The 72,089-nt window shown below is 38.8% G+C and overlaps 2 protein-coding genes across 2 annotated transcripts; both read left to right on the top strand.

Annotated features, from left to right (window-relative positions):
* Positions 1-55,044: 55,044 nt before the first annotated feature.
* LOC128194412 (uncharacterized) lies at positions 55,045-56,739 on the top strand. The gene has a single exon (XM_052870002.1). It carries the CDS (start codon positions 55,045-55,047, stop codon positions 56,737-56,739), a length of 1,695 nt encoding a protein of 564 aa, XP_052725962.1.
* A 458-nt stretch (positions 56,740-57,197) lies between these two features.
* Positions 57,198-58,685, top strand: LOC128194411 (uncharacterized). The gene has a single exon (XM_052870001.1). It carries the CDS (start codon positions 57,198-57,200, stop codon positions 58,683-58,685), a length of 1,488 nt encoding a protein of 495 aa, XP_052725961.1.
* The last annotated feature ends 13,404 nt before the right edge of the window (positions 58,686-72,089 follow it).

Below are 72,089 nucleotides of genomic sequence, written 5' to 3'. Positions count from 1 at the left end.
TCACGTGCTTAGCTCAATGCTTTTTATACTCCCTTTTTAAACTTCCCAACAACCACAAACTTGAACCTTTATTAATACCACAAGATATTCTCAACTCAACTCAAGGTAAAGATTTTCAAAAGGGTTTTTGATGGGGAAGTGCATGCCTAGAGAGAAGTATACTAATGACATTTAAAAGAATGAATGGAAAATAAAAGCGAAAAAGAGAAAGGAGGAGGAAACTTATGACTCGTAGACACGACACTTGAGAAAGGACTCCAAGATAAGTGTCGAGGAAGGACCGCCACTTGATTTGCTCAAGATAAGGTCTGCCAAAATGGACTAAGAGATAGAAAACTATCTCTAAGAGGAATGCAAGGTTGCAATTCAACTCACAATTTCATTGATTTCAAAGGTGTGTACAAGGAGAACCCCTAGGTTTACTTATATAGCTTTTGGAAGGAGTTTGGTGAAGAGTTTCAAGCAATGTGGGACTTGGAAAGCTCCAAGAGCTGGCCAGCAGCTACAGCAACGCCCCTAGGTGCTTGGAGTCCCACATTGCCTAATTCTCTCATTCCAAAATGGTTTATCAGCCACCTAGCTCTCCTAAAGTTCAAAAAATTAAAGCTAGCTATGCTTCCTTGCGCTACAAGCTAAGATGCCTACTTACTCTTCTTTTCTTTTAAGACTAAGCCATGGGAAGTCCCACATTGCTTGTGCTAAAAGGAAAAGAAGGGTTTATAAGCGTTTATTCAACTAGAACTAACGAAAAGAAAAAAAAGAGGCAAATACAAGCCTATGAAACCTATTCTACTCTTTTTGTGCTTTTGTCACTTTGAAACTCTTCATTGTTGCCTCATTTATGATCATGACTAATAAAGGGTTACCAACAAATGGCCTTGATCATATGACACATACAAGCAAGTGATTCAATCATAGAAACATGGGCAAAGTCATTCATGCTTTCAATGTAATAGCATTCAATCATAAAAACTCTAGAGTTCAAAACCTCACATATAGGCTCATTCAACATTCCACATACACATCCTACTTAGCATCATAATCACAATGACAACATCATTCTTCTGTTCACATAGCTTGTGAACAACCACTTGTATATCAGCATATAGTGCACAATCTCAACATTAAACAATATCCAAGCATCATCAAGCAATACTCATCATGCATAAATCACAAGCAAACCATCTTAGCAGAAAAAGTTTCACACTGAGTACATCACAACCTATTCTAAGAACAGAAGCAAATAAGTTCAACAGTACAAAACAAAAGATAGAAAAAATCCTGCTCTAGAGATGATAACATCCATCAGTAGATGATATCTCAGCTCCTCATCAACCTATGCTATGATCTGAATCTTCCTCCTCTCCTTCTTCTTCAGCACCTTTAAAGTCATCCTCATCATCATCCATAGTTGGAGCTTCAACTGCTCCAGCTTTACTGTCCTGTGCTTGATCCTCTAGCCATGCCACCACATTGTTGAATTCGTCCATGGTCCACCGATGTCCTAGGGGTGTATCATACATCCGAATGATGATTTCTACTGTGGCCACCTGCCCTATGTGGATAGATTGCAACTTGTCCTCCATTAGAGACATATAAATGTCTCTCATTTGAAAAGGCTCTACATCATGAGGCAGTGCAGGTGCCTATGGTGGTCCTCTCCCTCTACGAGGATGACATGGTGGTACTGGCTGAGTTGCCTCATCTCTGCCACAATACTGTCTGTAGTAGGCCTCATCAATCGCCTTCCTAGGCCTCTCAAACGGCAGTGTAGAAATATTCACTCCAGCTAGCTCACAAAGGTGCGTGATCAAAGAAGGATGCCCCAAAGGTGCCCTGTTGTTCATAGTATTGGCACATAACTGTATCTCATTGGCTATGACCTAGCCAATGTTAATGCTTATCCCTCTCAGCACACAGTACAGAAGTAGAGCCCTACTGACAGTAATATCAAAGACATGCGAACAAGGCTGGATGTTGGCATGAGGGAATGTCATCCGGTACTTTGCTAAAGGAGTCAGATCAACTCTCCTGATATTCACAACAACACCTGATGAGTGCATATTTATGCCCACATTTATGCTTTTAAATTCAAATTTTTGATGACATAACTGTGCTTAAATGGTTGATTTTTAATGAATTTGTGATGATTGAAATTGTTGGGTTTGGGAATTAAAGAGACGTAAAAAGTGAGTTTTAGCGCATAAATTATTCTTGGATGTTCTAATGTTTATTTATGCAGCTAAGATTATAAATTCTATTGGTACAATTGGCAATTCAAGGCCCAAAATCAGATTTTATTTGGAAAATAATATACAGATGGGCCAAACAGGCAGACTTTACCCTTGCACCCCCTAAAATCCCTAAATACACTCCTATTTCTGAAACAGGCCAAAGACCAAGCCCAAACACTAAGCCATTTCTACTACACCTCCCTAAGTTTCCTATACACACCCCTCCTAAGCTAGACTCCACCAGATCATGCCACATGTCCAAAATCCTCCCCACACAGATCTAGCCAACCAGAACATGCCGCCACCTCATGCCTCTTGCCACGTCAGCCCTATCTTCTCCAAAGAGAAACCCTAATCCAAACCCTAACCGCCACTGCCGTTCCGCCGTCAACGTCCGCCGCTGCCGCAACCTCCACGACCACCGTCAACGTCCGCCGCGCCGCTTGATGGACAAATTTATGAGCACCAAAATATGATGTCACAAACTTGTTTTTCAATCGGCAAGTATGACCGAATCGTTCAAGTAATAAACTTGGTAAGACCAAGTATCGTTCTTCCCAAAGGACTCACGGCCTAGTTTAGTTATGTGATTTCTTGATTAGCTAAGACTTAAAGACGAAATATTTGGAGTTTAATATGCAAGACAAAAAATAAACATGTATGCATGAAGTTTTGATCAATGGCTAAACAAAAGACACACACTTTCAATGGAATATATTAATGAATATGTTGTTGGGGGTCAATTTCATCTTATCCACTCTCATATATTTTAGGAATTCAACATTCAAATCATCATTGTTAATGCCACTCTCTAAAGTACCTTTCTAGAAGGCTTCTCCCTAATCACGAGTTCATACAATTCCTAGCATTCCTAATGATCAGTTCATAAGTGCAGAAGCTTAACGACAACCAATATCATATTGGGAGAAATTCCCCGGATCTAGACTTCCCCGTACGTTCCCGTATCGACAAAACCAATAATCATGCATCGAATGAGTTAAACAATACAAGCATTAAGCAAAGAGGAAAAACCCTAACTAATGATGAAAGAAAGCATAAATCTTAGATTAAGATGCAAGCATAAATTCCATATATGAGAGCTTCAAGAGATTACATTGATTCCCCAACAAACATACAAGGTTTAGTTCACCATATTCATGGTGAACCTAGATGAATTACAATGAAAGTATGAAAGAATAAACACAATAAAGGTGAAGAGGTAGCCTGAGCATCCAAGATCCTCCTTCAAAGGGGTGGAAGAGAAAGTGTTTGCCTCGTTTCTGCCAAAGATACAAACCCTAGGACGTCCTAAAGCTTATATACTATTCTAAAATTACAAAAAATCTAAGCCCAAGCCCATAAGTGTGCCGCTCAGCGGTAAAGTACCGCTCAGCGGTGAGTGCGCGTCTCTTTTCTTCCCCTCAGCGGCCATTTTGCCCCTCAGCGGACCTCCCGTGACCTTCTGAGTGCCGCTCAGCGGTAAAGTGCCCCTCAGCGGTGCCTTCGGCTTCTCCTTTTGCACTCTTTGATTCCTTTTCTGATTCCATCTCTCTCATTCTTCACTTCTTTCACTCAATTCACCTTAAAACCTGCACAAAAACACTGAAATCAAGCATAAACCTGTCCAGCTCTCTTATTTCTGAAAATATGGATAAAAGTATGATTTCAAGCTAGTTTCTAAGTCTAAAGGTTGCTTTTAGTATCAATTTTAAGGATGAAAATAACAGTTTTTCAACTGTTATCACAACCCCAAACTTAGAACTTTGCTTGTCCTCAAGCAAACAATATGTAACTCAATCTCCAACCAATTCATATGATGGTTCACTCATTCAAAAATCCTCTTTTTCAAGATAAATAACAACTTCACTCAAACTTATGACCAAGAGTTCATTCAAGATGTGCACATGCTTTAGTGTTCACAAAGTCATTTAAATTCCAACAAATGCTATTTTTCATGAATGATCAATCAATTAAACATGGATGTTCATGTGCTTATGGATTATTTCCTCACTAGGTAAAGTGTTTCACTCAACACACAAGTGTATAAGAGGTAAAGTGTTTCACTCCTTCACTCTACTATCACAATGTCACATGAATCAACTTTACCTTTCATTTTACCACAATAAAAAACATTCACAAGCATGCATCATCACAAGGACTTTTCAATGGCTTATAATGTGGCTGGGCTAACAAGAAAATTGGTTTTTCTGGATCACAAAATCCTTGAGTTAAGAGAATCATAACAACACAATCATCTTATTCATTCCCAACTTTCTTTTACCTTTGCATTTGCATTGAGCTTTACTTCTTTTTCTTTTCTCTTTGCATATTCTAACTTTTTAGCTCTTAGCTCAATGCTTTTCTTTTCATGTTTTCCCAACAACCCCAAACTTGAACATTTAACAATACCATACAAGATCTTCTACTTAACTCAAGGTAAAGATTTTCAATCAAAGGTTTTCAGTGTATGTTCAAGGCTAAGGGTTCAAAGGATAGAACACAACGTGTTCTCTTTTAGTAGGCTAACTTTATGAATTTGGCCAATAAAAAGGGTTCCAACAAATGGCCTTGATCACATGATGCAAAACAAGCAATTGATTCAATCATAGAAAACCTGGGCAAAATCATTCATGCTTTCAAAGTAATAGCATTCAATCATACCAAAAACTCTGGAGCTCAAAACCTCACATATAAGCTCATTCACATTTGACATACACATCCTGCTTAATCTCACAATCACAATCATAATATCATGTATTTGTTCACAAAGCTTGTGAATCACCTGTATAAGCATTTTAATGTGCACATCTATCTCAACATCAATCAATCAATAAGCATCATCAAGCAGTACTTATCACACAATCACAGTTAATAGCAAACCATCATAACAAAGCAGGTGTTCAATAGAGTACATCAAACCTAATCTAAAAACAAAAATAAATAAGTTCAGAAAACTTAAACCACAAAAGCATAATCATATGATAGCATTCATCAGTAAATGCTATCTCAGCTCCTCATCAGTCTGAGCTGTCCTCTGTATCTTCCTCTTCATCCTCATCTTCATCATCATCAAATGCATCCTCCTCCTCAGCTTCATCTTCTTCCATATCTCTAGCTGAAGCTTCAGCTGCTCCAGCTCCTCCTCCATGTACTGGTTCTTCTGGCCAAGCTACTACATTGTGGAATTCATCCATAGTCCACCTGTGGGCTGGAGGTGTATCATACATCCCCACTATCATCTCAGCAGTGGCCACCTGCCCTCTGTGAATGGACTGTAACTGAGCACCTATAAGAGACATATACATGTCCCTCATCTGGAATGGTTCTGCTTCATGTGTATCAGCAGATGTCTGGCTCTATGCTGGCCCTCTCTCTCTACGAGCCCGGCGTGGTGGAACTGGCTGAGCTACATCCTCACCTCCACAGTACTGTCTATAATAAGCCTCATCAATAGCTTTTCTTGGCCTCTCAAATGGTGGAACAGAAGTGTCCACCCCAGCTAGCTTGCAAAGGTGAGTGATCAAAGAAGGATGTCCTAGCGGTGCTTTGTTGTTTGAGGTGTTAGCACATACACTAATTTCATCAGCTATCACCTGCCCAATATTAACATTCAAATTTCTGATAGCACAGTAGATGAATAGTGCCCTGCTGAGAGTAATATATGACACATGTGAACATGGCTGAATGTTGGCATGAGAAAATGCCATCCAATATTTTGCAAGAGGAGTCAAATCTGTCCTCCTAATGTTAACCACTGAGCCAGATCTATTCCTTTGGAAGTGTCCTCCAGGTATACACAACACTCTCTCCACATCCTCAAAATCAGCACCTTCCTCCATGCAAAGAGCAAACTAACATTGCTCACCAGCCCACACAGTATCCAGGAAGTTGTTGATAGAATCAGGATCATACCTGATAGCATGGCCTCTGACATAGCCCAAATAATTCTCAGCTGGATAATCACCAATCTTCTTTGCATTGGTGTAAAATTCCTTCACCACAGCTATGTTGGCAGGTGCAGGATAAGTGGCTAGCTTTCCCCAATCATTCCCTAACACTTGCTCTCCAAATTGAGGAGCAAAGTTAGGTATCATTCCAACCTTTCTCTCCATCAGAAGTCTCCTGTCCTGAACCACCCTAAAGTGCTTCTCATGTTTCCTAGAGAGGAACCTGCCAGAATGGGTTTGCTCTGGTTCCTTTTCCTTTCTCTTGGGTTGCCATGGTTTTCAATCTTTTTCCTGATGAAGATGCCATTCCTACATTCAAAACACAAACAAAACCACAGAACATGATGTTAATCATTAGTAAAACACAGAACACAACTCCTTTCGAAGCTAAACCACCGCTGAGGGCCAGAATTTCCCCTCAGCGCCACCAGTGCCACAGTCCAACACACAAAAACTCAGAAAAACCAAATCTGGCAGAGTGCCGCTCAGCGGCAGATTACCCCTCAGCGGTAACTCTGCAGATTTTTTGAAAAACCTATTTTAAAGCTGTCCTAACTCCACCCAAATGCAATTTTCAGTTTTCCAGTTCATGATCATGCAGTTTAATCGGTTCAAACATCAAATATATCATCAAATCATGCATAGAAATCAAAACCCCTAAATAATCATGCTTTGACAATCACATTCAAAATCAAGAACCCTAGAATGAACAAAATGCATTTTACTTACTTAGGTGGAGATACTAGATGCAATGAGAATGCTTCCAAGCTAAAATGCTCTCTTCCAACCCCAAACTTTGATGGCACACTAGTGAAAAAGTGAGTGGAAGAGATTTTTTTCTTAAGAGGTAAGAGTGAAAAGATGTGGAAAACCTAGGAGAAGATGTGTGGAAGTGTTTGTGCAGAGAAAAGCCAGAAAGTATAAGACTTTGCGCAGCTTAGGGTTTAAAAATACCCTAATGGGCTCGGGTCCCGCTAAGGGGAACTAAAGCCCAATCTGCGAGAGTACCGCTCAGCGGTAAAATACCGCTCAGCGGCCCTTTCGTGATGTGCTCCTCTCCTTCTTTTCTTAACCTACGTGTCTTCCCTACATGCCCCTCATGGGTTCCCTGCAATTCAATGTTAAAAATGCTTATCCAAATCCTAACTAAAATAAACAAACAGAAACAATCAATCAACTGGGTTGCCTCCCAGGTAGCGCTTGTTTAACGTCACGAGCCTAACCCAAAATCCACCAACACCCATCAGTAGGTGTTACAATACTCACCAACACCCATCAGTAGGTGCAAAATTTTCCCACCACCACTCATCAGTAGGTGTTACACACTTAGAATCCTTCAGTGGATGCTATATCCAACTAGCATCCTTCAGTAAATGCTATGTCCAACAAAATATTTACAAAATAATGTCCACAAATTAAAAGTTACAAAACCAAAATAAAATCAAAAGTTTTTAAATCACTGGGTTGCCTCCCAGCAAGCGCTCTTTTAATGTCATTAGCTTGACCCAGTAAAGTTCAAGTTCCTTCTTCTTTTTCTTCTTCCTACTGAACTTCTTCAGAAATTTGATCAAACCAGGAACCTGTTGCAGTGTCTCAATCATAGGAACTTTAATCTCCAATTTCTTGAAGATTTCCATAAAGCACTTAAATTTCTTTTCCTTCCTATGATTCTTCTTTAGATGAGGATGGGATTTTTCATATGATTCCTTCTTCTTTCCTCTCATCTTCTTTTTCTTACGCTTCCTCTCCCCAAATTTTCTCTTTTTCTTTTCTCTTATTTTTTTCTTCCCTTTTCTTTTTCTTTTCAACTTCTTTATTTTCACACAAATCTTCTTTCTCTCTTCTCTCTCAACCACTTCTTTCTCTTTTTCTTCATTTTTATTTTTCTCACTCAACTCTTCTTTCTCTTTCTCTCTATCTTTTCCTCATCTCCCTCTATTTTTTTCTCATCAAGAATCTTGTCACTTTCAGTGACATTGGTTTGTCCTTCCTTCTTAAGGTTAACTTCAGTATTAACCTCATCATTCAATCTCTGACTAATGTAACGAAGGTGCATCTCCATCCTTTTACATGATTCTTCAATGCTTTTCTGAGTAGAGTCGGAATTTTTCAAAAATCGTTGAAGGGTGTCATCCAAATTTACTGATAAAGAGGGTTGTTGCTGCCATTGTTGTGGTGGCGGCCTATCAAATTCTTCGGCAGCTTGAGTGGTTTTGTGATGACAATCAGGTATCTGTATGTACTGTTGAACTGCCTCCTCCAACGTTATCCTTTTTCCCGATAGAGAGGGTTTTTGCTGCCATTGTTGTGGTGGTCGATTCTTAAATTGTTTGACAGCTTGCCAAAATTGATCATTATCCATGCTTGAGTGAGATCCCACCAGTAGTTGAAATTACCTTAGTAGAATTGAGTGCCCATATAGTTAAATTCTTGACCAAATTGCATCCTGCAAACATTAGGCACAAAACTCTAGGAAATATTTGTTAGCACAAAAAGATAGAGAAAAAATCAAAGGATATAATTGAAAAGATAAGAAGATAGGAAACAGAAAATAAAATAAAATAAAATAAAAACAGAAAAAATAAAAACAGAAATTCAAATTTAAAGTCAAAGATAATCAATAATCACACAAATTAACCAGTTAAACCACGAGTCCCCGGCAACGGCGCCAAAAACTTGATGGACAAATTTATGAGCACCAAAATATGATGTCACAAACTTGTTTTTCAATCGGCAAGTATGACCGAATCGTTCAAGTAATAAACTTGGTAAGACCAAGTATCGTTCTTCCCAAAGGACTCACGGCCTAGTTTAGTTATGTGATTTCTTGATTAGCTAAGACTTAAAGACGAAATATTTGGAGTTTAATATGCAAGACAGAAAATAAACATGTATGCATGAAGTTTTGATCAATGGCTAAACAAAAGACACACACTTTCAATGGAATATATTAATGAATATGTTGTTCGGGGTCAATTTCATCTTATCCACTCTCATATATTTTAGGAATTCAACATTCAAATCATCATTGTTAATGCCACTCTCTAAAGTACCTTTCTAGAAGGCTTCTCCCTAATCACGAGTTCATACAATTCCTAGCATTCCTAATGATCAGTTCATAAGTGCAGAAGCTTAACGACAACCAATATCATATTGGGAGAAATTCCCCGGATCTAGACTTCCCCGTACGTTCCCGTATCTACAAAACCAATAATCATGCATCGAATGAGTTAAACAATACAAGCATTAAGCAAAGAGGAAAAACCCTAACTAATTATGAAAGAAAGCATAAATCTTAGATGAAGATGCAAGCATAAATTCCATATATGAGAGCTTCAAGAGATTACATTGATTCCCCAACAAACATACAAGGTTTAGTTCACCATATTCATGGTGAACCTAGATGAATTACAATGAAAGTATGAAAGAATAAACCCAATAAAGGTGAAGAGGTAGCCTGAGCATCCAAGATCCTCCTTCAAAGGGGTGGAAGAGAAAGTGTTTGCCTCGTTTCTGCCAAAGATACAAACCCTAGGACGTCCTAAAGCTTATATACTATTCTAAAATTACAAAAAATCTAAGCCCAAGCCCATAAGTGTGCCGCTCAGCGGTAAAGTACCGCTCAGCGGTGAGTGCGCGTCTCTTTTCTTCCCCTCAGCGGCCATTTTGCCCCTCAGCGGACCTCCCGTGACCTTCTGAGTGCCGCTCAGCGGCACTTTACCGCCGCTGAGCGGTGCCTTCGGCTTCTCCTTTTGCACTCTTTGATTCCTTTTCTGATTCCATCTCTCTCATTCTTCACTTCTTTCACTCAATTCACCTTAAAACCTGCACAAAAACACTGAAATCAAGCATAAACCTGTCCAGCTCTCTTATTTCTGAAAATATGGATAAAAGTATGATTTCAAGCTAGTTTCTAAGTCTAAAGGTTGCTTTTAGTATCAATTTTAAGCATGAAAATAACAGTTTTTCAACTGTTATCACCGCTCCGTCACCGGACAGACACTGCCGTGCCGCCGTCGCCACCACGCCGCGACCTCCGTTCATCTTCTCCCTTCTCGAAATCAACCGCGCCGCCACCATCTCCAACCTTGCCGTCAACCTTCAAGCCACCGCAACCACCTTCACCGACGAGTGCCGCAACCGCAAGATCGTCCGCGAGCACCTCCTCTCCATGGCCGCCGCGACACCGCGCCGTTCTCGTGACCTTCTTCCACAGCCACCATCATCCTCTTCGCATCAATTCCGCATCGCGATTCCGCCATGGACGCCATCAACGAGCATCACAGCCGCTCTCCTCCATTCGTGCCAACACCTCGTCGCTCTGCAATCGCGCCACCGTCTCCACCATCAACACTCAGACGCGAGTTCTTCCCGCTGCCACACCACAAGGCCGCCACAATCTTCATCTTCACCACCATGAACTTCTTCTCCATTGATCACGACGCATCGCCTGCAAGAAGAAACCAGATTTAACAACCACACAGAAATCCAATTCAGAAGCCGTGAGCCATCTCCATTCAAAAATCCTAGTGCGAGAAGCAAAGAAGCGTTTTCCTCACGGCGGCGCAAGCAGAGGCGGAGGGGGAAGCCCTTTCCCCAATTCTGAACCCTAATTTTGGGAAGGAAGGAGCCTGACACGTGTCGAGCTCCCATTGGGCGCGTCCTCCTCTGGTCAAAGTTGGTCAATAAGTCTTCTCTGGTCAAAGTCTGGTCAACTGAGGAGCTTTCTTGCAATTTCAGAAATTCAGAAGGGACTAAAGTGCCGATAGAGGAAATTTCAGGGTATTTATGCAATTTTGGAAAGTAAGAAAAGATAAAAAATAATATTCAGTTGTTGAATTAATTTAATTTGGGAATATCAACAGAAAATATCTTCCAAATAATGTTATAATTATTCAAATCTTTTAGTTATTTGGAAGATATAATATATCAACAGAAAATATCTTATCAACAAACTATTCAAAGTCCAAGCCCAATCAAGCCTATATAAAGAGACCCAGGGACTTCACTTAAGGAATTCATTCTCTCATACTCCTCTCACTTTTCTTTCATCTTGTATTCAACTCCATTCATGGAGAGCTAAGCATCTAGGGCTATTTTGCTGTAATTCCATTATGGATTCTGAGGTTAGAGTGATTTAATGCAATTGTTTACTTTGGTTATTAATTTAAGTGTTCTCTCTCTATGTATTTCATCTCTCTATCTTGTTAAAAGCAAAGATTTTTGCATCATAATGTGTTTGAATCTACATGCATATTGATTTTATGAGTTCTAGGGTTTCTAGGTTTAATTGAGAATCTACTTTGATTTAATTTAGGAACTTTCATATGATTAAATGGTTTTTACTATCAATTGAGAATGTACTTTGGTTGGTAGTAATAATTTCAACTATAATTAATTGAGAATTTACTTTGATTGATTAACTTTTAACTTGGTTAGGAGATTTAAGAATAGATATGATTAAACACAATAGAATTTGATTGAGAATGTACTTTGGTTGAATTTATTGTGAATAATCTAGAAAGGTTTTGCATTTGATTGAGAATTTACTTTGATTAAATGCATGATCGCCCTCAAATTAATTAAGAATGTACTTTAATTAATTTGAAACTTAAACAATAATCAATTGAACAATTATCTGTGAATAACCGATGATGAATCTATCTTGGAAAAGCAGTGGAATTAGCCTATTTCATCATAACTGTTTTTAAGTTTCTTATTTATTCTTTAAACACTCTTCAACCATTACTTTTATTCATAAGCATTGCATAACATTCATAAGAGTCAGATATTCGAAAGAAATTCCGTGTTCGTTGGGAGACGACTCAGGGTTACTTCAACCCTGTCTACTTTCTTGAATACTACTTGGCAATACTGAAGTTGCCTTGAAAAGTAGTATTAATTTGATAGCTTCAACGACAGCTTATCAAATTTGGCGCCGCTGCCGGGGAATACGGTTAGTATTTTAAATATTTTGATTCTTATTTTATTTTATTTTATTTATTTTTAGTTTTTTTTTATTTGTTTTATTTAACGCACATACATTTAATATAATTTGAGTTATTTTATAGTCTTTAGTCATTATTGGTTTAGCAAAAAAAAAAAAATCTTTGTTCTTGTTTTTTATTAAAAATTTCTCTTGAGAAATACTTGAGGCTAGTTTGAATACACTCTGGCTAGGAAAGACTTGGTACTTAAGTCGTCCATTGTGACGCACCTCTCTTTCCTGCGAGTGGACCCAACAAGTCTCTCTTATCTCTTATTTGAAATATTTATCTAAAGCAAGAACAAAAGAAAAAGAGAAGTAACAGAGGAACAACTTCCAGCAGATTGCGTAGTGCATGACCAGAGCTAACCTGGGAGAATTTTATCAAATTAACTCGGAAGTTGAAAGGAATTTGCGTAAGCTGCGGAGAAGATTGAAATTTGGGTGTTCTACTGAAGGAACACTTCCTACATCTGAAGTCATTCCACCTTCATTATCTCCAATCACAAACATACCATCCAATCCTTTATCTGATCCTAACCCAAACAATATGGCACAAAGAACCATCAGACAATTAGCCACCTCCCACAATACAGCTATCCGAAGTAACATTGAATATCCTAATGAGGAGTGGGAGCTGAGACCTGACCTGTTAAATGCCTTACCAAAGTTCAATGGGTTATCAAGGGAGAATCCACACAAGCACTTGAGACAATTTCACATGTTGTGTGAAAACTTTAGATCTCCCAGGATCACAATAGAGAGCCTTAAAATGAGAGCTTTTCCTTTTACTCTTCAAGGCGCAGCTCAAGATTGGTGGTATTATCTCTCTACACGGATTACAAATTGGGAAACTATTGAAAGACTCTTTCTTGAGAAGTATTTTCCTGCATCCAGATTGTCAGCTATCCGCAGAGAAATTCAAGATATAAGACAGAGAGATAGAGAGAATCTTAGTGAATATTGGGAAAGATTCAAGAAACTATGCTCTTCATGCCCTCAACTCCAAATGGAAGATTTTATTCTAAGCTTTTATGAAGGCTTAAGTCCTACTGATAGGTCATGGGCAGATGCTGCAAGCGGAAGATCTTTCTTAGATAGGTCACCAGAAGATGGTATAGATCTAATAGAACGGAAGGCAGTAGATGATAAGCTGTCGTTGAAGCTATCAAATTAGTACTACTTTTCAAGGCAACTTCAGTATTGCCAAGTAGTATAAGAAGGTAGATAGGGCTAAAGTAACCCTGAGTCGTCTCCCAACGAACACGGAATTGCTTTTGAATATCTGACTCTTATGCTATGCAATGCTTATGAATAAAAATGATGTTTGGAGAATGTTTAAAGAACAAATAATAAACTTAAAAACAGTTATGATTAAATAGGCTAATTCCACTACTTTTCCAAGATAGATTCATCATCGGTTATTCACGGATAATTGTTCAATTGATTATTGTTTAAGTTTCAAATTAATTAAAGTACATTCTTAATTAATTTGAAGGCGATCATGCATTTAACCAAAGTAAATTCTCAATCAAATGCAAAACCTTTCTAGATTATTCACAATAAATTCAACCAAAGTACATTCTCAATCAAATTCTATTGTGTTTAATCATGTCTATTCTTAAATCTCCTAATCCAAATTAAAAGCTAATCAATCAAAGTAAATTCTCAATTGATTATAGTTGAAATTATTACTAATCAATCAAAGTACATTCTCAATTGATAGTAAAAACCATTTAATCATATGAAAGTTCCTAAATTAAATCAAAGTAGATTCTCAATTTAAACCTAGAAACCCTAAAACTCATAAAATCAATATGCATGTAGATTCAAACACGTTATGATGCAAAAATCTTTGCTTTTAACAAGATAGAGAGATGAAATACATAGAGAGAGAACACTTAAATTAATAACCAAAGTAAACAATTGCATTAAATCACTCTAACCTCAGAATCCATAATGGAATTACAGCAAAATAGCCCTAGATGCTTAGTTCTCCATGAATGGAGTTGAATACAAGATGAAAGAAAAGTGAGAGGAGTATGAGAGAATCAATTTAGTGAAGTCCCTGGGTCTCTTTATATAGGGCTTGATTGGGCTTGGACTCTGAGTATTCAGTTGATAGAATCTTTTATCTTATATCTTCCAAATAACTAAAAGATTTAGATAATTATAACATTATTTGGAAGATATTTTCGGTTGATATTCCCAAATTAAATTAATTAAACAACTGAATTTTATCTTTTAGCTTTTCTGAATTTCTAAAATTACACAAATGCCCTGAAATTGTCTCTATCTGCACTTTAGCCCCAACTGAATTTCTGAAATTGCAAGAAAACCCCTCAGTTGACCAGATTTGACCAGACTTAAGTAGTGTTGACCAGCTTGGACCAGAGAAGGACGTGCCCAATGGGAGCTCGACACGTGTCAGGCTCCTCCCTACCCAAAATTAGGGTTCAGAATTGGGGAAAGGGCTTCCCCCTCTTCGCCGTCTGCCTGCGCCGCCTCCCTGCTCTTGCGTCTTTGATTTTGTTGTGTTTTTGGATTTGTAGGTGGAGGTCTGATTGCAGAGTGGGAAGGTGCGGTGGCGTGTGATGGCTTCCATGGAGGTTGGGCAACGGCAAGGAAGAAGAGACGCTCTCTGTCGCAATGAAGGAAACGAAGATGGAGAAGCTTGATCTCACCGTTTGTTGATGGCGCGATTGGGTTTTCTGGGTTTTTTGCTGTGTGAATTTTCTGAGTGCAAGTGGTTGAGACACGACTTTGAAGAGGCGCGATGGTGGTGACGGCGAGAAGCGTGGTCTGATGATGGTGATGTGCGTTGACGGTTGCGATCTGCGGCGCGGCTTGGAGATGGAGGTTTCAAAAGCGGCGGCCCTTTCGCAAATGGAAGAGGAGCTCGCTGGTTTGATGGCGACGGCCTTGGTGGTTGCGCGGTTGCTGTGGTTATTGGCCGTGGAAGAAGGTGGTTGATGGTGGTGATTTCAGAGGAGCTTTGCATGATGAAGATGGTGGCGGAGTGGTGACCGGCAAAGCGACATCCATGGAAGAACCGCGATTGTCGAAGGCGGAGAACTCGCATCTGGTCTCGCGATGGCGGCAGCTTCACGGCGGCATGGTCCGGCGAAGGCGGTGCAGCATGATGGCGGATGCGCGAGAATGATGGTGGCTGTCCGGTGACGGAGCGGCGTTGGGGCTTGCGGCGGTGGCACGGCAGTGGCGGCTAGGGTTTGGATTAGGGTTTCTCTGGAGAGGGTGGAAGATGATGCTCATGGGTTAGGGCTGACGTGGCGGCACATGGTTGGCTAGATCTGTGTGGGGAGGATTTGGACACGTGGCATGATCTGGTGGAGTCTAGCTTAGGAGGGGTATGGGTAAGGAAATTTAGGAGCTGTATTTAGAATAGGGTTACTGTTTGGCTTAGTATTGGGCCTGTTTAAGAGAAGAGGGGTGTATATAGGGAAATTGGGAGGTGCAAGGGTAAAAGTTGCCTGTTTGGCCCATCTGTACATTATTTTCCAAATAAAACCTGATTTTGGGCCTTGAATTGCCATTTGGACCAATAAAACTTATATTCTTAGCTGCACAAATAAACATTAGAACATCCAAGAATAATTTATGCGCTAAAACTTACTTTTTACCTCTCTTTATTTCCCAAACCCAATAATTTCAATCATCACAAATTCACTTAAAATCAACCATTTAAACACAATTATCCCATCAAAATTTTAATTTTCAAACATAAATGTGGGCATAAATATGCACTCATCAGTAGACAATCAACAGTATGGCACAAGAGAAAATTCAGTGACTTTGTTGAAGGGAGTGCATGAAATTGATAATGGTGCAGTTGATGGAAAGAGGATAGATGAAAGATTGAATAAGCTAGAAAGCAAACTCGATGAGATTACAAGTTTGTTTAAAACCTCAACTCCACAAATTGTTAAGAAGTGTGGAATTTGCATTTCAACTAACCATTATACTGATGAATGTCCTAGCTTGGTGGAGACCACTGTGGAAAACCCATCTCAAGCTTTTGCTGCAAACATGATTGGAGGAAATATACCATACCAGAATTATCATGATTCGTCCTCTAATAGATATCAGCAAAACAAGCAACCTTATGTTCCACCTCAACAAAGGCAGCAATCTCAGCCTGAAATGTCAATACAAGATTTCATGAAAACAATACTTGAGCAAAATTCAGAAATCAAGAAATCAATTGTAGAGTTGACTCAAAGGGTGGAAAAATTAGAGGCTAAGGACTCAAATAAACTACCTGCACAAACAGTGATCAACCCGCAAAATGTAAGTGTTATTACTTTGAGAACGGGTAAGCAAGTAGAAGGCCTTGAAGGAGCCCAAGAGGATGAAGATAAGGAGAAAGAAGGAGCGCAAATTGATGACAATGGAGGACCAAGTGAACCATCACCTGAGACTACCACTGATAAATCCAGGTTAGTATCCTCTAACTCTTCTTCTACAAATTCTTCTTCATCTTATTCTCCACCTCCTCCATATCCAAATCGGTTGAAGCCGAGAAACAAAAAAATGGAGGAATTAGACCAAGAGATTTTAAATATTTTCAAGAAGGTGGAGATTAATATTCCCTTGCTAGATGCTGTTAAGCAAATCCCTAAATACGCAAAGTTTTTAAAAGAAATTTGCACAAATAGAAGGCGTTTTAGGGATAATGAGGTTGTGAATTTGGGAAGAAATGTGTCAAGCTTGATTAAGAAGCATATTGAAATACCGCGAAAATGCAAAGATCCAGGTATGTTTTTTGTTCCTTGTGTTATTGGAAATTCAAAGTTTGACAATGCCATGCTAGATTTAGGGGCTTTCATAAATGTAATGCCTTTATCAGTGTTTACTTCTCTATCTTTGGGACCTCTTAAGACTACTGGAGTGGTCATTCAACTGGCCAACCGTAGCACAGTTAACCCTGCAGGTGTGCTTGAGGACGTCCTTGTCCGAGTAGACAAATTAATTTTTCCTGCAGATTTCTATATCTTGGACATGAAGGATGATGAAGGAATCAGTCCAACAACTATTATCTTGGGAAAACCTTTCATGATGACAGCACGAACCAAGATAAATGTGCATGCAGGATCATTGACAATGGAGATAGGAGACGAGAAGGTGCGGTTCAACGTGTTGGAAGCTGGGAAGTACCAGATTAAAGATCATTCTTTGTTTTGTATTGATTTATCAAGTGATGTTGTAAACAATTTTTCCTTTTCAAATATGTCGTCCCTAATTTTGGACGAAAAAGGAAACTGTAAAGCAGGTGATATTAAGGACGCAGTATTAATAGATGATACCTCTATGGCGTCCGAGTGTGATGTTGAGGTGGCTGAGATTACCTTAGGCAGTAAAATTTTGCCATCTGTGGTGCAGCCACCCATTTTGGAGTTGAAACCTTTACCATCCCATTTGAAATATGCTTATCTTGAGAGGGATGGGAAACTCCATGTTATTATATCTGCATTGCTTACTGATGAGCAGGAAAAACAACTATTACAGGTTATCAAAGACCACAAGAAAGCAATAGGCTGGACTTTAGCAGATATTCCTGGTATTAGCCCTTCTTTTTGCATGCATAGAATACATTTGGAGGAGGATGCTAAACCAGTGAGACAACCTCAAGGAAGACTGAATCCTCAACTGATGGGGGTTGTAAAGAAAAAGGACACCAAGTTGCTACAAACAGGTCTTATATATTCAAATTCTAACAGCACTTGGGTAAGCCTTATACATGTGGTTCCCGAGAAATATGGAATCACAATGGTCAAGAACGAGAAGGACAAGTTGACTTCTATTCAAGACAGAGGTGGGTCACAGAATGTAGTAGCTGACCATCCTAGTAGGATTGAAAAGGGAAAAGATAACATTCCTATCCAGGATGACTTTTCCAATGAAGTCCTACTAGCATTCCTTCCACCATGAAGGAGGTAAGTTCCCTCATACTTTTTCTTTGCATTTTATATATAAAGCATTCGTTGAGGACAATGCATAGTTTAAGTGTGGGGGTGTGGGGAAACAATTAATTTTGTTCCCTATTTTGTTTGTCTATTTTGTTTGTTTTTAATAAATATTTGCATTGGATTTGAGAGTTTGAATCAGTAACTGGAATGATTATGAATTCAAGAGAAAAAAAAATGAGTCATGTTGATATGAGTAAATTGCTTCTATGATTTGCTGATTGAGTTGACTTGAGAATTTCCTGATTAAACCTTTTGTGAAAGAAATTTGAACCATGTGAGTTTTGGACTTAATGTTAAGGATGGACCACCATGTGCCATACCTATTTTTCTTGTGTGATTTGTCCATGTTTCGTTGATACTGTAATAGTTAGTTTGATTCTATGTTTTGCAACTGAGGTGAATATGCATGATTTGATATGATTGAGGCATTTCTTGTTTTATCTACTTGGCCAAATAAACTTGTCCTAACATTAATCCATTGGAACCTTCTTTGAGCCTTAAGCCTATTTTTTCTTGTTCCCAGTCATTGTCAAATGAAAAAAGAAGAAAAATCATATGTTCCTTACCTTAGGAAAGAAGAAGGAGTAATGGATTCTGTTAGAATTAAAGTGATGAATAAGTGTGTGGGTGAGTATCTCACCCACAAAACAATAAAAAGGGTAAAAAGGAAGATGAAAAATTGAAGTTTAAAAAAAAAAAGGAAAAGAAGAAGAAAGAAAAGAAAATCTTCCTTAAAAGAGCAAGAAATAGATTTGTTTTTGAAATCAAATATCATTACTCTTTCTATGTCAATTTCAAAAGCTCAGAAATCCCAAGAAAATTTCCTACCTTTGCCTTGGCCTCAATACAACCTTTAAAAAGTCCGCATGATCAATAATTGCATGTTTTCTAAAGTGTGTGAATGTTAGAATCTTGCTAAATATCAATGGTGTCTACTTACATTGGTATTTTGAGTGTAAACACAAGCCAAAAAAAACACTTGAGAGAGTTGAGGAGAAATAGATACATGCTGATTTGAGTGTTGTCTTTCATATTTGATTTTCTTGGGAATTCAAAAAGGTTAACTCATGTGTGAAGAATAAAGTGATTCCATTTGCATGTCTATGACAAAGTAATGCCTAAATGATTGATCTATGTCTGGTGATGCTCATTCTTTTGATCCAAATGCAAATATGAAATAAAATGATTCAGAACAAAGTCTTGGAATTAATCAATTTTGCCCAGGAGTGCAAAAGGATAAGTGTGGGGGTGTGATGAGTGCATATTTATGCCCACATTTATGCTTTTAAATTCAAATTTTTGATGACATAACTGTGCTTAAATGGTTGATTTTTAATGAATTTGTGATGATTGAAATTGTTGGGTTTGGGAATTAAAGAGACGTAAAAAGTGAGTTTTAGCGTATAAATTATTCTTGGATGTTCTAATGTTTATTTATGCAGCTAAGATTATAAATTCTATTGGTACAATTGGCAATTCAAGGCCCAAAATCAGATTTTATTTGGAAAATAATATACAGATGGGCCAAACAGGCAGACTTTACCCTTGCACCCCCTAAAATCCCTAAATACACTCCTATTTCTGAAACAGGCCAAAGACCAAGCCCAAACACTAAGCCATTTCTACTACACCTCCCTAAGTTTCCTATACACACCCCTCCTAAGCTAGACTCCACCAGATCATGCCACATGTCCAAAATCCTCCCCACACAGATCTAGCCAACCAGAACATGCCGCCACCTCATGCCTCTTGCCACGTCAGCCCTATCTTCTCCAAAGAGAAACCCTAATCCAAACCCTAACCGCCACTGCCGTTCCGCCGTCAACGCCACCGCTGTCGCAACCTCCACGACCACCGTCAAGGTCCGCCTCGCCGCTCCGTCACCGGACAGCCACTGCCGTGCCGCCGTCGCCACCACACCGCGACCTCCGTTCATCTTCTCCCTTCTCGAAATCAACCGCGCCGCCACCATCTCCAACCTTGTCGTCAACCTTCAAGCCACCGCAACCACCCTCACCGACGAGTGCCGCAACCGCAAGATCGTCCGCGAGCACCTCCTCTCCATGGCCGCCGCGACACCGCGCCGTTCTCGCGACCTTCTTCCACAGCCACCATCATCCTCTTCGCATCAATGCCGCATCGCGATTCCGCCATGGACGCCATCAACGAGCATCACAGCCGCTCTCCTCCATTCGTGCCAACACCTCGTCGCTCTGCAATCGCGCCACCGTCTCCACCATCAACACTCAGACGCGAGTTCTTCCCGCTGCCACACCGCAAGGCCGCCACAATCTTCATCTTCACCACCATGAACTTCTTCTCCATTGATCACGACGCATCGCTTGCAAGAAGAAACCAGATTTAACAACCACACAGAAATCCAATACAGAAGCCGTGAGCCATCTCCATTCAAAAATCCTAGTGCGAGAAGCAAAGAAGCGTTTTCCTCACGGCGGCGCAAGCAGAGGCGGAGGGGGAAGCCCTTTCCCCAATTATGAACCCTAATTTTGGGAAGGAAGGAGCCTGACACGTGTCGAGCTCCCATTGGGCGCGTCCTCCTCTGGTCAAAGTTGGTCAATAAGTCTTCTCTGGTCAAAGTCTGGTCAACTGAGGAGCTTTCTTGCAATTTCAGAAATTCAGAAGGGACTAAAGTGCAGATAGAGGAAATTTCAGGGTATTTATGCAATTTTGGAAAGTCAGAAAAGATAAAAAATAATATTCAGTTGTTGAATTAATTTAATTTGGGAATATCAACAGAAAATATCTTCCAAATAATGTTATAATTATTCAAATCTTTTAGTTATTTGGAAAATATAATATATCAACAGAAAATATCTTATCAACAAACTATTCAAAGTCCAAGCCCAATGAAGCCTATATAAAGAGACCCAGGGACTTCACTTAAGGAATTCATTCTCTCATACTCCTCTCACTTTTCTTTCATCTTGTATTCAACTCCATTCATGGAGAGCTAAGCATCTAGGGCTATTCTGCTGTAATTCCATGATGGATTCTGAGGTTACGTTTAGTTAATGCAATTGTTTACTTTGGTTATTGATTTAAGTTGTTCTCTCTCTATGTCTTTCATCTCTCTATCTTGTTAAAAGCAAAGATTTTTGCATCATAATGTGTTTGAATCTACATGCATATTGATTATATGAGTTCTAGGGTTTCTAGGTTTAATTGAGAATCTACTTTGATTTAATTTAGGAACTTTCATATGATTAAATGATTTTTACTATCAATTGAGAATGTACTTTGGTTGGTAGTAATAATTTCAACTATAATTAATTGAGAATTTACTTTGATTGATTAACTTTTAACTTGGTTAGGAGATTTAAGAATAGATATGATTAAACACAATAGAATTTGATTGAGAATGTACTTTGGTTGAATTTATTGTGAATAATCTAGAAAGGTTTTGCATTTGATTGAGAATTTACTTTGATTAAATGCATGATCGCCCTTAAATTAATTAAGAATGTACTTTAATTAATTTGAAACTTAAACAATAATCAATTGAACAATTATCTGTGAATAACCGATGATGAATCTATCTTGGAAAAGCAGTGGAATTAGCCTATTTCATCATAACTGTTTTTAAGTTTCTTATTTATTCTTTAAACACTCTTCAACCATTACTTTTATTCATAAGCATTGCATAACATTCATAAGAGTCAGATATTCGAAAGCAATTCCGTGTTCGTTGGGAGACGACTCAGGGTTACTTCAACCCTGTCTACTTTCTTGAATACTACTTGGCAATACTGAAGTTGCCTTGAAAAGTAGTATTAATTTGATAGCTTCAACGACAGCTTATCAACACCATTCCTATTTCTCTGAAAGTGCCCTCTGATAACAGTTGATTTTAGTGTTTTATGCTTGATTTTAGTGTTTTATGCAGGTTTTAAGGTGAATTTGGTGAAAGAAGTGAAGAAGGATAGAAATGGAATCAGAAAAGACATCAAAAAGTGCAAAAGGAGAAGCCGCAACTACCGCTCAGCGGTAGTTTACCGCTGAGCGGCACTCAGGAACCCACGTTGGCTCCGCTGAGGGGTGAAAAGGCCGCTGAGGGGAGGAAAACAACTCACGCACTTACCGTTGAGCGGTAGTTTACCGCTGAGCGACACTATTTTGGGCTTGGGCCTAATTTTCTATATTATTACGAACAGTATATAAGCTTTAGGTGTTCCTAGGGTTTGTATATTTGGCTGAGACGAAGCAAACACTCTCTTTTCCACCCCTAGAAGGAAGATCTTGGATGCTCAGGCTACCTCTTCATCTTTCTAGGGTTCTATCTTTCATTCTTTCATTATTGTTCATCTAGTTTCACCATGAATATGGTAAACTAAACCTTGTATTGTTCTTGGGGAATCAATGTAGTCTTGTGAAACTCTCATATATGGAATTAATGTTTTAACATCTAACTTTAAGATACATGCTTTCTTTCATCATTAGTTAGGGTTTTTCCTCTTTGTTTAATGCTTGCTTTGTTTAACTCATTCATTGCTATGATTATTGATTTTGTCGATATGGGAACGTATGCGGAGATCTAGATTCGGGGAATTTCTCCCAATAGCATATTGGTTGCCTTTAAGCTCCTACACTTCAGAATTAATTATTAGGGATGCTAGGAATTGTACGAACTCGTAATTAATGATAGTCCTTCTTGACAAGGTGATAACGGTTGAAAAACCGTTATTTTTATGCTTAAAATTGATACCAAAAGCAACCTTTAAGACTTAGAAACTAGCTTGAACTCATATTTTTGCTTTAGTTTTGTGAATAACAGAGTTGAAAGTGAATTTAATGGTTTTGTGCAAGATTCCCTTGATTTTGTAGGCTAATTGAATGATTTGAAAGAAGAATGGAAGTACCGAATGATTGGAGTGCTGAAAAGTCAACCAGTCAACCAGAAAAGTCAACTAGTCAACCAGAAAAGTCAACCAGTCAACCAGAAAAGTCAATTAGTCAACCAGAATGCTAAAAAATCAACCAGAATGCAGAAAAAGTGTGACCGAGTGGCGCTGAGCGGTAAAATACCCCTGAGCGGCACTTTTCAGGTGCCAAAATCACCGCTGAGGGGCAAAAACAGCAGTTGGGGGCAAAATGGATCATGCGCTATTACCGCTCAACGGTAAAATACCGCTGAGCGCCATTCTAAGTGGGCTTGGACCGGTTTTTTGTTACTTTTATGGGCTTGAGCCTAATTTTCTGTATTTTTAGAATAATATATAAGCTTTAGGACGTCCTAGGGTTTGGATCTTTGGCTGGGACGAAGCAAACACTCTCTTTTCCACCCCTTTGAAGGAAGATCTTGGATGCTCAAGCTACCTCTCTACCTTTCTAGGGTTTTATCTTTCATTCTTTCATTATTGTTCATCTAGATTCACCATGAATATGGTGAACTAAACCTTGTATTGTTGTTGGGGGATCAATGTAATCTTGTGAAACTCTCATATATTGAATTAGTGTTTAAACATCTTATTTGAGATACATGCTTTCTTTCATCATTAGTTAGGGTTTTTCCTCTTTACTCAAAGCATGCACTGTTTAACTCATTCGATGTCATGATTATTGATTTTGTCGATATGGGAACGTACGGGGAAGTCTAGATCCGGGGAATTTCTCCCAATAGTATATTGGTTGCCTTTAAGCTCCTGCACTTCAGAACTAATTACTAGGAATGCTAGGAATTGTATGAACTCGTAATTAAGGATAGGCCTTCTCGACAAGGTGATTTAGAGAGTGGCATTAACATTGATGAAAAGATTGATGAATTCCTAAAGTATATGAGAGTGGATAAGATGAAATTGATAACCCCAACAACATACTCATCCATATAATTCATTCCGTGTTTGTTTTACTCTTTTTGCCATTGATCACATTCATGCATACATGTTTAATTACTGTCTTTTGCATTTAAACCTACAATCAATCGTTCACAAGTCTTAAATAATCAACAAATCAGATAACTAATTAGGCCGTGAGTCCTTTGGGAAAACGATACTTGGTCTTACCGAGTTTATTACTTGATACGATTCGGTCACACTTGCCGATTGTTAAACAAGTTTGTGGCGCCGTTTTCGGTGTTCATAAATTTGTCATCACAAGGTAATTTAGAGAGTGGCATTAACATTGATGAAAAGATTGATGAATTCCTAAAATATATGAGAGTGGACAAGATGAAATTGATAACCCCAACAACATACTCATCCATATAATTCATTACGTGTTTGTTTTACTCTTTTTGCCATTGATCAACCTCATGCATACATGTTTAATTATTGTCTTTTGCATTAAAAACCTAAAATCAATCGTTCACAAGTCTTAAATAATCAACAAATTAGATAACTAACTAGGCCGTGAGTCCTTTGGGAAAACAATACTTGGTCTTACCTAGTTTTATTACTTGATACGATTCGGTCACACTTGCCGAGGGTTAAACAAGTTTGTGGCGTCGTTTTCGGTGTTCATAAATTTATCATCAAGTTTTTGGCGTCGTTGCCGGGGACTCGTGGTTTAACTAGTTTATTTGTTTGATTATTGATTATCTTTGGCTTGTTTTTGAATTTTAAAATTTGAATTTCTGTTTTTATTTTCTGTTTTTATTTTTCGGTTTTTATTTTATTTTTCTGTTTTTATTTTTTTCTGTTTTTTGTTTTTATTTTATCTTTCTTATCTCTGATCTTATATCTTCTTTTTAAATCTTTTTGTGCTAACCAATTCTTTTAGGGATTTGTTTTCTTGTGTATGCAGGAAGCAATACGAACTAGGAGAAAGAAAACTACAGAACCTCTTCTTGAAGGTTTGGACGAGAGTAGACGGAGGAGAAGAATCCGTACATCTAGAGAACTCTTTCATTCTCCGGAAACTCTGTTACAACCATCACCACAAAGTTCTGACCATATCATTGAGGAGATGGAGAATAATAATAACAGACGAACTCTTGCTGATTATACTAATGTGGCTGAACCTCAGCATTTCAACAGCATAGCAAGACCAAGAGTCAATGCGGCTAATATGGAGGTGAAACCAGCACTAATCCAATTGGTTAAGAGTAACCAGTTTAATGGGTTGTCTCATGAAAGCCCATATGAGCACCTCACTACGTTTAACGAGATTTGCAACACAATAAAGATAAATGGGGTGCCGGACGAAGCAATCAAACTTAGCCTGTTTCCATTCTCATTAGGAGGCAACGCTAAGATTTGGTTGAACTCTTTTCCAGAACGAAGCTTTACAGAGTGGGAAGCGGTGGTAACAAAGTTCCTAAACAAATACTTTCCACAATCAAAGGTAAATAAAGGAAAGCAAGAGATTTCATCTTTCAGGCAAGGTATGGAGGAATCACTAGGTCATGCATGGGACAGATATAAAAGCTTACTGAGAAAAACTCCCACACATGGTTTTGACGAAGTGGAAGTAGTCTTGGCCTTCATTACAGGTCTTGGTTCCCAATCCAAGATGATGCTTGACGCCACAGCTGGAGGAAATATCAAATGGAAAACTCTAGAGGAAGCTACAGAAATAATTGAAAACATGGCTAATAGTGATAATGAGCTGAATAGTGAAAGAGAAGCTCCTATTCAACAAAAAGGAGTTCTACAATTGCAATCCCATGACGCCTTGCTAGCACATAATAAGATACTAACTCAACAACTGGAGACTCTTACAAAAACACTTGCACAATTGCCAAAAGAGTTAAAGACTGTTGCACAGGTTCAATCACAGTTGTGTGAATTGTGTGGAGGTGACCATGTAAATGGTCAGTGCGCCTTTCCAACAGAAGCTTTGGAGGATGTTAACTTCATGGCCAATCAATTTCCGTACCGTCAGGGGAATTTCAATCAAGGGTAGAAACCACACCCAAGCATTGGTCAAGGACAAAGTGGGCAAGCTGGACAAACTGGGCAATTTAACAAGCAACAACAACAACCAACTTTATGGCAACAGATTTCTATACTTAATGAAAGGTCCATAAGGATGGAAGAAACTCTTGATCAATTTATACAGAAAACTGAATTTTCTCAAAAGAGTACTGATGCTGCTATTAAGAATTTGGAGATTCAAATGGGTCAGATTACCAAGCAAGTGAAAGAAAGGCCTAATAGAAATTTTGGGGTTAATACTGAGGTTAACCCCAGGGAAGAATGTAAAGTGGTGGAGAGTACAAATGATGAAATAGTTGAGTTAGACAAAGAGAAAGAAAAAGGAGAGGACGAAAAAGAAAAGAGAGAAAAAGAAAAAGAAGAGAGAAAAGAGAAAGGAGAAAGAAGAGAGATAAAGAGTAGGGATATGTTTCCTTTTCCAATAAATCATGAGAAACAATTTGATTTTATAGAATTATTCAATATGGTGGAAAATAATGCATCTTGGAAGGAGATATTACAGCATATTGCAGTTTATACTAAACCTGAGGAATAAGTCTTTACAAAGAAAAGACGTAAAGATGAAGATACAAAGAAGTATACAACTGTTAAAAAGGAGCCATTCCTTCCAAAAGCAAAAGATCCTGGAGGATTTTCCATTCCATGCACAATAGGGAAGAAAAGGATAAGAAAAGCTTTACTTGATTTAGGATCAAGTGTTAACTTGATACCTTATTCTTTACTTGAACAGATTGGTGATGTGGATGTGAAGCCTATAAAGGTTAACTTAGTAATGGCAGATGGATCCTCGAAGAAACCCTATGGAATAGCAGAGGATATTATAGTTTGTGTAGGCAAACTACAGTTCTTGGCAGACTTTGTGGTGATGGAGATGGAGACCGAAAAAATACCCATTATTCTCGGAAGACCGTTTATGAAAACGGCCAAAGCCATCATTGATGTGAACGAAGGTATAGTGGTGCTCCAAGACCGAGAAGAAAGGGTTGTTGTAGATGTCTTCAAAGAAGAGAGACAGATGTAGGAAGAAGAAGCTAGTCATAAAGCTGCATTTCAAGATGTACTCATGACTAGTGATGACAAATTTATGAACACCGAAAACGGCACCACAAACTTGTTTAACAATCAGCAACTCTGACCGAATCGTATCAAGTAATAAAACTAGGTAAGACCAAGTATCATTTTTCCAAAGGACTCACGGCCTAGTTAGTTATCTGATTTGTTGATTATTTAAGACTTGTGAACGATTGATTGTAGGTTTTTAATGCAAAAGACAATAATTAAACATGTATGCATGTGGTTGATCAATGGCAAAAAGAGTAAAACAAACACGTAATGAGTTATATGGATGAGTATGTTGTTGGGGTTATCAATTTCATCTTATCCACTCTCATACTTTTAGGAATTCATCAATCTTTTCATCAATGTTAATGCCACTCTCTAAATTACCTTGTCAAGAAGGCCTATCACTAATTACGAGTTCATACAATTCCTAGCATCCCCAATAATTAATTCTGAAGTGCAGGAGCTTAAAGGCAACCAATATGCTATTGGGAGAAATTCCCCGGATCTAGATCTCCCCGTACGTTCCCATATCGACAAAATCAATAATCATAGCAATGAATGAGTTAAACAAAGCAAGCATTTAGCAAAGAGGAAAAAGCCTAACTAATGATGAAAGAAAGCATGTATCTTAAAATAAGATGTTAAAACACAAATTCCATATATGAGAGTTTCACAAGACTACATTGATTCCCCAACAACAATACAAGGTTTAGTTCACCATTTTCATGGTGAAACTAGATGAACAATAATGAAAGAATGAAAGATAGAACCCTAGAAAGATGAAGAGGTAGCCTGAGCATCCAAGATCTTCCTTCAAAGGGGTGGAAAAGAGAGTGTTTGCTTCGTCTCCGCCAAAGATACAAACCCTAGGAACACCTAAAGCTTATATATTATTCGTAATAATACAGAAAATTAGGCCGAAGCCCAAAATAATGCCGCTCAGCGGTAAACTACCGCTCAGCGGTAAGTGCGTGACTTGGTTTCCTCCCCTCAGCGGCCTTTTCACCCCTCAACCGAGCCAACATGGGTTCCTGAGTGCCGCTCAGCGGTAGTTGCGACTTCTCCTTTTGCACTTTTTGATGTCTTTTCTGATTCCATTTCTATCCTTCTTCACTTCTTTCACCAAATTAACCTTAAAACCTGCATAAAACACTGAAATCAAGCATAAACCTTTAAGTTTGCTTGATTACATTTTGTTTGCTTGAGGACAAGCAAAGTTCTAAGTTTGGGGTTGTGATAACAGTTGAAAAACTGTTATTTTCATGCTTAAAATTGATACTAAAAGCAACCTTTAACCCTTAGAAACTAGCTTGAAATCATGCTTTTGTTCATATTTTCAGAAATAAGAGAGCTGGACAGGTTTATGCTTGATTTCAGTGTTTTTGTGCAGGTTTTAAGGTGAATTTGGTGAAAGAAGTGAAGAAGGAGAGAGATGGAATCAGAAAAGACATCAAAAAGTGCAAAAGGAGAAGCCGCAACTACCGCTCAGTGGCAGTTTACCGCTAAGCGGCACTCAGGAGTTCACGGGGGATCCGCTGAGGGGCAAAATGGCCGCTGAGGGGAAGAAACCAACTCACGCACTTACCGCTGAGCGGTACTTTACCGCTGAGCGGTACTTTACCGCTGAGCGGCACTTTTATGGGCTTGGGCCTAATTTTTCTGTAATTTACGAATAGTATATAAGCTTTAGGGTTTCCTAGGGTTTGTATCTTTGGCTGGGACGAAGCAAACACTCTCTCTTCCACCCCTTTGAAGGAGGATCTTGGATGCTCAGGCTACCTCTTCACCTTTCTAGGGTTTTATCTTTCATTCTTTCATTATTATTCATCTAGTTTCACCATGAATATGGTGAACTAAACCTTGTATTGTTGTTGGGGAATCAATGTAGTCTTATGAAACTCTCATATATGGAATTTGTTTTTACATCTTATATTTAAGACCTATGCTTTCTTTCATCATTAGTTAGGGTTTTTCTTCTTTGCTCAATGCTTGCTTTGTTTAACTCATTCACTGCATGATTATTGATTTTGTCGATACGGAAACGTACGGGGAAGTCTAGATCTGGGGAATTTCTCCCAATAGTATATTGGTTGCCGTTAAGCTCCTGCGCTAAATGAACTAATTATTAGGAATGCTAGGAATCGTATGAACTCGTAATTAGGGAGAAGCCTTGTTGAAAGGTAATTTAGAGAGTGGCATTAACAATGATGAAAAGAATGTTGAATTCCTAAAATATATGAGAGTGGATAAGATGAAATTGATAACCCCAACAACATACTCATCCATATATTCCATTGAAGTATTTGTATTTTGTTTTAGCCATTGATCAAATTCATGCATACATGTTTATTTTCTGTTTTGCATATTAAACTCAAATTGTTTCGTTCTTAAGTCTTAAATAATCAACGAATCACATAACTAAACTAGGTCGTGAGTCCTTTGGGAGAACGATACTTTGTCTTACCAAGTTTATTACTTGAAACGATTCGGTCATACTTGCCGATTGTAAAACAAGTTCGTGACGCCGTATTTCGGTGTTCATAAATTTGTCCATCAAGTTTTTGGCGCCGTTGCCGGGGACTCGTGGTTTAACTAGTTTATTTGTTTGATTATTGATTATCTTTGACTTGTTTTTGAATTTTTAATTTAAATTTCGAATTTTTATTTTCTGTTTATATTTTTCAGTTTTTATTTATTTTATTTTATTCTATTTTATTTTTTGGTTTTTATTTTATTTTATTTTTCTGTTTTTATTTTATTTTTCTGTTTTTATTTTATATTTTTGTTTTTATTTTATTTTATTTTCTATTTCCTATCTTCTTATCTTTTCAATTATATCCTTTGATTTTTTCTCTATCTTTTTGTGCTAACAAATATTTTCTAGAGTTTTGTGCCTAATGTCTGCAGATTGCAATTTGGTCAAGAATTTAACTATATGGGCACTCAATTCTACCAAAGTAATCTCAACCACTGGTGGGAATCTCACTCAAGCATGGATCGAAGCCAATTTTGGCAAGCTGCCGAACAATTTGAGAACCAACCACAACAACAATGGCAACAACAAAGCTTTAAAATCAACAAAGGGAAGCAAGATATCTCTTCATTTAGACAAGGTATGGAGGAAACACTAGGTCACGCATGGGACAGGTACAAAAGCCTATTAAGAAAGACTCCCACGCATGGATTTGACGAAGGAGAAGTAGTCCTAATCTTCCTTTGAGGTCTTGGTTCACAAACCATGATGATGCTTAACGCCTTAGCTGGAGGCAATATCAAATGGAAGACTCCAGAGGAAGCCACAGAAATAATTGAAAACATGACTACTAATAACAATAAATGGAACAGTGAAAGAGGAGCTCCTATTCAACAAAAAGGAGTTCTACAGTTGCAATCCAATGATGCCTTGATAGGTAAGAACAAGTTAATAACTCAACAATTGGAGAATCTCACAAAGATACTTGAACAATTGCCAAAAGAGTTAAAGACTGTTGCACAGGTTCAACCACAGATGTGTGAATTGATGTGTGAATTATGTGGGGGTGACCATTTCAATGGTCAATGCGCCTTTCCAGTGGAAGCTTTAGAGGATGTTAACTTCACGGCCAATCAATTTCCATACTGTCAGGGAAACTTCAATGAAGGGTGGAAACCACACCCAAGTATTGGTCAAGAACAAAGTGGGCAAGCTGGACAATCAGGGCAATTTAACAAGCAACAACAACAACCCGTTCTATCAGGAAGTTTGGATAGTTTGGATGAAACCCTTCAGCGATTTTTGAAAAATTCTGACGCTACTCAGAAAAGCATTGAAGAATCATGTAAAAGAATGGAGATGCAACTTCGTTACATTAGTCAGAGATTGAATGATGAGGTTAATACTGAAGTTAACCCTAAGGAGGAAGGGAAAGCCATTGTCACTGAAAGTGAGAAGACTCATGATGAGAAAAAAATAGGGGGAGATGAGGACCAGATAGAGAGAAAAGAAAAAGAAGAGTTGAGTGAGAAAAATAAAGATGAAGAAAAAGAAAAAGAAGTGGTTGAGAGAGAAGAGAGAAAGAAAATTTGTGTGAAAATAAAGAAGTTGAAAAGAAAAAGAAAAGGGAAGAAAAAAATAAAAGAAAAGAAAAAGAGAAATTTTAGGGAGAGAAAAAGGAAGAAAAAGAAGATGAGAGAAAAGAAGAAGAAATCATATGAAAAATTTCATCCTCATCTAAAGAAGAATCATAGGAAGGAAAAGAAATTTAACTGCTTTATGGAAATCTTCAAGAAATTGGAGATTAAAGTTCCTCTGATTGAGACACCGCAACAGGTTCCTGGTTTTATCAGATTCCTGAAGAAGTTCAGTAGAAAGAAGAAAAAGAAGAAAGAACATGAGCTTGGGTCAAGCTAGTGACGTTAAAAGAGCGCTTGCTGGGAGGCAACCTAGTGATTTAAGAACTTTTAATTTTTGTTTTGGTGATGTAATTTTGAACTTTTGGGAATTTTTGTTTTTGTTATACGTTTGTTACAGGGTTTACATCTACTGATGGATGTTAGGCGGAAGAGTATCTATTGAAGGATACTATGTTTGTATACACCTACTGATGGGTGTTGGTAAGGGGAAGTCTAGATCCGGGGAATTTCTCCCAATATTATATTGGTTGTCATTAAGCTCCTGCACTTATGAACTAATCATTAGGAATGCTAGGAATTGTATGAACTCGTGATTAGGGAGAAGCCATCTAGAATGGTACTTTAGAGAGTGGCATTAACAATGATGATTTGAATGTTGAATTCCTAAAATGTATGAGAGTGGATGAGATGAAATTGACCCCCAACAACATATTCATTCATATATTTCATTGAAAGTGTTTATCTTTTGTCTTTGCCATTGATCAAATTTCATGCATACATGTTTATTTTCGTCTTTTGCATAATATAATCCAAATATTTCGTTTGTAAGTCTTAGTTAATCAAGAAACCACACAACTAAACTAGGCCGTGAGTCCTTTGGGAAGAACGATACTTGGTCTTACCAAGTTTATTACTTGAACGATTCGGTCATACTTGCCGATTGTGAAACAAGTTTGTGACATCATATTTTGGTGCTTACAAATTTGTCCATCATGAGAGGCATTGGTAAAGGACACCTAGGGCAAGCTAGGAAGAAGGAGACTTAGTGCCGCGAATTCCGCTCAGCGATAATTACCGCTGAGCGCGAACATTGCAGTTTTGCTGACTAGGCTTGTTTTAATTGGGCTCAGTGGGATTTGGCCCATTAGGTCATTTTTATACCCTAGGGTGTGTGCTTGCCGCCACTTTCAGATCTCCCTCTTTCGACACACTCTCAAGCACTCTCCAAAGAGTTCTCTACACTTTTTCCTTCTTCCCCTTCATAAAATCTCTCTTTAAACCACTTTTGCATCAAGTTTTCATCCAAGTTTGGGGTTTGGTGATAGCATTGCTGTTAGGGGAAGATTTTTGCACACTCTTAGAGCACTCTACACATATTCAACATCTCCACCCAAGTAAGTACAAGCATTTTACATTCTAGGGTTTTTGAAAGCATGAATTGGTACGAACATGGTTGTCTAAGCATGATTCTTGAGGGATTTTAATTTTTATGCATGATTAGATGAATTAATCATGGTTTGGACTGATTAAATTGCTTGACTTGGGGCTAGAACTAGGAAGAATGCATGTGGGTGGAGATTAGAAGCATTTTTGGGTGATTTTGAAAAATCTGCAGAATCGCCACTCAGCGAAAATTTCCCCTAACCGCGATTTCTGCAGAATGATGTTTGATCTTGTTTTGCTTGCTGGTTCTATGCACAGGTTGCGCTGAGGGGTTCTGTTTGCCCTCAGCGGCGATAGGAAGGTTTTTAAGGAGTTGTTTGTGGTTTACTAATGCTTAACTATGTGTCATGTGGTTTTGTGAATTGTGTTTGATGCAGGGATGGCCTCCTCATCGGGCAAAAGAATCAAGACTATAGGATCTAAGAGGAAGGATAAGGAACCAAAACGCTCCTATTCCAGCAAGTTCCTTTCCCGCAAACATGAGCGTCATTTCAATATTGTGCAAGATAGAAGGTTATTGATGGAAAGGAAGGCTGAGTTGATACTTGATTTTCCTCCACAGTTTGGAGAGCAATTGGAGAACAGGAATTGGGAGAGACTAGCCATTTATCCTGCACCAGCTAACATAGCAGTGGTGAAAGAGTTTTACACCAATGCAAGGGGTTGGGTGATCATCCCACTAAGGAATATATGAGCTATGTTAGAGGACACACCATTCGGTAAGATCCTAATGCCATTAATAGGTTCATAAATACAAAATGGGCTGGTGAGTAGTGTCAGTTTGCTCTGAGTATGGAAGAAGAAGTAGACTTTGTTGATGTGGAGAGTGTGCTTTGTGTTCTTGGAGGGCACTTTCAGAGAAATAGGAATGGTGTTGTTGTGAATATCATGAGAGCTTATCTGACTCCTTTAGCAAAGTACTAAATGGAATTCTCTCATGCCAACATCCATCCTTGTTCGCATGTCTTTGATATTACTGTCAGCAGGGGTCTACTTCTGTACTGTGTGCTGAGAGGGATGATCAATTAACATTGGTCAGGTCATAGCCAATGAGATACATGTGTCTGGCAATACTATGAATAACAAGGCACCTTTGGGGCATCCTCCTATAATTTCGCACCTTTGTGAGCTAGCTGGAGTGAATATTTCTACATTGCCGTTTGAGAGGCCTAGGAAGGCGATTGATGAGGCCTACTACAGACAGTATTATGGCGGAGATGAGGCAGCTCAGCTAGTACCACCACGTCATCCTCGAAGAAAAAGTGGAAGATGAGGAAGAAGTGGAAGAAGTGGAAAAAGTGGAAGAAGTTGAAGAAGTGGAAGAAGTGGACGAAGTGGAAGAAGTCGACAAAGTGGACGATGTGACCGATGTGGACGATGTGACCGATGTGGACGAAGTTGACGAAGTGGACGATGTGGACGAAGTTGACGAAGTGGACGAAGGGGACGAAGCAGACGAAGAAGACGAAGCAGACGAAGACGAAGCGGACGAAGCGAAAGAAGGAGAAGAAGGAGAAGAAGAAGAAGCACAAGACCAAGAAGTATAAGAAGTGGAAGAAGTGGAGGAAGTGGAAGAAGTGGAAGAAGTGGAAGAAGTGGAAGAAGTGGACGAAGTGGAAGAAGTGGACGAAGAGTACTGATGACAAATTTATGAACACCGAAAAACGACGCCAAAAACTTGGTTAACCCTCGGCAAGTGTGACCGAATCGTATCAAGTAATAAACTCGGTAAGACCAAGTATCATTCTCCCAAAGGACTCACGGCCTAGTTAGTTATATGATTTATTGATTATTTAAGACTTGTGAACAATTTCTTGTAGTTTCAAATTTAAAAGACAATAATTAAATATGTATGCATGAGTTTGATCAATGGCAAATAAGAACACAAACACGGAATGAATTATATGGATGAGTATGTTGTTGGGGAAATCAATTTCATCTTATCCACTCTCATATATTTTAGGAATTCATCATTCTTTTCATCAATGTTAATGTCGCTCTCTAAATTACCTTAAACCCGATGTCTCGGCGAAGAAAGCCTATCCTTAATTATGAGTTCATACAATTCCTAGCATCGCTAATAATTAATTGTGAAGCACCGAAGCTTAAAGGCAACCAACATCATATCCCTATGTCTAGGCGATATTACTTTTGGGAGAATTTCCCCGGATCTAGATTTTACCGTATGTGTCCATATCACTAAAATCAATAATCATGACATTGAATGAGTTAAACAATGCATGCTTTGAGCAAAGAGGAAAAACCCTAACCAATGATGAAAGAAAGCATGTATGAAAGATATCATGTTTAAACAAAAAATTCCATATATGAGAGTTTCACAAGATTACATTGATTCCCCAACAACAAGAAGAGTTTAGTTCACCATATTCATGGTGAAACTAGATGAACAATAATGAATGAATGAAAGATAGAACCCCAGAAAGATGAGTAGGTAGCCTTAACATCCAAGATCTTCCTCCAAGGGGTGGAAAGGTGTGTGTTTGCTTCGTCTTCAGCTAAAGATACAAAACCTAGAAAGTCCTAAAGCTTATATATTATTCATAATATTATAGAAAAGTGGGCCTAAGCCCAAAATACCACCGGTCAGCGGTAAACTGCCGCTCAGCGGTACCAGCGCATGGTCAAATCTCCCCTCAGCTGCACTTTCACCCCTCAACGAAGCCAACGGGTGTTCTTGAGTGCCGCTCAACAGTAAAGTGGCGCTGAGCGGTACTTGCGGCTTCTCTTCTTTTGCACTTTCTGAGTTCTTTTCTGATTCCATCTCTATCCTTCTTGACTTCTTTCATCAAATTCATCTGACATCCTGCATAAAACACTGAAATCAAGCATAAACCTGTCCAACTCTCTTATTTCTAAAAATATGAACCAAAACATGATTCTAAGCTAGTTTCTAAGTGTTAAAGGTTGCTTTTAGTATCAATTTTAAGCATAAAAATAACAGTTTTTCAACTGTTATCAAGTACGAATTTAACAAAGTGGACGAAATGGATGAAGTGGACAAGGTTGACGAAGTGGACGAAGGGGATGAAGTGGACGATGGAGAAGAAGAAGGAGGAGGAGAAGAAGTGGAAGAAATGGAATAAGTGGAAGAATTGGAAGAGGTGGACGAAGTGGACGAAGTGGAAGAAGTGGACAAAGCGGACAAAGTGGACGAAGGAGAACAAGAAGAAGAAAAAGAAGAAGAAGTGGAAGAAGTGGAAGAACTGGAACATGTGGAAGAAGTGAAAGAAGTGGAAGAAGTGGACGACGTGGACGACGTAGACGAAGTGGGAAAAGTGGAAGAAGTGGACGAAGTGGAAGAAGTGGACAAAGTGGACGGAGTGGACGGAGTGGACGAACTGGACAAAGTGGAAGAAGTGGAAGAAGTTGAAGAAGTGGAAGAAGTGGAAGAAGTGGACGAAGTGGAAGAAATGGACGAAGTGGACGATGTGACCGATGCGGACGAAGTTGACGAAGTGGACGATGTGGACGAAGTGGACGAAGGGGACGAAGCGAACAAAGCAGACGAAGAAGACGACGACGAAGCAGACGAAGCGAAAGAAGGAGAAGAAGGAGAAGAAGAAGAAGCACAAGACAAAGAAGTATAAGAAGTGGAAGCAGTGGAAGAAGAGGAAGAATTGAAAGAAGTGGAGGAAGTGGAAGAAGTGGAAGAAGTGGACGAAGTGGAAGAAGTGGACGAAGAGTACAAAGTTAACGAAGTGGGCGATGTTGACGAAGTGGACGAAATGGATGAAGTGGACGATGTTGACGAAGTGGACGAAGGGGATGAAGTGGATGATGGAGAAGAAGACGAAGGATAAGAATGGAGTTCTATGTTAGTTTTAGGTTGAAGATAGCTTAAGATGATGTGTGGGTGTTCTGGGTTTAACTCTTTTCTTGCATTTTTCGGTTTTGATGCTTGAGACTAGGTTGGGATCAGATCTTGGTGATGTTATGGAGGCTGGACAGAACTGGAATTGATGGTTTAAGTATTATTTTCGTTTTTTGCAAAGAAACTTGAAGAAATGGTAGTGTTGAAGATGGGTTGATGAGTAGAAGTTTGGGTTTATTGTTCTTGTATTCATTTGCAACTTTAACTTTGGTTTCTTGAAGTTATTCTTTGTATTGAAGAGTGGAAGAAAGCTTTTGGATGCATAATTCTTGAAGAAAAACTGTTTGGTGTTTGTAGGAGAGAGGAAATTGCTTCATTTAATTTTTACCACTTTTGGACCAACACAAAAGATGCTTGTTTTGACCCAAGGAATGTTTCCACTTTGAAATTTGGCCTTTGCTTATTCCAGCTGTGAATTGCAATGAGACATGAAGGTTTTTGGAGTTTGTTTTCATTTGATTTAGCTTACTTGGCACATTGGTAGGAGCACCCATGGTATCTTCCATTTGCACATTGGTTTTTGAAGCATTCTTTGGCATTTCCACTTGGTGGTTCACGTAAATTGTGTGTCTTGGTGTATAAAATCATTTCTTTGCTGCATGGAAGGAGAGAGGGGACGGTCTTGGAGAGTGTGGAAGGCACATGCTTAATTTCTTGAAAAATGGTGCACATGGGAGAAGAAGTCAACACATTTTGTGGCTTATTGAAGATGAAATTGAAGTTTGACTTGGGTGCATGGTGACTCACGGCCATGTGCTCTTTCCTTGGCCAATTGGACTTTTAAATTTATTTGTTAATTGCCATTATGACAAGTAATTTGCTAGGATTAAATTAGGCTTGTTGGTTTCTTTGGTTTTTAATTAATTTAATTAATAGGTTGAGTTTGTGTTTGAGTTAGTGTTGCATTTAATTATTTTTAACTGTGTTTGTTAATCAGTTTGTAACAGTGTTTGATGTTTGAATGTTGTCTAAGGATTTTAATAGTGTTAGTTTAATTACCATGCTAGCTTAAATTAGTTTGTTTGCATCTATGTCTTTATTGAGTTCTTTAATTTTTGCAAAACCTTTTCAAAACCCCCGTTTTTTTTTGTGTTAGACTTGATTTTCGAACCGCAAAATTGGTCCTTGAGAGACGACCTAGGAGTCAATTCCTAGCTATATTGCATTCCTTATATGCAATCAAATTTGTATGGGTCGCCACAACCCACATCAAATTTTGGCGCCACTGCCGGGGACCAACGGTTCAGTTTTGAGTCTTGTGTCTATGTTGTGTGATTTGTGTTGTGTTGTGTTTGTGATAGTGTCGTTTTGCTATCTTGTGTTGATTTCTGTGGTTTGAATTTTTTGTGCTATTGTTTCATGATTACAAAGTGTTGTGATTTAGTGCATGACTAGAGGAAATCCTGGATTCATACCACCCTTTGATCCTGAGATTGATAGGACGTTTCATCGGTTATTTAGGCATTCTAGGAATTTGTCTTTAGAGTCTGTTTTTGAGTCTGTTCCATTAGATACTGTGCATCCCACTGCTGAGTACTTTGTGCATACTGCATCTACTGCATCTGTTGCATCTGCACTTGATTCTGATTCTGATTCTGTTGTTTTTGACACTGAGAACAATATGGCACAACCTCCACCTCGTGAGAGGACTTTTAGGGAGATGGTTGCACCTAATTTCGATATTGAAAGCTTGTGCATCCAATATCCTGATGAGGACGTTCCATTTGTTCTCAAGACTGGACTGATCCATTTGTTGCCCAAGTTTCATGGTCTTGTAGGTGAGAGTCCACATCAGCATTTGAAGGAATTCCACATTGTCTGTTCCACTATGAAACCGCATGATGTTCCTGAAGAGCACATCTTCTTGAAGGCATTCCCTCATTCATTGGAAAGTGTTGCTAAGGATTGGTTGTATGGTTTGGCGCCTAGATCCGTCACTAGCTGGGATGATCTAAAGAGGCTGTTCTTGGAGAAATTTTTCCTAGCATCCCGGACCACAGCTATCAGAAAAGACATAATTGGGATTAGGCAGCTTGGTGGAGAGAGCTTGTATGAGTATTGGGAGAGATTCAAGACACTTTGTGCTAGCTGTCCCCACCATCAGATACTTGAACAACTCCTTATCCAATATTTCTATGAGGGTTTGAACAACATGGATCGGGGTATGATTGATGCTGCCAGTGGTGGAGCTCTTGGAGACACCACACCTGCTGAGGCCAGGCAATTGATTGAGAAGATGGCCTCCAACTCCCAGCAGTTTAGCACCAGGAATGATGCCATTGTGGTGAGGGGCGTACATGATGTTGTTGCCTAGTCTTTATCAACTGTTGAAAGCAAGTTGGAAGGCAGGATTAACTCTCTTGCGAAGTTGGTGACACAGTTGACTACCAACCAGAGATCTGCAGCTCCATCTGCATTTGTTGCACGACTATGTGCTATTTGTCCTTCCAGTGACCACTATATAGATGCATGTCCTTCTTTGCACATTCCTGCTGCGTCTTATGCGCCTCAGGCTTATGCTACGAACATCTACAACAACAGGAAGCCACAACAACAAAATCATGACTTATCCAACAACAGGTACACCCAAGGGTGGAGGAATCACCCCAATCTTAGATGGAACAATGCGCCACAACATCAACAAGCGTCACCTTTCCAGAATATTGGAGCACCTAACAGATATGTGCCTCCACCTATGCAACAACACCAGAGGCAACAACAACAACAGCAACAAGAGGCACCTGCCCAACCAGCTGCCCACCCTTCCACTTCGACTGAACCTTCATTGGAAGAGTTAGTGAGACAAGTGACTATGCAAAACCTGCAGTTTCAGAAAGATAACATGCAATTTCAACAAGAGACTAGAGCTTCCATACAGAGTATCACTAACCAGATGGGTCAGATGGCTACTCAGATAAACCAGGCGTAGTCTCAGAATTCTGATAAGTTATGTCACGTCTCATTTAATACACTGCTTAGTCACCTGTTAGCTCTCATAAATGCACTGCGCCACTTGCTCAGAGGCATTAAAAATGCACTAAAACTCTGATTGCATGAGCTGCCAAGTGTCAAATGGAACATTCTGAAGTCAGTAAGTGGAGGGCAGGTGTCAGCAGAAGGGCGCACGTCCGATTTTGGGGCGTGGGCAAACAGAAAAATCATTTCTGAAAAACTCTGCTCATTCTTCTGCACGCTTCTTCTTCTTCCTAACTTCAGATCTCCATTTTACTCCACCTTCTCTCTAGAAAACCTTTCACTTCTCTCTACTGCAACTCATCATCCTCTGCTCTGATTCCTGTTTGGGCACCGTAGAAGGATCCCCGTTGCCTTGAGCTTCCACCAGAACCGAACACTTTAGCGTTCTGAAACCGGTAAGTCCGTTTCCCTTCAAACTGTAGTTCTTGTGAGCATGCACGCCCAAACTCTGGGTGCTGGAATTCTTTAGTTAAATACTAAACCGTTTCCATCTATCTTTGATGATTGATTCATAGAGTAGTAAGCGTTGCGGGTAGAAGGAATTTGTAAATTTTACAAGTCAAGTTGCACATTGTAGAACGTCTGTTCACGTTAGATCGTTCGTCTACATGGAGTGCCGTCCAGCATTATCTCTGACCGAGACACGAGATTCACCTCTCGGTTTTGGCAATCCCTGAAAAGCGAACTGGGCAGCAAACTTCAAATGAGTTCAGCGTACCATCCTCAGACGGACGATCAATCCGAGAGAACCATCCAGACGCTCGAAGATTTATTAAGGACGTGCGTGCTCGATCACATGGGCGTTTGGGATGAAGTCTTGCCGTTAGTGGAGTTCACCTACAACAACAACTTCCAGTTCAGTATTGGAATGGCTCCCTTCGAAGCTCTTTACGGACGTAAGTGTCGCACGCCACTTTGCTGGTTTCAAGAAGGAGAGAACGTATTGACGAGACCGGAACTCATTCAACAAACGACTGAAAAGGTGAAGTTAATTCAGGAGAGGCTGAAGATGTCTAGAAGCAGGCAGAAGTCATATGCAGATAAGAGAAGAAGGCCGTTAGAGTTCAAAGCTGGTGATCACGTATTCCTTAGACTGAATCCAACCACTAGAGTAGGCAGAGCTATGCGATCAAAGAAGTTGTCTCCCAAGTTCGTAGGGCCGTATCAGATCATAAGGAAGATTGGACCAGTAGCATACGAGCTAGCCTTGCCTCCCCAATTGTCCAACCTTCATCCGGTGTTTCACGTTTCTCAACTCCGGAAATACATAGCGGATCCCTCGCACATATTGGAGCTAGAGGACGTTCGTCTTCGTCAAGACCGAACGCTAGAAATGAAGCCGATTCGAGTGGAAGACGTTTGCACCAAGTTATACAAGGGAAAGGATGTTCGGTTGGTGAAAGTTGTATGGGACGAAAAGACGGGCGACACTACATGGGAAGTAGAGGATGCTATGAAGGACTTATACCCTCATCTATTTCCTAGTAAGACTTAATTTTCGAGGACGAAAATTTTTGTAGTTAGGGGGATTGTCACGTCTCATTTAATACACTGTTGAGTCACCAAGTTGCTTCCATAAATGCACCTGCGCCACACGTTCAGTGCATTAAAAACCCACTCTGCACCTCATGCATGCACGCCACTTGTCAAAATGGAAGCTTCTGAAGTCAGTAGTGGGGTGCAGGTGTCGACAGGAGCGACGTTCGTTAGTTTGAAAGTGGGATTTGAACAAAAGTGATTTTTCTGGAAAACCTACCACTCTCCTGCGCGCACCTCCTCCCCTTCCAAACTCAGATTTTCCATTTCTCCTCCTTCTTTCTAGAACCCTTCTCCTTCTCTCTTCTGCAACTTAACATTCTCTTCTCCGATCACGTTTCAGAACCGTAGAAAACGTTCCCTGCACCGTGAGCTCCATCTGGGACCGAACCACTTCCAATTCTGTAACCGGTAAGTTTTCCAACCTAGATGCTCGTTTCTGGATTTCCTGCAAACCCAGATTCATCGGCATGCAAGGGTGTAAACTAAGTTCCTTCGTTTTCTTTTGATTAATTTAGTTGAAGAGTTTAAGAGAAAAGTTGAGAATAGAAAGTCACATTTGGACGAGTCAAGACCACTCACTCTTAGAACGATTACTACTGATCCGGGTAAGGGAAGCTTATTAAATTTAATTTTTGAGTTATACTGTGTTGTATGAATGTTCTGTGAATTATACTGTGTTGGATGAATGTTCTGTGAATTATATTAAGTATGATCTAGGGTATTTGATTTTGGTATATGATTATGAGGATGAGATGATGCATGATAAGTAGGAAATGTACTATTGTATGATGAAACTGAAATATGAAATATATGATAAGATGAGTATTTGAAAGTATATGATGAGAAATGTATAATGTAAATGAAACTGTGATTTTGAATTCTCTTATGATATTGAACGTTCGTCATCGAACGGTCTTTGACCGTTCGGTGTTATTACCAAATTCAATTGTAAAGGAATTCTTTCATTTGGAAAGAATTCTGTTTGAGGACGAACGCCCTCTTGTACTAGAGCTATGTTTGAGCGATCGGCCGAACGTAGATATCCTGAGTATTTTGTGAGAATTGAGAAACCTATAAAAGTAACTTTGAACTCTTAGTCATTTTGCGACGCTCGTCCCCAAAGCGTACGTTATAAGTAGCGCTCGGTCTTATACCGAACGCCAGTTCTTTCTGTAATTACCAAATGATTAGAAATAACGTTCGTCCTGAACTTTCATAGCGTTCGTCCAAAACTTAAATTACGTTCGTTCTAAATTTCAGTAAATTCGCGTACCGCGTTCGGTCATTAACTGGCAGTCGGTTTATTCTAACTAAATTGTACTTAGTACATTTAGTACTCGTCTTTTGTATCTCCATCCAGTGGATTTGACTCTGAATCTTGGTACTTAATTTATTCTAAGTATAAATCGAATCGTTCTAAGAGTCAGTTCATATAACTGATTCAAATGGTAATAACGTTCGTCATGTAAAATGTGTCAGCTTTATCCTTTCGGAAAGAAGACCTTTCGGTCTCGCGTTTGACGTTCGTCCTCGTTATGAAGAGGATTGAACGCTCGTTTTTTTATGAAAGTGGAACAAAGAATGAAAATGTTATTAAGAGGAAAAATTATAATGTGCGAACAATATGAGAGCTGAAATTATGATTGTGGATTTTGAACGAGCGTTCCAGGGAGGAACGACTCTTGAATGGAATTGAAATGGTAAAGTATGAATGTGGTAAGCTTAGATGGTAGTTCATCCTGATATTCCGTGAGTGCTCGTTCTCAAGTAGAGAGGACTATGTCATGTGTGGGAATGGCAGGAGGTCTTAGTCCATAACTGTAACTTGGACAGAACGGACTAACCTCAGGTGGCGACTGATGATTATTCCAGTTATCCCACCTGTGTGCACGAACGCCTTAGCTACACGGTATTCATACAGTCCGGACAGTCTGTCTAATATCAGTAATTGGTTTGAGGGAATGAATTTATTTAAATACATGTTGTGATTTATTTGATTTGTTGATATGTTATGAAATGTTGATTTACTAGAATTAAATTCAATAAGCTTACCCTTCGTTTTCATTTGTGTTGTCTGTATCTGTACGTCCGTCTTGTCCTTGCAATGATCATCCGTGTGGATGTGAGCAGAGGGAGATGCATCTCTGGAAGAAACGCTTGAAGAAGGAATTCTGGCTGAAGAGAATTTAGTGGAAATTGAAGTGAAGGCCGAACAGTAGGACGTTCGGTTATGTTTTAGTCTAGTTAGAATAGTGGGCCGTTAGAGCGAGTGCCCTTTTTACTGTGTGTTAAAGACTTGAACGTTCGGTATTTATTTTGTAAACCGTTCGTTCTTATTAATTTAGTACGCTCGTAAATTTTACGTATCTATGTAAGGTCGTTCGGCCACCTGCGAAGTTTATCTCGTTTTTCTGTAAGACTGTTTTGTTATATTAATACATGTGAATATTCTATTATATAGTTGCTGACTGTATAATTTTGGGATGTTACACATGGTGTTCTTTAACTTTGGTTTCAGACTGAAGAGGGGGCACCGACGGCTACTGGAAACACCCTTCCATCAATCTTCATTCCTGGAAGGCACTGATTCCCTCTCTGCTCATCACATCATCCTTATTACCTCATCACCTTCATCTTCATCCCTTCCCTTTTGGTTTTCACAGCCAAACACCCATCCTCCATATTCACACACAGCCAACATCATCACCTTCATCTCCAACATGACCACGGCCTAACCTCAAACCTCCATTCTCCATCACCCAATATTCAATCTTCATCCTTATTCCCTCACCCAATCATCATCTCCACCGGCAACACTTAATCTCTAGGTCCCGATATTTCAAACTCAATTCTCAGTCATCCCAATCTTCGGTCAACATCATCCCTCACACATGCACAATTCTTAAGCTGTTATGGACTCCAGGACGCGTTCACCAGACTAAATCCCTCTGAAAACGCTTCTACAAGCTCTCCACCCCTCATCACACAAACCTCGTCTTCTCTCTTCACTCTTTTCACTCTACACAATCTCAATTTTCCAAAACCAGGGCACTTTCTTCTGTAACTGCTTCCTCCAGATTCATACTTTCCCCACCTGCATCATCTACAGTTTCTTCCATTCCCTCACCCAGTTCAATGCTGGACTGAGAAATAAAATTACCACTACTTTCTTCAGCCATCATTGACAAAATCACGAGCCCAAGCCAAACCAGGATTTCGAACCTCTATATTTCAAAACTCCTAAAGGAGTCACGCGTCAGTGACGGTGGTTGGGAACATCAACTGCACCGGCGCGAGCGGAATTGAACCACGGAGGCACTAGAGGCGGCCGGATCTGAAGTAGCAGCGGCATGGTGGCTGGAGTTTGAAGCAGCGACGGCGTGGCGACTGGATCTGAAGTAGCGCTGGTGGCGGTGGAGCCGAGGCGGTTGCCGGCGTTGGTCGCGTGTAGTAGTGGCAAATCTGAGACGAGCGGCGGCATGGGCAACGTCCTGGGTGGCCGGCGTCAGCCTCGCGCTCGAAGAATAGAAGACAGCGGCGCCGCGGTCGGTCATGGTTCCGATGGCGCCTGATCTCGCCGTCGACGCCGAGACCGGTAGAGGCCGTCCCCTTTTGCGGTGGCTGTGTGGGCGGAGGTAAGTGTCTCTGGATTTCTCTCGTTCAGAGGAGAAGATGGAGTCTTCTGCTGATTCAAATGGATGAAATTGGAGGAACCCCTAATGGGTGTGCTGAATTGGGAATAAACGCTCCAGGTCGCGTCCCCTTGGCACCCACAAATTTCACTTATACACCCCCAGGGCTTAAGCCCATGTGTTTCTCCCGGTAATAAAAAAGAAGAAGAAATGGGCCTCTTGGGCCTACATTCATCAGCAGCACCCCAAATTTCACCATTGCACCCTTTACGATCATTTGAACCTGGACTGGACGAAACAAATTTTGTGGCAATCCTGGTTTTTATCTCTACACCTTTGGTTTGTTTGGTCTTATGCTCTTTAGTGTCTTTTTACTTGATTGTTTTCTTTTCCTATTATTGTATGTGACTATGTATGCATATCTTATTGTTTTATGTGAGACCCTGGAAAATTAACACTGCAAATCAGCTGTCAAATCACAATTAATGCACCCCACATCACTTGCACAGAACCATTAAAACCCACTCTGCAATCCATGCATGAGCGCCACTTGTCACACTAGAAGCTTCTGAAGTCAATAGTGGGGGTGCATGGGTCGGCAGGGGATACGCTCGTCCGTTGGACGTGGGTTGAACAAAAACTGATTTCTGAAAAACCCTTCCACTACCCTGCACGCACTCTTCTTCTTCCTCAGAATCAGACTTTTCATTTTCTCCACCTTGTCTCTAGAAAACCTCCATCTTCTCTCTACTGTTACTCACCCATTTCTCCTCCGTTCAACATTCAGAACCGTAGGAACGATCCCTGCATCGTGAGCTTCAAATTGAACCGAACAGTTTTAGGAACTGAAGCGGTTAAGTTTTCCTTTAGTTGTTCGTCCTTAGGTTTCCTGAAAAACTAAGTTTTTGGCTGCATGCAAGTGTGTAGTCTGAGCATATCGATTTTTCTTGTGGTTAGATTTGATTGGAAGAGTAAGCGACCGTTACTGGTAGAAAACGGTAATTGGACGAGTCACAATTCTTTCTTATTGAGCGTTTCAGTCATCAATCCGGGTAAGGGAAGCTTAGTAATTTAATTGATACTTGTATGTTGTATGCAAGCATGATATGAATTGAATGTATGAAATGTATGCTGATTTGGTATGCATGAACGAACGTTGTTGTACTGAATGAATAGAGTATATGTTGGTTGAAATGTATGTTTATGGTTGATACGTATGAATGGGAAAATGGATGATTATTGTATAGTATGAGTTGTTAATATGAATTCTATAAAGTATGTGAATTAAATGATGAATATGAAATTATAAGATTATGAATCGTATGAGAAATGTTGAGTTAGAATAGATGAAAAATCTGAATATGATAACTCTTACCTTGATAATGTACGCTCGTCGTTGAACGGTCTTATACCGTTCGGTTTCCTAGTAAATGACTTAAAAATGGAATTCTTCGGTTTGACAACGAGCCTTCTAAAGCTATTCTTTAGCGTTCGTCTTCGTTCTTCAGAAGTATGAACGTTCCTTATTTTATACTTTTAAAACTAAAGATAGAGATGATGATAAATTATAAGATGTTGAAGTGCGAACACTATATTGAATGATTATACGATTATGGAATTTGAACGAGCGTTCCAGGGAGGAACGACTCTTATATATATTGAATATTAAATTTGGTAAAGTATGACTGTGGATAAGTTAAGACTCGCTATCCATCCTGATGTTCCGTGAGTACTATCTTCATGTAGAGGAAGTATGTCATGTGTGGGAACGGCAGGAGGTCCTTAGTCCATTAGTTAACATGGGCGACTAAGAACGGACTGACCTCGAGTGGCAGCTGTTTGGTGTATCCTAGTTACTACATCACTCGGGTGCAAGGACGCTTGTAACTACACATATTCATACAGTCCGGACGGTCGATCTAGAATATTTATATATATATATTTTGGTTGATGTTATATGTTGAGTATGTGCTTGTGTGAATTGAAATGTTGGTGTATATGTTGATGTATAAATTAAATTACTTAAGCTTACCCTTTCGTATTTCCTTGTGTTGTCGATTGTCTATGTACGTTCGTCCTGTCATTGCAATGATCATCCGTGTGGATGTGAGCAGATGGAGGTGCGTCACTTGAAGAGATGCTAGAAGAAGAAAATTTGGAAGACGCTAATCTGGTGGAAGTAGAAGTTAAATCCGAGCCTTAGAGCGCTCGCGTGTTTTTCATTTATTAGTCTTTTAGTTTTATTATGGACGTTCGGTCAAGGTTTTGTAAGACCGTTCGTCCCTGAACTCATGTTTCTGTTGCGTTCGTTTATTTCTGTATTTTAAGTCGTTCGGCTTTTGACTCTCGTTTAGAAATGTAAAGACTGCACTGTTTTACTGATTAAATGTAATTGATTCTGATTATGGTAATTACTGTATTTTGGGATGTTACATTAGTGGTATCAGAGCAGTTTTGTTCTATTAAAGGACACTGTAGGTTATGAGTATACCATGTTTTTGTTGTGTGCTCAACGTTCGTTAGTATAGTTTGGTTTCCTATTGATCGTATGGTCTCTTGCTGACTTGCTAGTGACCGAACGTTCTATTAAATGAACCGTTCGGTCTTGCACTGTCTTGTTGAATAAACTGATTTGGCTTCTGGCTGTAGTCAGCGTTAGGTTTTGATAGTATCCTTGTTTCCTTGAATTAGACCGATGGTTATTTCTTCCTGTAAGATTGGAAGAGGACATCTAGGTCTCTTTCTCTCTCATCTGCGATCATGGATGAACTTAACCCCACGACATTGACGGAATGAAGAATCACAGATATGCAGCAACAGGACGTCGCGTTAGTTCAGGCCCTTCCGCATTTGGGAAGCGCTCGGGTTTCAGCAGAGAAGTCTCAGCAGCAGCATGTGCATTTGATGAATTGAGAACGGAACTACAATTGAGGCGTATACTTCTTATACTCTTCATCACCAAGAGTGGAGCTTAGAAGATTCTTTGCTAGTTCATCCCGGTTGAGTCCAGTGGGAAGTGCAGTCTGGATAAGGACGACCAGTGGTTCAAAGGTGTGGAGAGAATCTCCAATACTAAGAAGTGTCTTAGCGGGAACCAGTTTAATCATTCAGGGTATTTGCTGACTGGGGAACAAATCATTGGTGGAGTAACAATACATTCCTCTCATAGGAATTAGTCAAGTAAGAGTTTTTACTTAGATTATTTCCCAACAACGTTCGGTTTGCGAAGGAAAATGGAGTTTCTGGAATGGGTCCAATGGAACATGACGTTGTAAGGATATGCTGATCGATTTAAACATATTATGAGGTCTCATACTGTGAGAATGGATAAAGAAGGGCAGTGTAGAAAGTTCGCGAACGAGTTAAGGGTGAGGTTAAGTTGATGATCAAGTGTTCGTGCATTCAGAAGTTTCCAGTTTTGATTGATATAGCGAGCGTATTTGACGAAGGCGTAAGTAGAAAGTCAGCAGATGCAATCACTAAGAGACGAAGGACGAAGGTGTATGGAGATACGGTTCCAGGAAGATTTTTTTATCATCTGTACCGTTCGGTATTTCAGGACAACAAGGTTAGTAAGTTGTTTTAAACTGAGGAGGACATCATCTGTGGACGGTCGATCCTAACATGGAGGGAAACAGGTAGTGTAAGCGGGGTATAATGAAGAGTTATTACAAACAAGAATGCTTACTGGGCAGAAAAGTTAGTTCACGATCGCTACTTGCTGGGAGATTTCAACCAAAGGAAGATGGTAGATCTTAGAGTAAAAAGCCGAATGTCAGAGTCATAGGTAGTAATGTTCGAAGTCAAGACGAGCGTCTGATATTTTTGTTCGACCAAACAGTTTTTGTTTAACTGTCCTTGATGGTTGCTTTTCAGTTTTAAAAATACTAAATCCTTGTACTTGTAAAGCTAATTGAAGATCAGTGGAATACAAATCCTCAGTGTGTGAGTTTTTACTATCTCTTTCTTACTTCCATTCTTGACCGTTCGTTACAAAGGGATTTACCGTTCGGTTTGATACTTTTGACGTTTCAAACCAATTGATTTGACGTTCGGTACAAAACTCTCGTCCTTTTTCTATCCGTAAGTTAGATGTCCCGTAATATAGATGTGAGCGTGTTACTTTTTGGCGTTATCTCACTTGGAAGTTATTCCTAGTAGATAGCGTGTAACTTGCTCGTCTTTTTCTTGTGGTATGGACCGTTCGGCATCAAGTGGTATACATTGAACGGCAATGAGGGGCGTTTGGGACGTGTTTCATAAAGAGTACCTTTGAGTTATCCCTTCAGCATGAGGATGGTGTCCCTTTCTTATGGGACAGTTTCAACTGAGTTGGCGGATCTGAAGAAGGACTAGCTGAAGTAGTTCAGAGCCGCACGTTCTGATTTAAGTACATACAAACCTTGCTAAGGAAGAATCAGAGTGGCGCAGCGGAAGCGTGGTGATTATTAGTTGAGAAGTAAATTATAAGGATTGAGTCAACACTACGACGAGGAAGTGGTTCGGTGGCTAGGAACGCTGTGTGGTAATGATTTGGATGGGCATACTCACCTACCTCTCAATTTCGACATCCATTGCGGAGAAGTGGACAACCAGTTGAAGATTCGTTCAACTTATTATCCCAGACGAACGGCCAGGCGGATAGGACAAACCAAAAATTTGAAGACTTAAACTTGTGCACACGTTTTGAATCAATTAGGGGTCAGAGATAAGAATTATCTTTAGTATAGATAAAGAAGAAAATCCTAGTAAACGATCTCTAAGAATCTTTCTTTTTCTACGCTAACCAAGAAATTCATTACCTACTCTAAACCTAAAATATTTAATACTCTACTTCAAATTATATTTATTCAGTTTCTTGTTGTAAATCGTTTGGTTTTGTCTGATCAATTGTGGCCAAACATTCTCTTCCTTTGAGCGTTCGATTATGAACGAACGTTCAAATCTTTTGGGCTGCTCGGTTTCGATAGTTCTTTATCGTTCGATTATGAACGAACGTTCGTGTCTTTTGACTGCTCAGATTCATTCGTTCCTTATCGTTTGACCCTTTTCGTTCGTTCCTTATTGAATCGTTCCTTATTATTCGTTCTTTACATTTCGTTCATTCTTTATCGTTCGTTCTTTATCTTTCGTTATTTATCTAACGTTCGTCATTTTTTTGTCCTTCACTTGGATTAGCTATATATATATTGTAACTGTCTTGGTTTTCAATAATAATTTATTCCGGGATATTCAGATTATTCTTTTATGTTTTCTCTCTTCTGTTTCTCTGTTTCTTCTGTTTCTCTGTTTCACACTCAAATCAAATAATAAGAAACTTCCATATTAATTTTCCTCTTAGAAAACTTGTGACTCTTCCTAATAATAACTTCTTCTCTCGTTCGGTATTTATGTTACCGATCGGTTAACCTCTCAAAGCCAATGTCTCTTTATTTAAAAGTTATCGACTGGTTCCTTACTTCAGGGTTCTCCTGAAATTTACTATCTCCCCATAAACATTTAGTCCTTACCCAAACATAACCGTTCGTTATAGTTGAACCAGTCAACATTGAAGAATTGCTAAAGACGTGCTTCTGGGAAGAAGTCGTTCGTCCTAGGAAGCTGCTGCCGAAGGTTCTTGGACTGTAGACGCATTGGGACGGTAGCGTATGAAAATATCATTGCCTCCTCAATTAGCTAATCATCATCTAGTTTTCACGAATCACCACTCTGGAAGTATATTGGAGACTCGTCTAAACGTACTAGATCTAGAAGACGTTCGTATTTAGGGATACCGATTTGTATAGATCCAACCAGTATGTATTGGAGATACCCCAACCAAGTGTTTCAAGAGAAAATCCATCAGAGGGGTGATAGTGGTCTGGAACGAGAAGAATGACGACATTAAGAGAGAAGTTGAAGAATTGCAAGTAGGGACAAAGTACACCGTCTACCCTTTAGTATGCCTTGATTTTCGAGGACGAAAATTTTTTTAGTTAGGAGGAATGTGAGACCCTGGAAAATTAACACTGCAAATCAGCTGTCAAATCACAATTAATGCACCCCACATCACTTGCACAGAACCATTAAAACCCACTCTACAATCCATGCATGAGCGCCACTTGTCACACTAGAAGCTTCTGAAGTCAATAGTGGGGGTGCAGGTGTCGGCAGGGGATACGCTCGTCCGTTGGACGTGGGTTGAACAAAAACTGATTTCTGAAAAACCCTTCCACTACCCTGCACGCACTCTTCTTCTTCCTCAGAATCAGACTTTTCATTTTCTCCACCTTGTCTCTAGAAAACCTCCATCTTCTCTCTACTGTTACTCACCCATTTCTCCTCCGTTCAACATTCAGAACCGTAGGAACGATCCCTGCATCGTGAGCTTCAAATTGAACCGAACAGTTTTAGGAACTGAAGCGGGTAAGTTTTCCTTTAGTTGTTCGTCCTTAGGTTTCCTGAAAAACTAAGTTTTTGGCTGCATGCAAGTGTGTAGTCTGAGCATATCGATTTTTCTTGTGGTTAGATTTGATTGGAAGAGTAAGCGATCATTACTGGTAGAAAACGGTAGCTGGACGAGTCACAATTCTTTCTTATTGAGCGTTTCAGTCATCAATCCGGGTAAGGGAAGCTTAGTAATTTAATTGATACTTGTATGTTGTATGCAAGCATGATATGAATTGAATGTATGAAATGTATGCTGATTTGGTATGCATGAACGAACGTTGTTGTACTGAATGAATAGAGTATATGTTGGTTGAAATGTATGTTTATGGTTGATACGTATGAATGGGAAAATGGATGATTATTGTATAGTATGAGTTGTTAATATGAATTCTATAAAGTATGTGAATTAAATGATGAATATGAAATTATAAGATTATGAATCGTATGAGAAATGTTGAGTTAGAATAGATGAAAAATCTGAATATGATAACTCTTACCTTGATAATGTACGCTCGTCGTTGAACGGTCTTATACCGTTCGGTTTCCTAGTAAATGACTTAAAAATGGAATTCTTTCATTCGGAAAGTACTCTGATCGAGAACGAGCGTCCTCTTGTGAAATGCTAGGTTTGAGCGCTCGGTTCAGCTTAGCAGTATACGAATAACTTTATACTTTAAAATCAGTAACGCTCGGTCTTATACCAAGCGTTCGTCATAATTAGTGCTCGGTCGTATACCTAGCGTTCGTTCAAATGAGCTCTCGGTCTTAGACTAAGCGTTCGTCCTAATTAGTGCTCGGTCATCTACCAAGCGTTCGTCCTAAGAAGTGTTCGGTCTTATACCGAACGCTCGTCCATACCTTTGATTTCGGAACATACATAAATAGCGTTCGTCCAAATTATTAGTAAATGTATATCATCGCGTTCGGTCATTGACTGGCAGTCGATCCCTTTAAACGAATTGTTCTCAGTATAATTAAATAATTGTCTTGTTGTATCTTTATCCATTTGAATTTGGTCTAGAGTCTTTGTACCTAAATTATTCTGAACATTGATGTTATATCTCTAAGAGTCGGTTCATTCAACTGATTCGAGTAGCAGTCACGTTCGTCATGTAAGTGCGTGTTGACTTCTTCGGTTTGACAACGAGCCTTCTAAAGCTATTCTTTAGCGTTCGTCTTCGTTCTTCAGAAGTATGAACGTTCCTTATTTTATACTTTTAAAACTAAAGATAGAGATGATGATAAATTATAAGATGTTGAAGTGCGAACACTATATTGAATGATTATACGATTATGGAATTTGAACGAGCGTTCCAGGGAGGAACGACTCTTATATATATTGAATATTAAATTTGGTAAAGTATGACTGTGGATAAGTTAAGACTCGCTATCCATCCTGATGTTCCGTGAGTACTATCTTCATGTAGAGGAAGTATGTCATGTGTGGGAACGGCAGGAGGTCCTTAGTCCATTAGTTAACATGGGCGACTAAGAACGGACTGACCTCGAGTGGCAGCTGTTTGGTGTATCCTAGTTACTACATCACTCGGGTGCAAGGACGCTTGTAACTACACAGATTCATACAGTCCGGACGGTCGATCTAGAATATTTATATATATATATTTTGGTTGATGTTATATGTTGAGTATGTGCTTGTGTGAATTGAAATGTTGGTGTATATGTTGATGTATAAATTAAATTACTTAAGCTTACCCTTTCGTATTTCCTTGTGTTGTCGATTGTCTATGTACGTTCGTCCTGTCATTGCAATGATCATCCGTGTGGATGTGAGCAGATGGAGGTGCGTCACTTGAAGAGATGCTAGAAGAAGAAAATTTGGAAGACGCTAATCTGGTGGAAGTAGAAGTTAAATCCGAGCCTTAGAGCGCTCGCGTGTTTTTCATTTATTAGTCTTTTAGTTTTATTATGGACGTTCGGTCAAGGTTTTGTAAGACCGTTCGTCCCTGAACTCATGTTTCTGTTGCGTTCGTTTATTTCTGTATTTTAAGTCGTTCGGCTTTTGACTCTCGTTTAGAAATGTAAAGACTGCACTGTTTTACTGATTAAATGTAATTGATTCTGATTATGGTAATTACTGTATTTTGGGATGTTACATTTTACCGGGTTGTTTATTTTGCGAAAAATATATATAAAAATAAAAATTAATTAAAAACAAAAGAAAAAAATTAAAAGATAAATTAAAAATTACAAAAAATATCTTTAAAGGTTTAGACACATGTGTGATCGCACGCATCGTCCTTGTGCTAAAAACCTTTTCCTTTTCTTAAATAAAATTACGAAAAATATGTTTTAAAGGTTTAGGCACATGTGTGATCGCACGCATCGTCCTTGTGCTAAAAACCTTTTCCTTTTCTTAAATAAAATTAAAAAAATATATTTTAAAGGTTTAGGCACATGTGTGATCGTACGCATCGTCCTTGTGCTAAAAACCTTTTCTCTTTCTTAAATAAAATTACAAAAAAAATATGTTTTAAAGGTTTAGGCACATGTGTGATCGCACGCATCGTCCTTGTGCTAAAATCATTTTCTCTTTCCTTTATAAAAATACAAAAAATATAAAATCTTCAAAAACTAAAAATATCTACAATTTCAATCAACAATCAATATTGCTAGCCAGAACTACGTGATCCTTGATTCTCCATCAAAAGTGGAGATACGTAGGAGCAAGGCTAGTCCTTGACAGGTTCACTTCCCCAAAAATCCAAATTTATCCATGATCATTTTCCAAACAAAATTCTCAAACAATTTCCTAAATAAAATTTCAAGCAATTTCTAAATGAACTACGGAACCCTGATTTCTCATTCTGAATGGGAATACGTAGGAGCAAGGTCAATCCTTGTCGGGCTCAAAAAACTAAAAAATATTGTTTGTTTCTTTAGAGTTTTATTTTAAGGGAAAGTTAAACATTTTAAAAACCACATCATATTCGCGTATTTAGTTAAAGGTACTGCCTTAGGGCAGGCGTTGTAGGGTGCTAATACCTTCCCTACACGTAACCAACTCCCGAACCAAGAATCTGGTTCTAATAGACCATGCCTTATCATTTTATGGTTTTTCCGTAGTTTTGCAGAATAAACTATGGTGGCGACTCCAAAATCTCTTTTTCAAAACCCGTTTCTCTTTTTTCATGGATCGTCGTCCCGTCGCGATTCTGGTTGCGACAGATGGCGACTCCACTGGGGACTTCAGAGAGTCAGGCCATTTAATTAGATGTGCGAATTGGATGTGGTTTTTCATTATGTTTTCCTTCCTTTCTTTTTTATCTATGTTTGATATTTGAAGTAATTGCGTGTGGATCATGTTGATTGTTTTATATTGAACCCTAGGATAGAAAAACATGTTTATATCTGCTTGGATTTTTCTGGTTTGTATTGCAGGTGAGGGTTTGGGTATGCATTATGTTCTCCCTTCATACACACACTTTATGCATATCATGAGTGGGGCCCTATACTCGGGTTTGAGCGCATCTTAGAATTAAAGGGGTTGTGTAGCGGTGTCACTCTGGGATGTACTTCCTGTTTGGCTATCGTGAGAACTCCACCCAGAGTCTGTTCTTTTCATTCGTGTCTCCGCATCTAGTTGATTACTCTGACTGTTGTGGAGAGACAGTGAAAAGAGTCATAGCTCTGGTGGCCTTGATTTAAGCATTAGGGAACTATCCTTGTGAGATTGCATATACTTAACCTTAAACCTCAAGTCTTGAACCTTATCTATAGCACGAAGAGAGATGTGTGTCGTCTTATAACCGTTATTTTGTTTTTCTTAATAAAATTAAACACGTTGTACATATCACTATATCATTATGCGTCTTTCTCATGCATTTTTTTTATGGTCTTGCTATTGGTTCTAGGTAGGAAGTTATAAATTTGTGACTAAGCCCTTGAGGTAAAATGGAAATTAACATGAGATTTGAAGTTGGTCGGCCTTCAAGTTCAAACATTTTAAAGGAAAGGTTAGCCATTGAAGCAGAGGAAGGAAATATGGATTGTCTGAGAGAACTGGTAAAGAAAATGAAGACATCCCAAAAGGATGCATTCAAGAAAGAGTATGGGAATTTGTTGAGCTTATTAGAGGTGGAGGTCCAAACATCAGCAATTACTACTTTAGCCCAATACTATGATCCACCGCTGAGATGTTTCACTTTTCGGGATTTCCAACTGGTACCAACAGTGGAAGAATTTGAGCAAATCTTAAATATACCTCTCGAGGGAAAAGCCCCATACAACTACCTTGGGCAGTATACCCCTGTCTTGCAGCTAGCGAGGATCATGAAAGTACATCCTATGAAGTTGGAGAGCAAGTTCACAATCAAGGGCAAAGTGAGGGGCCTTCCTCAAGGATACCTAAAGGGATACTTGCATCGTTTGGCTGAAGAGGAAAACTGGGAAACATTTATGGATGTATTGGATCTTCTCCTCTATGGTGTCATGCTTTTTCCTAATGTCAAGGAGTTCGTCGACTATGCCGCCATGAACGCATTTGTGGGATACAAAGAGCGTTGTGAGAATCCAGTTACTGCTATCCTGGCTGAAGTTTATGGGACCCTTAATCGTTGTTATGAGCTAAAGGGAGGAAAAATGTTATGCTGTCTACCAGTGTTGTATACGTGGTTCATCTCCCGTGTGAATGAGGACGCCTTGAATGCCACGTGTCCCATGGATGAGCTACTGCAGTGTAAACCAAATGCGAAAGGGGCAAATGAATGGGCGCAACTTTGTGCAAGTTTAAATGAGGGGCAGATTAAATTGTGTGTCCCTTGGCAGCGTAGATCGCAAATCATATATCATTGCGGGAGGTACCCTAATGTACCCCTCATGGGTATCAGGTGTTGTATTAATTACAATCCTGTGTTAGCACAAAGGCAATTTGGGCGTCCTATGAGAGGATCACCTACACCTGCATCTCTTGCCATATTGCAGATCTATTATGAGGAAGGAACCTTTGTTGAAGTGCTTCATCAAGTTAGGAATGCTTGGGGCAACATTGTTCGTGCAGAAAGGGACCCCAGACCATGGACTATTGATGAAGGAATTCCTTACAGCCATTGGATTGTAGAGAGGGTTAGGACAGCGAAGTTGCCTTTCAAGTTAATTTCTCCTAACCTAGATTATGGAAAACAATTTCATGAGGCTGAAAATGAGGAAGTAAAACTGTTGAAGGCAAAACTCGAGAAAATGAAACTAGAAAATATCAAGTTGACCAGTAATCTTCAGAAGCTACAACATGATTATGTGAATCTTAAGCAAGATAGTGTGGAAAACAGCGAAGCATACGAGGTGTTGTTAAGAAGACAAAAGCAAGAGCTGGTAGCGGCCAACATTGAGCTGACCTTGAAAGACCGGGAATATGGTATAATTGAGATATCAGAGCGTGTTACGAAGCAGTTGTGTGACCAATCCCAGAGGGATAAGCAAAAAGCACTAGAGGAGCTGTGCAAAATGCATGTTAGAATGGACGACGCCGAACAACAGGCGAACGCAGCAGTGACAGAACTGAAGAAGGAACGTTGGCATCGGGCCGAATCAGAGAAGAAACATCAAGAGTTGATGAATCAGATGAAGGAGTATACCGTTGAACAAGGGTGAGTTAGAGAAAACTGGAAGAGAAGTTTCTCACAGCTAGCTTCCCTTGCTAATGAAGCCATTAAGGATGTCCCTAAGTTATTAGCGGATGCTGAATCTGTAATGCCGATCTTTAATCCGCCTAAGAAGGTCGAAACTTTCCTCAATTACTACAAGAAACTGATGAGAGAAATGAAGAATGTGATGGCTACGGCTCGTGATAATTGATCGTGATTTTGCATACCTCACATGTGGTGAACTTAAATGTTGTGGATGAATTGTCCTATCGACTTTGTTTCATGTTAATTTCCAGATTATACATTTGGCAATGTTTCACATCTTTATAATTTCTTACTATAATAATTGCGTTACTTTGTCTTTTCTCTTTTTCTTTTCGTTTTTATTTTCTTTTTCTTAATTTATTTCATCTAATGAAATTCAGATTTAAAACACCCTAAAGAACACGAACCAGTGACAAAATCATGGAGAACCAAGGAGAAGTTCAGGAGGGGATGAAAGCCGATATCCAACAGCTGAAGGGACAAATGAGTCAAATCTTAGAGGCCCTGAATGCCTTACAAAGCCCTGGAGATTCGTGCACACAACGACCGCAACAAAGAGTTCCAGAAGCATCAACTTTCCCTTCCTATGGTCTTCCCCCGAATTACACTCCACCCTCAGGAGTGGGCTTGGAACATCTTGACACTCAAAAGGCCGAAGATAATGCAGTTGAAGTAGAAGACGAGCCTGGGGCGACCACTTCCACAATTCCTGGGCAGACGATCCAACCAGGTATTGAAAGCATGATAATGAAAAAACAACCTGAGACGAAGTCTCCATCTTGTGTCATTACACCAGCAGATTTTAAGGACGACGAGAGTAAATTAGAAGTCTTTGAGAAAAGATTGAGAGCCATAGAATGCGAAGGAAGTTTTGAACTTGGAGATGCTAGAAAACTATGTTTAGTTCCTGATGTGGTGATACCTCCAAAGTTTAGGTTGCCAGAGTTTGAGAAATATCAGGGAAATACTTGCCCAAGGAGCCATATAACCATGTACTGTAGAAAAATGGCAGCTTATGCCAACGATGAAAAACTTTTGATTCACTTCTTCCAAGAAAGTTTAACTGGCGTGGCTCTAACTTGGTACATGCGCTTAGAAACGACTCACATCTACTCATGGAAAGATCTAGTTGATGCATTCCTAAGGCAGTATGAATATAATAAAGATTTAACACCTGACAGAGTACAACTGCAAAACATGGTGAAGAAAGAGTCTGAATCATTCAGAGAATATGCCCAAAGGTGGAGAGAAATTGCTGCTCAAGTAGAACCGCCTCTGAGCGACAAGGAGATGACTACCATATTTTTGAATACTCTACAACCACCATTTTATGAACACATGATAAGCAGTGTCTCCTCAAGTTTTGCTGACATAGTGGTAATTGGAGAGAGGGTCGAGGGTGGCATAAGAAATGGAAAAATTGCACTAGGCCTACAGCTAGTAGCGAGTTTAAATGAGTATGGTCCTAGACATGAGAAAGATAAAAAACGAAGAGCTAACTCACATTTTATGGCCCATCCTCAAATGTCACATTCCCATGGGTCCAATCGACCCATTGAGCAAAGAAATTACAATCGTGATGAGAAGGTCGCTAACTTCACTCCTATCCCCATGACCTATACAGAGCTACTGCCAGATCTTCTCCGCAGAAACCTCATAAAGGTTTGTCCAACTAGGCCTATACGACCTCCGTACCCAAAGAGCTATGACACAAACGCCAAGTGTGATTATCATGAAGGAGCGTATGGACACTCAACGGAGGCATGCAAGGCTCTAAAGCATAAAGTGCAATCTTTGATCAATTCAGGATGTTTAAAGTCAATCCAGCACTCTGACGAGGCGCGAGTTTGCCCCTACAAATGCCATGCACAAATGAAGAACTATATGGGAAAGCATAGGTTGTTGTAAAAGGCGAAACTGATGTTGTTTTGTTCATGTTTTGAATTGTCTTGCTATGAGGGTTATGCTCATGGATATTATGCTTTCATCCGTGACTTTTAATGTCAACTTTCATTATTTGGTATCTCCAAGGTTTACTGGAAATCATGTCCTAATAGGGTGTTGTGGAGAAAACGAAAGTCGCGAATAATAATAAATAAAAAAAAACACCAAAACAAAAAAATAAATAAATAAATGAAGGCAATATTGAGTTGTAACATCCCAAAAATACAGTAAAAACTATAATTTAGAATTAATTACATTTAACAGTAAAACAATGCAGCCTTACACTATAATTAAATTTCCAAAACCGAACGGCTTAAGTACAGAGTTGTATACACACAGCAGTAACGAAAAGTTCAGGGACGAACGGTTTTACAAAACCTTAACCGAACGTTCATAATAAAAACTGAATGACTAACAACTAAAAACCTAACGAGCGCGCTAGGGCTCGGCTTTAACTTCTACTTCAACCAGATTAGCGTCTTCCAAATTTTCTTCTTCCAGCATTTCTTCAAGTGACGCACCTCCATCTGCTCACATCCACACGGATGATCATTGCAATGACAGGACGAACGTACAGAGACAACAGACAACACAAGGAAAACGAAAGGGTAAGCTTAAGTAATTTAAGTCATACATCAAGGTATAAAAATAAGCATTCACAGTACACATCAACTCATAATTCAATAAATATAACAACATACGACGTATAGTACTAGACAGACCGTCCGGACTGTATGAATCTGTGTAGCTACAGGCGTCCTTGCACCCGAGTGATGTAGTAACTGGGATACACTCAACAGCTGCCACTCGAGGTTAGTCCGTTCTTACGTCGCCCATGTTAACTTATGGACTAAGGACCTCCTGCCGTTCCCACACATGACATACCCCCTCTACGTGAGGATGAGTACTCACAGAACATTAGGATGGACAGCCAGCATTAGCATAGCCACAGTCATACTTTACCAAATCCAATATTCCATATATATGAGTCGTTCCTCCTTGGAACGCTCGTCCAGAATTCATAATCACATAACAATTCCATATCATGTTCATCCTTTAGAATCTAGTACTTCGTTCTCATTTTCAACTTTAGTTTCCAATATCTAAAATAACGAACGTTCAGCCCTCTGAAGGACGAGGACGAACATTAAAGGCGAGACTTAGAAAAACTCATTGACACTCAGAATAAGACGACCCATGATTATTTGACGAACGTCATTGCTACTCGAATCAGTTAGATGAACTGAATCTAGAACGATACAATCAATATTCATAATAAGTTAAGTACGAAACCTCTATGCCGAATTCAAATGGATAAAGGTACAAAAGATGAGTAATTGACTAAAATGAAGAAAAGAAAGGATTCATTTAAAGAGATCGACTGCCAGTCAATGACCGAACGTGATAATACCCGTTTACTAAAATATTTGGACGAACGCTATTTACACTCGTTTGTTAATCAAATGAAATGATGAGCGTTCGGCATAAGACCGAACACTACTTAAGACGAACGCTAGGTGTAAGACCGAGCATTACTAGTTTTTAAAGTATAAGGGTATAAATGTATTATGGCTTTAGTTCAGATATACAGATTCCACTAGACTGAACCGAACGCTCAACCTAGCATCTCACAAAAGGACGCTCGTTCTCGACCAGAGTCCTTCCCAAATGGAAGAATTCCAGGTTTAAACTATTTACTAGGAAACCGAACGGTAGAGGACCGTTCGATGACGAGCGTACATTTTCATAGTAAGAATGTCATATATCAGATTTTTCATCTACTTTTCAACTCACATTTTAACCTATCAATTCATATCTTATAACTTCATATCAATATCAATTTACATACTTTATAGAATTCCACATTAATAACTCATACTTCATAGTGGTAACTCATATTCGCATTCATACATCTCAAACATCATCATACAAGTCAATCAACATGCATCATATTCATTTAATCAACTCAGACGAACGTTCATACAAAGCATAGCATATGAATTAAATCAAATAAGCTTCCCTTACCTCTTAAAGTGAACGCACGCTCTCAGATATAAGCTAGGGTTATAACAGAGGTCTCAACGAACAACAACACCTTCTACAATCTATAGCCAACATAGACCAGACAACTACTCAGAATGCTAGATCCAACTCATGAAACCGAAAAATCTGGGTTTGCATGTTACAGAGAAAGCACGAGGGGAGAGAGGATGGACTTACCAGTTGAGAATCTTAAACTGATCGGTTCAAACGATCGTCCTCTACGCCGGAATTGTAGAACTGGTGTGATAACAGTTGAAAAACTGTTATTTTCATGCTTAAAATTGACACAAAAAGCAACCTTTACACTTAGAAACTAGCTTGAAATCATGCTTTTATCCATATTTTCAGAAATAAGAGAGCTGGACAGGTTTATGCTTGATTTCAGTGTTTTTGTGCAGGTTTTAAGGTGAATTTAGTGAAAGAACTGAAGAAGTAGAGAGATGGAATCAGAAAAGTCAACCAGAAACCAGAAAAGTCAATCAGTCAACCAGAAAAGTCAACCAGTCAACCAAAAAGTCAACTAGTCAACCAGAATACGGAAAAAGTCAACCATACGAGTTTTGGGCCAGTTTTCTGCGATTTTATGGTCTGTTTGGGCTTGAACCCGTTTTCTATTATTTTTATGTCCTATTTAAAGACCTAGATGTCTTAGGGTTTGGTATCTTTGGCAGAAACAAAGCAAACACTCTCTCTTCCACCCCTTTGAAGGAGGATCTTGGATGCTCAGGCTACCTCTTCACCCTTCTAGGGTTTTATCTTTCATTCTTTCATTATTGTTCATCTAGGTTCACCATGAATATGGTGAACTAAACCTTGTATGTTTGTTGGGGAATCAATGTAATCTTTTGAAGCTCTCATATATGGAATTTGTGCTTACATCTTAATCTAAGATTTATGCTTTCTTTCATCATTAGTTAGGGTTTTTCCTCTTTGCTTAATGCTTGCTTTGTTTAACTCATTCAATGCATGATTATTGATTTTGTCGATACGGGAACGTACGGGGAAGTCTAGATCCGGGGAATTGCTCCCAATATTATATTGGTTGTCGTTAAGCTCCTACACTTGATGAACTAATTATTAGGAATGCTAGGAATTGTATGAACTCGTAATTAGGGAGAAGCCTTCTTGAAAGGTACTTTAGAGAGTGGCAGTAACAATGATGATTTGAATGTTGAATTCCTAAAATATATGAGAGTGGATAAGATGAAATTGAACCCCAACAACATATTCATATATATTTCATTGAAACTGCTTGTCTTTTGCTTTTGCCATTGATCAACCTCATGCATACATGTTTATTTTCGTCTTTTGCATATTAAAATCCAAGTTCTTAAGTCTTAGCTAATCAACAAATCACATAACTAAACTAGGCCGTGAGTCCTTTGGGAGAACGATACTTGGTCTTACCGAGTTTATTACTTGAAACGATTCGGTCATACTTGCCGATTGTTCAACAAGTTTGTGACATCACATTTTGGTGTTCATAAATTTGTCCATCAAGTTTTTGGCGCCGTTGCCGGGGACTCTGGTTTAACTGGTTAATTTGTGTGATTATTGATTATCTTTGACTTTAATTTTGAATTTCTGTTTTTATTTTCTGTTTTTATTTTTTCGGTTTTTATTTGATTTGGTTTTATTTTATTTGATTTTATTTTATTTTATTTTATTTTATTTGATTTTATTTTATTTTATTTTATCTTATTTGATTTGATTTGATTTGATTTTATTTTATTTGATTAGATTAGATTTTATTTGATTTGATTAGATTAGATTTTATTTTATTTTATTTTATTTGATTAGATTAGATTTTATTTTATTTTATTTTATTTTATTTTATTTTATATTATTTTATCTTATCCTCTGAATCTTTTATCTTCTGAATCTATATCTTCTCCTATATCTTTTTGTGCTAACAAATCTTTTCTAGGGTTTTGTTTTCTTGTGCATGCAGGAAGCAATTAGAACAAGGAGCAAGAAAATAACAGAACCTCTACTTGAAGGTCTAGACGAGAGTAGACGGAGGAGAAGAATCCTAACATCTAGAGAACTTTTCCCTTCTCCAGAAACTCTCTTACAATCATCACCACAAGGTTATGTTCATAGCACAAAAAATATGGAGAACAACAATGTTAGAAGAACTCTTGCTGACTACACCAATATAGCTGAACCTCAGCACTTTAACAGTATAGCTAGACCTAGAGTCAATGCAGCTAATATGGAGGTCAAACCAGCACTGATTCAACTGGTGAAAAGCAACCAATTTAATGGGTTATCTCATGAAAGCCCATATGAGCACCTCACTACCTTCAATGAGATTTGCAACACAGTCAAGATTAATGGGGTGCCAGACGAAGCTATCAAACTTAGCTTGTTTCCTTTCTCATTGGGAGGCAATGCTAAGCTTTGGTTGAATTCTTTCCTAGAAGAAAGTTTCACAGAGTGGGAAGCAGTGGTCACAAAATTTTTAAACAAGTACTTCCCACAATCTAAGGTGACAAAAGGCAAGCAAGAGATTTCTTCATTTAAGCAGGGCATGGAAGAATCACTGGGGCATGCATGGGATAGATATAAAAGCCTGTTACGAAAAACTCCCATGCATGGTTTCAAAGAAGAAGAAGTAGTCCTAACTTTCCTTGGAGGTCTTGGTTCACAAACTAAGATGATGCTTCATGCCTCAGCAGGAGGAAACATTAACTGGAAAACTCCAGAGGAAGCAACTGAAATTATTGAAAATATGGCTACTAGTGACAACGAACTCAACATTGAAAGAGGATATCTTAGTCAGAAGGAGTTGTTACAATCAAATGATGCTTTGCTTATTCAAAATAGAATTATCTCTCAACAGCTTGAAGAGGTAATTATGAAGCTTTCTCAAATACCACAGGAAATACAACAGGTCTCAATGGTTCAAGTGCAACAGCAAAAATGGCAAATGCAATCTACTCCAGTTGAGAAAACAACAAAACTTGAAGAGACTTTCCAAAGATTCTTGAAGACGAATGCGTCTTATTGTCAGAATGTGGATGCTGCATTTAAAAATATGGAGGTTTATGTTGAGAGAATAGTTGACAAGATGAAACATGATAATCTCAGAAAGGAGTGTAAAACTGTTGTGACCAGAAGTGGTAGAGTGTTAGAGGAGAGAAAAAAAGAAAGAGAGGAGAAAGAAAATGAGAGTGAGAGTGAAAAAGAAACATGTGAGTGGAAAGAAAGAGTTGAGAGAGAGAAAAAGAAAAAAGAAGAAGAGGAGAGGAGAGAAAAAAAAGAGAGAGAAGAGAGAGAGGAGAGACAAAAAGAAAAAGAGTATGAAAAGCCACTTCCTTATCCAAAGAGTTATTCAAGGAAGGAGAAAGAAAAGCAGTTGGAAAGATTCATGGAGTTGTTTAAGAAGCTGGAGATCACTATACCATTCTCTGAAGCATTGCAACAGATGCCAGCATATGCAAAGTTTTTGAAGGAACTCCTCACAAAGAAACACAAGTACATTGAAAAGGAAACTATCAATGTACAGGGTAACTACAGTGCAATCATACAGAAACTACCTCCTAAACTTAAAGATCCAGGAAGCTTCACTATTCCATGCACCATAGGAGATGTGAAAGTTGGAAGAGCATTGATTGATTTGGGAGCTAGCATTAATCTAATGCCGCTATCCATGTGCAGAACAATTCAGGGGTTGGAAATTAAACCAACCAGAATGGCTCTTCAATTGGCGGACAGGTCTCTTAAATATCCATATGGAGTGGTTGAAGATGTTCTAGTGAAGGTTGACAAATTTGTATTCCCAGTGGATTTTATTGTGATGGAGATGGAAGGGAATAGTGATGTTCCTCTTATTCTTGGGAGACCTTTTATGAAGACTGCTAGAGTTTTGATTGATGTAGAGAATGGTAAGCTTAAAATGAGAGTTGATGATGAAGAAGTCACTTTTGACGTATCCAAGGCCATGACATATCCAAATGATGACAAAGCATGTTTTCAATTTGATGAACTTGATGAAGTTTGTATGGTGCAAGAAAGGATGGTGCGAAATATTTCTCCATTGGAAAAAACTCTCATTGATGCATGTGAAGATTTAGATGAAGAAGAAGAGAAATTGATTGATGAATGTCTGATGGACTTGGAAACATTGAAAAAGAGTCCGGAGGAAGATCCAATATTCGAAATAATTGATAAGGAAGAAGCAGTCAAAGCACAGACACCAGAATTAAAAAGATTGCCATCACATCTGAAATATGTTTTTCTAGAAGAAGATGGAACAAAGCCAGTCATCATCAATAACTCTTTATCTCTACAAGAAGAAGAGCAGTTGATAGAAATTCTGAAAGCCAACAAAGAAGCAATTGGGTGGTCAATATCAGATCTCAAAGGTATTAGCCCAACTTATTGCATGCACAAGATTTTTATGGAAGAAGATTATAAACCAAGTGCTCAACCACAGAGAAGGTTAAATCCTGTTATGAAGGAGGTGGTCAGAAAAGAAGTGTTGAAACTGCTAGAAGCGGGTATCATCTATCCAATCTCTGACAGTGAATGGGTGAGTCCAGTACAGGTGGTTCCAAAGAAAGGTGGGATGACAGTAATTTATAATGATAAGAATGAACTTATTCCTACTCGGACAGTTATTGGCTGGCGTATGTGCATTGATTACAGGAAGCTGAATAAAGCTACTAGGAAAGATCATTTTCCTCTTCCTTTCATGGATCAGATGTTAGAAAGGTTATCAGGGCAGGCTTTCTATTGTTTTCTAGATGGATATTCTGGATACAATCAAATTGTGGTAGATCCAAAAGACCAGGAGAAGACGGCTTTTACTTGTCCTTTTGGTATCTTTGCATATAGAAAGATGCCTTTTGGATTATGTAATGCTCCAGCTACGTTTCAGAGGTGTATGCAGGCAATTTTTGCAGATCTCTTAGAAAAATGCATTGAAGTATTCATGGATGATTTCTCAGTTTTTGGAAATTCTTTCCAAAGATGTTTGGCTAATTTGAACACTGTCCTCAAAAGATGTGTTCAGACAAATCTTGTTCTTAATTGGGAGAAATGTCATTTCATGGTAACTGAAGGAATTGTATTGGGGCATAAAATCTCTGCTAAAGGAATTGAGGTAGACAAAGCTAAAGTAGAAGTCATTGAGAAACTACCTCCACCAACAAATGTAAAGGGGATTAGAAGTTTTCTTGGTCATGCTGGGTTTTATAGAAGATTCATCAAAGATTTCTCAAAAATTGCTAAACCATTGAGTAATCTTTTGATGAAGGATGCTCCTTTTGTGATGAATGAAGACTGTCTGAAAGCTTTCGACACATTGAAGAAGAAGTTAGTGTCAGATCCAGTAATTGTAGCGCCAGATTGGAATCAAAATTTTGAATTAATGTGTGATGCAAGTGATTATGCAATAGGAGTTGTCCTTGGCCAGCGGAAAGAACAAAAGTTTCATCCAATTTATTATGCTAGCAAGGTTCTGAACAATGCTCAATTTAATTATGCTACCATAGAGAAAGAATTTCTTGCCATTGTGTATGCTCTAGAGAAATTTAGACCTTATCTTATTGGGTCTAAGGTGACTGTCTATACAGATCATGCAGCTATCAAATATTTGTTGACAAAACCAGATTCTAAGCCACGTCTGATTAGATGGGTACTACTATTGCAAGAATTTGATGTAGAAATCCGTGATAAGAAAGGAAGTGAGAACTTAATTGCTGATCATTTGTCACGGTTAGTCACCAATGAGGTCACTAGCAAGGAGTCTGAAATCTGGGAATCTTTTTCAGATGAATCACTCATGTATATTCAGCAGAGGCCCTGGTTTGCTGATATGGCTAATTTCAAAGCTGCAAGGGTCATGCCGGAAGACTTAACTTGGCAACAAAGAAAGAAATTTCTGCATGATGCCAAGCAGTTTGTTTGGGATGATCCTTATTTGTTCAAAATTGGAGCAGATAATCTTCTAAGGAGATATGTTACAAATGAAGAAGCAGAAGGAATTCTCTGGCATTGTCATGATTCACCTTATGGAGGACATTTTAATGGAGAAAGAACAGCAGCAAAAGTCCTTCAATCAGGGTTTTATTGGCCAACTTTATTTAAAGATGCCCATAATCATGCTAGAAATTGTGATAAATGTCAAAGAGCAGGGACAATCACTAAACGTCATGAGATGCCTTTACAAGGTATTTTAGAGGTTGAGGTTTTTGATTGTTGGGGTATTGACTTTGTTGGACCCTTCCCTCCATCTTTCAACAATGAATATATTCTGGTAGCAGTGGATTATGTGAGTAAATGGGTGGAAGCATTAGCTTGTCCTAAAAATGATGCTAGCACGGTAATTAAATTCCTGAAGAGGCAGATATTCTCATGTTTTGGCACTCCACGAGTGTTGATCAGTGATGGAGGATCTCATTTTTGCAATTATCAGCTAGAGAAAGTACTCAAACACTATGGAGTAAAACATAAGGTAGCTACACCTTATCATCCACAAACCAATGGACAAGCTGAGGTGTCTAACAGGGAGATAAAAAGGATCCTGGAAAAAACAGTGACTTCATCAAGAAAGGATTGGTCTCTCAAATTGGATGATGCTCTTTGGGCTTATAGGACAACAATGAAGACGTCTATGGGATTATCACCGTTTCAATTAGTCTATGGGAAAGCATGCCATTTGCCAGTAGAATTGGAGCATAGAGCATTATGGGCTTTGAAATTCTTGAATTTTGATCCTTATGAAACTCAATGCACACGCAGAAGGCAGATTTTGGAGCTTGAAGAAATGCGATTACATGAATATGATTCATCCAAGGCTTACAAAGACAAGATTAAATTTTATCATGACAGGAAGTTGGTGAATAGAGTTTTCAATCCAGGACAACAGGTACTATTGTTCAATTCAAGATTGAAGATATTTCCTGGGAAGCTGAAGTCAAAATGGTCAGGACCATTTGTGATAAAAGAAGTGCATCCGCATGGAGCAATTGAAATATTTAATCCAGCTGCTGATGATCCACAGAGAAGTTGGGTGGTGAATGGTCAACGTCTCAAACCCTATATAGGGGGAGAGGTGCAACAATTTTCCATAATGATGTTGTTGGTTGATCCTTGAAAGTTTGGGTCAGGCTCGTGACGTTAAACAAGTGCTTACCGTGACAAATTTATGATCACCAAAATATGATGTCACAAACTTGTTTTACAATCGGCAAGTATGACCGAATCGTTTCAAGTAATAAACTCGGTAAGACCAAGTATCGTTCTCCCAAAGGACTCACGGCCTAGTTTAGTTATGTGATTCGTTGATTAGCTAAGACTTAAGAACAAAATAATTGGATTTTACTATGCAAAAGACGAAAATAAACATGTATGCATGAGGTTGATCAATGGCAAAAGCAAAAGACAAGCACTTTCAATGAAATATATATATGAATATGTTGTTGGGGTTCAATTTCATCTTATCCACTCTCATATATTTTAGGAATTCAACATTCAAATCATCATTGTTAATGCCACTCTCTAAAGTACCTTTCAAGAAGGCTTCTCCCTAATTACGAGTTCATACAATTCCTAGCATTCCTAATAATTAATTCATCAAGTGTAGGAGCTTAACGACAACCAATATAATATTGGGAGAAATTCCCCAGATCTAGACTTCCCCGTACGTTCTCGTATCGACAAAATCAATAATCATGCATTGAATGAGTTAAACAAAGCAAGCATTAAGCAAAGAGGAAAAACCCTAACTAATGATGAAAGAAAGCACAAATCTTAGATTAAGATGTAAGCACAAATTCCATATATGAGAGCTTCAAAAGATTACATTGATTCCCCAACAAACATACAAGGTTTAGTTCACCATATTCATGGTGAACCTAGATGAACAATAATGAAAGAATGAAAGAGATAGAAAAACCCGAGAAAGAGAATAGGAGAGCTGTCACCATCTCCCAATCTACCCCCAAGGGGTGAAGAGAGAGTGTTTGCTTCGTTTATGCCAAAGATCCCAACCCTAAGACATCTAGGTCTTTAAATAGGACATAAAAATAATAGAAAACGGGTCCAGGCCCAAACCGATCATAAAATCGCATAAAACTAGCCCAAAACTCGTCTGGTTGACTTTTTTCGTATTCTGGTTGATTGGTTGACTTTTTTGGTTGACTTTTCTGGTCTCTGGTTGACTTTTCAGCATTCCAATCATTCGGTACTTTAATTCTTATTTCAAATCATTCAATTAGCCTACAAAATCAAGGGAATCTTGCACAAAACTAAAGCAAAAATATGAGTTCAAGCTAGTTTTTAAGTCTTAAAGGTTGCTTTTGGTATCAATTTTAAGCATAAAAATAACGGTTTTTCAACCGTTATCACAACCCCAAACTTAAAACTTTGCTTGTCCTCAAGCAAATAAGATGTAACTCAATCTTCTGCCAATTCATATGATGGTTCACTCATTCAAAAATCTTCTTTTCAAGATAAGTAAAGACTTCAATCAAACTTATGACCAAGAGTTCAATCAAGATGTGCACATGCTTTAGTGTTCACAAAGTCATTTAAATTCCAACAAATGCTATTTTTAATGAATGATCAATCAATTAAGCACGGATGTTCATGTGTTCATGGAATATTTCCTCACTAGGTAAAGTGTTTCACTCAACACACAAGTGTATAAGAGGTAATCACTCATTCACTCTACTATCACAATGTCACATGAATCAACTTTGCCTTTCATTTTACCACAATCAAAAACATTCACAAGCATGCATCATCACAAGGACTTTTCAATGGCTTATAATGTGGCTGGGCTAACAAGAAAATTAGTTTTTCTGGATCACAAAATCCTTGAGTTAAGAGAATCATAACAACACAATTATTCTTATTCATTCCCAACTTTCTTTTGCATTTGCATTGAGCTTTGCTTCTATTTCTTTTCTTTTCTTTTTTTTTTCTTCTTCTTTGCATATTCTTACTTTTTAGCTCTTAGCTCAATGCTTTTCCTTTTTCATGTTTCCCCAACAACCCCAAACTTGAACATTTAACAATACCACACAAGATCTTCTACTTAACTCAAGGTAAAGATTTTCAATCAAGGGTTTTCAGTGTATGTTCAAGGCTAAGGGTTCAAAGGATAGAACACAAAGTGTTCTCTTTTAGTGGGCTAACTTTATGAATTTGGCCAATAAAAAGGGTTCCAACAAACGGCCTTGATCACATGATGCAAAACCAGCAATTGATTCAATCATAGAAAACCTGGGCAAAGTCATTCATGCTTTCAAAGTAATAGCATTTAACAATAACAACTCTGAAGCTCAAAACCTCACATATAAGCTCATTCACATTTGACATACACATCCTGCTTAATTTCACAACCACAATCATAATATCATGCATTTGTTCACAAAGCTTGTGAATCACCTGTATAAGCATTTTAATGTGCACATCATCTCAACATCAATCAATCAATAATCATCATCAAGCATTACTTATCACAAAATCACAGTTAATAGCAAACCATCACAAGAAACCAGGTTTCCAATAGAGTACATCAAACCCTAATCTAAAAACCAAAAGTAAATAAGTTCAGAACACTAAACCAAACAAAAGCATAAGTCTTGCTCTAGTTATGATAGCATTCATCAGTAAATGCTATCTCAACTCTTCCTGAATTTGAGTTGTCCTCTGTATCCTCCTTCTTCTTGGATCTTATAGTCTTGATTCTTTTTGCCCGATGAGGAGGCCATCTCTGCATCAAACATAATTCACAAAACCAAAAGATACATTGTTAAGCATTAGTAAACCACAATGAAGAAATCAGCCCCTTCAATGATGCTCTCTCCCAACCCCAAACTTAGATGGAAAACTAGTGAGCAAGTGAGTGGAAGGGAGATTTTCTAAAGAGGGATGAGGGAAAAGTTGTAGAGAACCTTTGGAAAGGTATGTAAGAGTGTGTGTGCAGAGAAGAGTCTGAAAAGAGAAACCAAAACGCAGCTTAGGGTATAAAAATACCCCAATGGGCTCGGGTTCTGCTAAAGGGTAACCAAAGCCCACTCTGCGATAGTACTGCTCAGCGGTAATTTGCCGCTCAACGGAACTTTCGTGATGTGCTCTTTTCCTTCTTTGCTTAACCTAAGTGCCTCCTAGACATGCCCCTCACTGGTTCCCTGCAATTCAATGTTTAGAATACTTATGCAAACCCTATTATGCAACTAAAATGAAACAAACAAAAACAATCAATCAACTGGGTTGCCTCCCAGGTAGCGCTTGTTTAACGTCACGAGCCTGACCCAAAGTCCACCAACACCCATCAGTAGGTGTTTAAAATCTCACCAACACCCATCAGTAGGTGTTAAAAACTTACCAACACCCGTCAGTAGGTGTTACACACTTAGCATCCTTCAGTAGATGCTATATCCAACTAACATCCTTCAGTAGATGCTATGTTAAGCAATATAATGTTCAACAAATTTAAAGATTACAAACCAAAGTAAAATTTAAAAGTTCTAAAATCACTGGGTTGCCTCCCAGCAAGCGCTCTTTTAACGTCATTAGCTTGACCCAGTAAAGCTCAAGTTCCTTCTTCTTTTTCTTCTTTCTACTGAACTTCTTCAGAAATTTGATCAAACCAGGAACCTGTTGCAGTGTCTCAATCATAGGAACTTTAATCTCCAATTTCTTGAAGATTTCCATAAAGCACTTAAATTTCTTTTCCTTCTTATGATTCTTCTTTAGATGAGGATGGGATTTTTCATATGATTCCTTCTTCTTTCCTCTCATCTTATTTTTCTTATGCTTCCTCTCCCCAAATTTTCTCTTTTTCTTTTCTCTTATTTTTTTCTTTCCTTCTCTTTTTCTTCTCAACTTCTTTATTTTCACACAAATTTTCTTCCTCCCTTCTCTCTCAACCACTTCTTTTTCTTTTTCATCATCTTTATCTTTCTCACTCAACTCTTCTTTTTCTTCTCTCTCTATCTTTTCCTCATCTCTCTCTATTTTTTTCTCAGCAAAAATCTTGTCACTTTCAGTGACAATGGCTTGACCTTCTTCCTCCTTAAGGTTAACTTCAGTATTAACCTTAACATTCAATTTTTGACTAATGAAACGAAGGTGCATCTCCATCCTTTTACATGATTCTTCAATGCTTTTCTGAGTAGAGTCGGAATTTTTCAAAAATTGTTGAAGGGTGTCATCCAAATTTACTAATGGAGAGGGTTGTTGATGCCATTGTTGTGGTGGCGGCCTATCAAATTCTTCGGCAGCTTGAGTGGTTTTGTGATGACAATCAGGTATCTGTATATACTGTTGAACTGCCTCCTCCAACGTTATCCTTCTTCCCGATAG

This window comes from Vigna angularis, chromosome 10 (genome assembly GCF_016808095.1).
Source record: "Vigna angularis cultivar LongXiaoDou No.4 chromosome 10, ASM1680809v1, whole genome shotgun sequence".
In the NCBI taxonomy this organism is placed as follows: domain Eukaryota; kingdom Viridiplantae; phylum Streptophyta; class Magnoliopsida; order Fabales; family Fabaceae; genus Vigna; species Vigna angularis.
Note: the sequence above shows the minus strand (reverse complement) of the source record. Positions and strands in the feature narration are given on the sequence as shown.

What these genes read in the sequence shown, in the direction of transcription:
- LOC128194411 (XM_052870001.1), top strand. Translation starts at nt 57,198, where the DNA reads ATGGAGAACCAAGGAGAAGTTCAGGAGGGGATGAAAGCCGATATCCAA.
- LOC128194412 (XM_052870002.1), top strand. Translation starts at nt 55,045, where the DNA reads ATGGAAATTAACATGAGATTTGAAGTTGGTCGGCCTTCAAGTTCAAAC.